The sequence below is a fragment of the Neoarius graeffei genome, chromosome 14 (assembly GCF_027579695.1).
Source record: "Neoarius graeffei isolate fNeoGra1 chromosome 14, fNeoGra1.pri, whole genome shotgun sequence".
In the NCBI taxonomy this organism is placed as follows: domain Eukaryota; kingdom Metazoa; phylum Chordata; class Actinopteri; order Siluriformes; family Ariidae; genus Neoarius; species Neoarius graeffei.
Genome location: NC_083582.1, coordinates 22,438,880 through 22,510,968, shown reverse-complemented (window position 1 = coordinate 22,510,968; position 72,089 = coordinate 22,438,880). Strand labels below are relative to the sequence as shown.

General features: G+C 42.2%; 2 protein-coding genes across 2 annotated transcripts in view; one reads left to right on the top strand and one right to left on the bottom strand.

The window, feature by feature from the left end:
* Window positions 1-27,759: 27,759 nt before the first annotated feature.
* Window positions 27,760-44,416, bottom strand: aldoab (aldolase a, fructose-bisphosphate, b). Its single transcript, XM_060939421.1, has 7 exons — window positions 44,265-44,416; window positions 41,507-41,623; window positions 41,064-41,330; window positions 40,794-40,954; window positions 40,447-40,705; window positions 28,322-28,521; window positions 27,760-28,199 (listed from the first exon to the last, which is right to left on the bottom strand). Exons 2-7 carry the CDS (start codon window positions 41,616-41,618, stop codon window positions 28,104-28,106), a joined length of 1,095 nt encoding a protein of 364 aa, XP_060795404.1. The 5' UTR covers window positions 41,619-41,623; window positions 44,265-44,416; the 3' UTR covers window positions 27,760-28,103.
* A 24,807-nt stretch (window positions 44,417-69,223) lies between these two features.
* Window positions 69,224-72,089, top strand: part of LOC132898050 (integrin alpha-X-like) — a 267,909-nt gene continuing 265,043 nt past the window's right edge. Inside the window, exon 1 of the mRNA XM_060939420.1 lies at window positions 69,224-69,316. Coding sequence (XP_060795403.1) covers window positions 69,277-69,316 — 40 coding nt within the window. The 5' untranslated portion in view covers window positions 69,224-69,276. The remainder of the gene's footprint in view (window positions 69,317-72,089) is intronic.

Sequence of the window (72,089 nt, the reverse complement as noted above, 5' to 3'; positions counted from 1 at the left end):
TTCCCTTAACTCCCACAACATTTTCTAGTCTATCCAGAAGAATGGAATGATCAATGGTATCAAATGCTGCACTAAGGTCAAGCAACACAAGTAGCGAGACACAGCCCTGATCAGACGCCAACAGTAGGTCGTTTACTACTTTAACCAGTGCTGTCTCTGTGCTATGATGAGGTCTAAATCCTGACTGATACATTTCATGGATGTTATTCCTATGTAAATATGAGCATAACTGCTGTGCCACAGCTTTTTCAAGGATCTTGGAGATAAAGGGGAGGTTTGATATTGGCCGATAATTGGACAGCTGACAGGGATCAAGGTCAGGTTTTTTAATCAGGGGTTTGATAACTGCTAGTTTAAAGGATTTGGGTACATAGCCAATCATAAGAGAAGAATTTATTATTTTTAGAAGTGGTTCAATTACTCCAGGCATTATCTCTTTGAATAGATGTGTCGGTAAGGGATCTAGTATGCAAGTTGAGGCTTTTGATGTAGAGATTAATGAGAGTAATTCAGTTTCTTTTAGGGGAGTAAAACATTCTAACTGATGATCTGATACAGTTATATTGTTAACTACAAGGTCACTTTCATTGTCTAACCTTAAATTAGTAGTTTGAATTTTTTGTCGGATATTCTCAATTTTGTCATTAAAAAAATTCATGAAGTCGTTGCTACTACATACTGCAGGTGTGCATGTGTTGATAGTGGACTTATTCCTGGTTAATTTTGCTACAGTATTAAATAGGAATCTAGGATTATTTTTGTTATCTTCTATTAGGGAGGAGAGATATGTTGATCTCGCAGCACTAAGAGCTTTTTTATACTTCAGGAAGCTCTCCTTCCACGCCAATTTGAACACTACCAATTTTGTTTGACGCCATTTACGTTCCAATTTTCGAGTGGTCTGTTTTAATGTGCGAGTGTCATCATTGTGTCACACTATCTGGCTAAGCACAAAAAGGCATTTTCAGACAGAGAGGTGGTCAAAGGGGTGATGTCAGTGGTTGCAGACACTTTGCTTAAAGATCACAAGAATGGGAAGGAGATCCTCACTGCCATCGTGGATGTTCAGCTAAGTGCCAACACCATTGCCAGGAGAGTATCAGCAATGTCCACTAACTTGGTGGAACAGCTGAATGGTGACATGAGTACATGCAGGTACTTTAGCATCCAATGTGACAAGTCAGTGGATAAAACCAGCACGGCGCAGCTGATGGTCCTTGCCAGAATGGTGTTCAGTTATTTCACTGTGAAGGAGGAGATGCTTACTTTGCTGCCCCTGAAAACCACAACAAGGGCTGTTGACATCTACGAGGCCATAAAGCGCTATTTTACAGAGAAAAACAAACATCGCACTTCAAAAGTTGGTATCGGTAACTACCGACGGCGCCGCCGCGATGACTGGCCGTCATTCTGGTCTTATTGCGTGCTGCAGAAACGATCCAGATTTTTCCCGTTTCCTCAGTTACCACTTTTACAAAACTACCATCATCCATCAGCAGGCAATTTGTGCCAAAGTGATGGATTTTGATCACGTCATGACTCTGGTAGTGAAGATTGTCAACAGTATCTGTGTGAATGCCACACAACATCGGGCATTCAAACTTCTTCTGGAGGAGCTGTCAGTTGAGTACGGTGACCTCTTGCTGCACACAGAGACACGATGGCTCAGCAGGAGTAGAGTTCTGCAGCGCTTTTTGTCACTTCTGGATGAAATCAAAGAGTTCATGGAATCCAGAGGGCAGGACACTACTTTGCTCCAAGACACTGAGTGGGTGCTTGACCTTGCCTTTCTGACAGACATCACAGGGAAACTGAATCATTTGAACTGTGAACTGCAAGGCAAAGGTAAGACTGTATCGGACTTGATCAGTGCTGTGAATGCATTCAGAGCAAAGTTGAACATTTTCTCTGTGCATTTGCAAAGTAAGAAATTCCTGCACGGGGCGGCACGGTGGTGTAGTGGTTAGCGCCGTCGCCTCACAGCAAGAAGGTCCTGGGTTCGAGCCCCGGGGCCGGCGAGGGCCTTTCTGTGCAGAGTTTGCATGTTCTCCCCGTGTCCGCGTGGGTTTCCTCCGGGTGCTCCGGTTTCCCCCACAGTCCAAAGACATGCAGGTTAGGTTAACGGGTGACTCTAAATTGACCGTAGGTGTGAATGTGAGTGTGAATGGTTGTCTGTGTCTATGTGTCAGCCCTGTGATGACCTGGCGACTTGTCCAGGGTGTACCCCGCCTTTCGCCCGTAGTCAGCTGGGATAGGCTCCAGCTTGCCTGCGACCCTGTAGAAGGATAAAGCGGCTAGAGATGATGAGATGAGATGAATTCCTGCACTTTCCATCTGTGCAGTCAGTTTTGAATGGAAATGCCCCTGCATCTGTAGCCTTAGACGGGGCTGTAGAAAAGTACACCCACCCAGCTAATATCTAGGCTTGGGCAGGAGTTTGAAGAAAGATTTCATGACTTTGATAAACTGCAGCCTTGTGTTGCATTCACTGCTAATCCTTTCATGCAATGTGACATCACATACATTTGTGAACAACTAGGTCAAGTATTCAACTTGAATGCTGATGAGAGTGAAATGGAAATCATTATGTTTAGTGCTGCCACTAACGACTAATTTTCTCACGACTAATCTTTCGACTAATTTTTCGATTAGTCGACTAATCTTAACGACTAATTTCCCAAAAAAATCAAGCGATTGCTATTTCATTTGAGTTATTTTTATTTTGAATGTAACTCAAGGGCCAAAACATAAAATGTCACATAAAATGTCACAAAGTAAAAAGTAAACATAACAAACATAAATAAATTAAATATTGAATAAATAAAATAAAATTTAATAAATAAAATAAAGTGCAATAAAATGGGAGAATGTCTTCCACTATAAAACTACTATTCTCCAAAGTATAATCCTATCAATATAAAAGAAAATACGGCACGAATTCTAGAACACAAACAAGTTTTTATTTTCTTGCCGTCATGGAACTGTATGGGCACCGTAATTCTTCAGTGAGCGCGACCACAGAATATTTGGCAGGATGATGAGATGCCGGTACGTCAGAGGTGTCACTAAAACATTCAAAATAGACTAGGCTACACACAAAACTGTTAAAATACTACAAGCACACAGCACTTCTACCCATAATATCCGATATGTCTGAATGCCCGAACTGTCGGGTCAGCTGCTACACAGCCTGATGAACTATGTTTGGCTGTTGCGCTGCCCCTCTCGTCGGAAAATGTAAAGCCAGCCTCTTGTGGCACTGCTGGGGGTTGGTAGAATAGCCGGGGGATGGTGACGCTAAGACCCCGTCCACACGTAGCCGGGTATCTGCTAAATCGAAGATATTTTTCTACGTTTTGGCCTGTCATCCACATGAAAACACATCAAAAACGAATATTTAAAAAAACTCCGGGCAAAGTGAAGATTTTTGAAAACTCCGTGTATGCCTTTTCGTGTAGACAGAGATAACTGGAGTTTTGCGTTTTAGAACGTCACAATCTGCGCCAAAAAAATGACAACAAATCTGCCCTGACGTCAAACGTGCGACCTTTGTTTACTGCAGAAGCCAGATTAAGCATGGACAAAGAGTAATGGATCGGAGTAGTGGCTTGAAAGCGTTAATTATTGTGCAGCAGGTGCTATTTACATGTTTAATTTTAGAAGCCCAACTACTGCTGATGTGATTAGGGGGTAGGATTTGGGGAAATAATGCCATCTACAGGTTTGGAATGCTTATGAATGTGATTGAAAACGCAGATGTTCGGTTATGTGTGGAAGGGATTTTTTTTCGAAGACGAGGTGGTGTGGATAAAACATTTTTATAAACGGGGGGGGATGTTCGGTTTTAAAAATACCCGGCTACGTGTGTACATGGCCTAAGTTAAAAAAGTTACATTCGTCCTGCGTGTGTGTGTGTTTGAGTGTGCGAGTTGCATAAGTTTTATGCAAACTTTTATCTATGTTGTGTGCTTATTCAATAAACCCGATAAACCCTCTGTTTCGAGTCTGGTGCTCGTGCATCATGGATGTGTTCCTGTGAAAAGCCAACAAAGTCTTACAGAGTGTACAAACCACTCTATCACCAGCTGCCCTAAAGTATTCCCGTACTTTCGGTGCTTTTGGTCTTTTCGTAACGTTAGAAGTCGCTACGGAATAATTTGTAATAATATTACAAATTAAGCTACACACACACACACACCTGGGCCCTGTACTACGAACGGAGGTCAACCTACCCAGAAGTAACCCAGGGTTCCCCCGCTAAACCAGGGTTGACAAAACCTGGTTATCTTGTTTGGGGTTAAATGGTACTACGACGCCAGTTATGAAGTTGATTTGTTGAACCTGTGTTAACTTAATCAGGGTTAATGCGCGGTCACGTTAAAGGGGAGGTTATCAGCGCAAATCACCACTGTTCACAATGGCACGGTCGCCGTACTTCACGGAGGAAGAATGCGCTGTCATAATGCAAAGCTACGAGGCGTTCAAAACAACATTAAGAGCAAAATCTAACACAGCGGCTGCCAATAAGGAGCGGCAAGCATGTTGGCAACGAATTGCCGATCGGGTATGCGTAAGTACATTCTCCCTTCTACATGTTCCAGAACAGAAGTATAGGATGAGAGAAAGCTTCATGATCAATCACAAGTCACAGAAAATGGTCCTTCGACGTGGCCCCAGTCATATATAGCTTGTTTAATGTCCGAAAAATCCTGAATAAAATTTGGTATGGTAAATTCATGGAGTAGCCTACTTAAGCTGATATGTGCACAGAATCACATGAATTAGGATGACTGACTGTTCAGTCCCTTTGACTAAGTTGGTATATGTCCTGTGAACATTTCAGAGGCAACAGCAGTGCCAAACGCACCTGGCAACAGGTGAAAATGAAATATAAAAACATAATTCATAATGGTGTGTGTGTGTGTGTGTGTGTGCGTGCGCATGCAAGCAAGCATTCATTTACCTTTTATTTATTCAAGTTTTATCTGTTTGCCTAATAGTTCAAATTGTTTTGTATATAGTTTATAATGTTGTTGTGTGATATTAATGATAATATTGTGGGAAAACTACTTTGCACGGACGTTCATTTAATTTATTCTATCGTCATTTTGTTTGTTCTATTTTTGTGTATTTTATTTATTTATCTGTTTGTCTAGTTGTATCTATTTTTCTAATAATAATATTTTTGCATTAATAGTTTGTTTTTTCCTATTAAAATAATCTTGTGTTCTTGTTATAACTTTATCTATTTATCTGACTGTTTAGTTGTATCTATTTTTGTTACAATTTCAATATTTTTAATATAGAAAGTTTGTTTTTTTCTATTAAAATGTTCTTGTGTGATAACTAGTTCTTGTGTTATATTTATTGTAGTTGTATCTATTTTGTATCTCAGACTTAAATATTTTTGTAAAACAAGTGTTTTTCTATAAAATATTCTTGCGTTCTTGATAACTATGTTCTTGAGTGGGTTCTTTTTTTTTTTACAGAAAAGCCGTTCTGCATGGACATTCATTGAAGCCCTCATTGTTTTTTTTAATGGCGTTTAGGGGTTACAATAATGTAAGTCTAGGTTGCTTTATATAAAAGGTATGTCCAGAAATATTGATGTCACTGTCTAAACAGAGGGATCTGGCTTCTTTAGACGCTGTCTTCTTAAAACTGAATAAATATTTAAAAAGAGCCAAATGAGCCAGTCTTTTGAACGGCTCTTTTCAAAGAATGGATCACAAAGATGCGGATCCCATCAAAGAGCCATAAATCCCATCTCTAATCTGCGCTCCGATATCGCACGGGTCATCCAGGTACGCTGGCATTGTCTCTCGAGGAAATGTCAGTGGAGAGGTGGTGTTTAAAAAGGGTGTGGTTAATCGGAAACCTCGGGTTAACCAAGAACATATTTTTCTTTGAGAGAGTATCTCTGAACTCTTTCTTGATTTGAGCATTGCTGAGGTAGCTGGTATTGTATTTTGTCCTCTGGCCCTTTAGTTTGAATTTCCCCACCAGAAGATGGTGGTCTGAGGCTGCGTCTGCCCCCCGTCTTGTCCTGACATCTTCCATGGTTCTTCTAAACTTATTTATACAGATGTGATCGATTTGGTTTTCTGTGACATGATCTGGTGACACCCAGGTTATTTTGTGGATTGTCTTGTGGGGGAAAACACTCCCCCGTATTACGAGGTTATTGTTCACACAGGTTTCAGCAAACATCTCGCCGTTTTTGTTCATGGTCCCCACTCCATGTTTACCCATCACAGACTCGTATCCCTCATTTTGGGCTCCAATCTTTGCATTAAAATCCCCCATTAGAATAATGAGGTCCCTAGTTCCAATGTCATTGAGAAGGTGGTTTAAGCTGTCAGTACTTTGTGTTAAGGGAAAATGTGCTCCATGTCCATATGTAACTTGGCAAACAGGCATGCTTTGCAGTGTGTGTCACTGTACGAATGAACAGAGCAAACTGACTTTTGTATAGCTGCAACAATGCAATCCCTAATTTAATTTGGATGTGGAAGCACCTCACCTGCTGTGCGGTCTATTGAACTGTGCATGCAGGCTTCTACCGGTATATGCCATGGTAACAGGAAGCCATACTTGCCTTGGCACACCCCACAGAAGAGATGGGTGGGGTGAGCAGTAGTTCATTATCATTTAAAGGAACATACACAAACTGGCCGTTCTGAACAGTGCTGTTTAGACAGGGCTGCGGTACTTTATCCTTGTGGTATTTTGATAAACATGTCACAAAACAGGGTGGCACAGTGGTGTAGTGGTTAGCACTGTCACCTCACAACAAGAAGGTCCAGGTTCGAGCCCCATGGCCGGCGAGGGCCTTTCTGTGCGGAGTTTGCATGTTCTCCCCGTGTCCGTGTGGGTTTCCTCTGGGTGCTCCGGTTTCCCCCACAGTCCAAAAGACATGCAGGTTAGGTTAACTGGTGACTCCAAATTGACCGTAGGTGTGAATGGTCGTCTGTGTCAGCCCTGTGATGATCTGGCGACTTGTCCAGGGTGTACCCTGCCTTTCGCCCATAGTCAGCTGGGATAGGCTCCAGCTTGCCTGCAACCCTGTAGAACAGGATAAAGCGGCTAGAGATAATGAGAGGAGATGTCACAAAAAAAAAATTCATTAAAGACCTCAGGGAACTGCGCAAATTATGGAAAAGGGGTATAATATGTCTCCTTTAAAGTGGAAGTGGGCATGGTCCACACAAAGTTATTATTAATTTATTATTTTTTTTAAAAGACACTGTTCACCCTGCCACTATGTCCTGGAAATACTGGAAAACCCTAGGGAAAAACAGGGCTCACACAAATAGCAATTTTCAAAACACATTACAACAACTTTAACTCCTGAACCACATGCTCTGTTCTGTGGAACTTTCTAGAAACCTTTATTAGTAGAGCAGATAAGCAGATGAATCGTGCACAAGATGATAAAAGCATGAAACTTTCAGGGTTTCTTCTTGAGGACATAACAATTAATTTAAGATCTGGAGGCGCTCTCAGTTTGACCTTGGAGGTCAATTAGAGGTCATTGAGGTCATCAATAGGACATTTCTATGCATGAGAGCTGAAATGGGTGTGTTTTTGGGAGCAATTCTGCTAAAAATGTACAGTAAGTATAAATATGCCTGTATTAAGGCATAATCAAGTAAATAAACATAGATATACACCCATAGAGGTAAATGAATGAAATAAACAAAAAACGTAATGATAACGTAAAATTGGGAAATGGCAGATGAACTGTAACTGATAGATACCCAGGTCTCGTCTCGTCTTCTTCCGCTTATCCGGGACCGGGTCGCGGAGGCAGCAGTCTAAGCATGGAAGCCCAAACTTCCCTTTCCCCAGACACCTCGGCCAGCTCCTCGGGAAGAACACCGAGGCGTTCCCAGGCCAGCCGAGAGACATAGTCCCTCCAGCGTGTCCTGGGTCTTCCCCGGGGCCTCCTCCCGGGGGGACATGCCTGGAACACCTCCCCAGGTACCCAGGTAAACTACATAAATTTAATCATTAAACTGGAAGGATTTCTTATCTGTTAGTGAAAACAAAACAGAATTGTTCCACTTTCTTTCTGTTCAAATTGCTGCCATGGCATTAGCTCCTGGCAAAGAAGTATATGCCACAAACAAAAAAATATGTCCTCAGCTCTCCTGTTGACTGTGATGCAAGTAATTTGGTTCCATGCACTCAAGAGGAGGCAGACACAAGGCTATTCCTTCATGTGGCAGATGCTGCTAAAAAGGGACTTAAGAATGTGTTAGTTAGAACAGTGGATTCAGATGTGGTCATCTTGGCAGTAGCTGTATTTCAGAAAGTTGACCTTGAAGAAATGTGGATAGCCTTTAGAACTGGTAACACTTTCTGCTATATTGGCATCCACAAGGTGGTTGCTGCTCTTGGTCTTTCCACTAGCGATGCTTTGCTCGCATTTCATTCTTTCACTGGCTGTGATACAACATCAGCATTCTGTGGCCGTGATAAAAAGACTGCTTGGGACACGTGGCTTGTGTACCCAGAAGTCACGGAGGCTTTTCACGAAATGTTGCAAATGCCACAAGAACTGAGTGACCTGTCTGTCACAGCTGGAACGCTTTGTTGTTCTCATTTATGACAGAACAAGTGCATGTGTAGGTGTCAATGAGGCACAGAAACATCTTTTCACACGAAAGTCAAGATCGTTGGAAAACATCCCCCCTACACAAGCTGCTTTGAGACAACACATCAAACAAGCCACGTATCAGGCTCATGTATGGAACCTTGCCTTGGTTATTAGGCCCCAGTTGCCAAGTCCTTCAGACTGGGGATGGGTTAACAGTGACGATGGATGGCAGCCACTTTGGACAACACTACCTGAGGCCTCACAGTCGTGCTATGAGCTTTTGCATTGTGGTTGCAAAAAGGGCTGTTGTGGTCACTGCAAATGCAAAAAGGCAGAATTGAAGTGTACTGCCCTTTGTGCATGTTCTGGAGATTGCAATGATTAGAATACTCACATTAGGCCTGTATCACTTGTATCACTCATTTGGAAGTCATTTTACAATTACAAAGTATATACTGCTTGGCAATATGCTACAAAATCATAAAAGTTGTTGAACTTGACATAACGCATCATATTTTAGAGTGACCTTCATCTTAACCTTGACTTCTAAGTGTAATATCACTATAAATGGACCCTCATGACCTAGAAAAAATGGAAATCCACATGTAATTACAATTTGTCACACTTATAATAAAATGCCCCAATTTTTAATCCTGTCCATTGAAATTGCACATAACAAGGGTCGATGACCTCTAAATGACCTCCAAGGTCAAACTGAGAGCACCTCCAGATCTTAAATTAATTGTTATGCTCTGGAGAACAAACCCTGAAAGTTTCATGCTTTTATCATGTTGTGCACAATTCTTATGTTTATAGGGCCTTAACAGCTCTACTATATGTCTAATCTGAGTCTGGCTGGCAGATGCAATTGCAGGCAATTTCTTGTAGATAAATTCAGAGAGCAGCCAGTGGCAGAGATTTCTCTGAATGAAACAAAATAAAAGCAAGGTTCATAAGCAAGAAATAGGAAAATTGCATGAAACAATGCACAAGACAATCTGGGGACATTCAGGTTTCCAACATTTTTGGAAATTGGGTTGTACATACAGTAAATATAGAATTTGAAACACAATGCTCCTACATGCTTGTACGTGCTCCTACTACGTGCAAGAAACGCATGGAGGGCACGCGTGAAATGCACGGAGGGCGCGTGTGTGACGTGCTGATTTTCGAGCCATAGACTGGCCACAGAGGTTCTTTGTCATGTCAAACAAACTCTACGGGTGCTTACGGTTTTTTCAGGTTGCAAGACAAACTTACGGCCAACGCGGGTCTCTCCATGAACAAAAAAAACGCAGCGATTTGGGAAACGCCAAAAATCGCACGGCCAAAAAATCGTATGTCCGGTTGTGACCTAGGCTTAAGAGTACCCACATAGCAAAATTGGTCTGGCTGAGTGACAGGCTACACAGCCCACTTGCATAAGGCCCAAATACAACAATGAATTAGGGTCCACAGGGGGTTCAGCTCTGGTACCTAGAACACTGGTCACATATGACCCGACATAACTAGATCACAGCCAACTATCACTATAGCTGGCCCTATGTTAGACCAGAAAAGTCTCAGCACTGATTCCAGATATCAGCCTCAACTATACTATTGAGCCCATTTAATTTTTCTAATGCTAACTTCATTACCAGTGGTAACCTAAAGCTAACTTCTAGTACATATGTTTTCCCTAAAACCTGCTGCAAAAAAAAAAAAAATAATAATAATAATTTTAAAGTTTTACTCAAGGCAAATTCTGGACTTTTCTGACCCCTTTGGCTACTTTTATATTTAATTAAAAAAAAAAAAGGCCACCCAAGCAAAAAATCTAGTGATTTTTGCACAACTCTTAGCTACATTCCATAGAAGAGAAATCTGTATCTGTAGGATTAAAAGGTTTATCCACTAGGGGGCAGATTAGGCCTAATCATCCCTAACTGAAAATGGAGCATTCTTGTGGTTTGTTACCCAGACAGGCAAAGGCGATTGGGGAGGGGGGAATGAGGACACAATCCTGTTATTTTTAAGTTTCTCACCGAGTGATCATTTTACATATAAAATATTGCTGAAATCACAGCACAGCAGTTTTCTTTAAATTGTGTGTATGGTGGTTTTGTCAGATGCCACTGCAGTTATAAAATCAGAATTTTAGCAGTGCAGAGCAGCAGCCTGAAAATGGCTTGGCAGTGACTGCTGGTTAAAACATGAGCCACTACATGTTAATCACTTTCATACTTGTTCCATTGTCTAACAACAGAAACACATTTTTTGTATTTATATATATATATATATATGTGTGTGTGTGTGTGTGTGTATATATATATATATATGTGGGCGGCACGGTGGCGTAGTGGTTAGTGCTGTCGCCTCACAGCAAGAAGGTCCTGGGTTCGAGCCCCGGGGCCGGCGAGGGCCTTTCTGTGTGGAGTTTGCATGTTCTCCCCGTGTCCGCGTGGGTTTCCTCCGGGTGCTCCGGTTTCCCCCACAGTCCAAAGACATGCAGGTTAGGTTAACTGGTGACTCTAAATTGACCGTAGGTGTGAATGTGAGTGTGAATGGTTGTCTGTGTCTATGTGTCAGCCCTGTGATGACCTGGCGACTTGTCCAGGGTGTACCCCGCCTTTCGCCCGTAGTCAGCTGGGATAGGCTCCAGCTTGCCTGCGACCCTGTAGAAGGATAAAGCGGCTAGAGATAATGAGATGAGATGAGATATATATATATATATATATATACACACAAAATGTGTATATTTTATTTATTTATATATATATATATATATATATATATATATATATATATATATATATATATATATATACACACACAACCCCAATTCCAAAAAAGTTGGGACAAAGAACAAATTGTAAATAAAAATAGAATGCAATAATTTACAAATCTCAAAAACTACTATTGTATTCACAATAGAACATAGACAACATATCAAATGTCGAAAGTGAGACATTTTGAAATTTCATGCCAAATATTGGCTCATTTGAAATTTCATGACAGCAACACATCTCAAAAAAGTTGGGACAGGGGCAATAAGAGGCTGGAAAAGTTAAAGGTACAAAAAAGGAACAGCTGGAGAACCAAATTGCAACTCATTAGGTCAATTGGCAATAGGTCATTAACATGACTGGGTATAAAAAGAGCATCTTGGAGTGGCAGCAGCTCTCAGAAGTAAAGATGGGAAGAGGATCACCAATCCCCCTAATTCTGCGGCAACAAATCGTGAAGCAATATCAGAAAGGAGTTTGACAGTGTAAAATTGCAAAGAGTTTGAACATATCATCATCTACAGTGCATAATATCATCAAAAGATTCAAAGAATCTGGAAGAATCTCTGTGCATAAGGTTTCAAGGCCGGAAAACCATACTGGGTGCCCGTGATCTTCGGGCCCTTAGACGGCACTGCATCACATACAAGCATGCTTCTGTATTGGAAATCACAAAATGGGCTCAGGAATATTTCCAGAGAACATTATCTGTGAACACAATTCACAGTGCCATCCGCCATTGCCAGCTAAAACTCTGGAAGAAGTTCAAAGAAGAAGCCATATCTAAACATGATCCAGAAGTGCAGATGTCTTCTCTGGGCCAAGGCTCATTTAAAATGGACTGTGGCAAAGTGGAAAACTGTTCTGTGGTCAGACGAATCAAAATTTGAAGTTCTTTATGGAAATCAGGGACGCCGTGTCATTCGGACTAAAGAGGAGAAGGATGACCCAAGTTGTTATCAGCGCTCAGTTTAGAAGCCTGCATCTCTGATGGTATGGGGTTGCATTAGTGCGTGTGGCATGGGCAGCTTACACATCTGAAAAGACACCATCAATGCTGAAAGGTATATCCAGGTTCTAGAGCAACATATGCTCCCATCCAGATGACATCTCTTTCAGGGAAGACCTTGCATTTTCCAACATGACAATGGCAAACCACATACTGCATCAATTACAGCATCATGGCTGCGTAGAAGAAGGGTCCGGGTACTGAACTGGCCAGCCTGCAGTCCAGATCTTTCACCCATAGAAAACATTTGGCACATCATAAAATGGAAGATACGACAAAAAAGACCTAAGACAGTTGAGCAACTAGAATCCTACATTAGACAAGAATGGGTTAACATTCCTATCCCTAAACTTGAGCAACTTGTCTCCTCAGTCCCCAGACATTTACAGACTGTTGTAAAGAGAAAAGGGGATGTCTCACAGTGGTAAACATGGCCTTGTCCCAACTTTTTTGAGATGTGTTGTTGTCATGAAATTTAAAATCACCTAATTTTTCTCTTTAAATGATACATTTTCTCAGTTTAAACATTTGATATGTCATCTATGTTCTATTCTGAATAAAATATGGAATTTTGAAACTTCCACATCATTGCATTCCGTTTTTATTTCCAATTTGGACTTTGTCCCAACTTTTTTGGAATCGGGTTTTTATATATATATATATATATATATATATATATATATATATATATATATATATATATATATATATACACAGGGAGTGCAGAATTATTAGGCAAGTTGTATTTTTGAGGATTAGTTTTATTATTGAAAAACAACTATGTTCTTGATGAACCCAAAAGACTCATAAATATCAAAGCTGAGTATTTTTGGAAGTTGGAGTAGGGCTTTCTTAGTTTTAGCTATCTTAGGAGGATATCTGTGTGTGTGCAGGTGACTATAACTGTGCATAATTATTAGGCAACTTAACAAAAAACAAACATATACCCATTTCACTCATTTATTTTCACCAGGGAAACCAATATAACAACTCAACATTCACTAATATACATTGCTGGCATTCAAAAAAAAAATCAGTGACTAATATAGCCGCCTTTCTTTACAAGGACACTCAAAAGCCTGCCATCCATGGATTCGGTCAGTGTTTTGATCTGTTTGCGATCAACATTGCGTGCAGCAGCAACCACAGCCTCCCAGACACTGTTCAGAGATGTGTACTGTTTCCCCTCCTTGTAGATCTCACATTTGATGAGGGACCACAGGTTTTCTATGGGGTTCAGATCAGGTGAACAAGGAGGCCACGTCATTAATCTTTCTTCCTTTAGACCCTTTCTGGCCAGCCATGCTGTGGAGTACTTGGATGCGTGTGATGGAGCATTGTCCTGCATGAAAATCATGTTTTTCTTGAAGGATGCTGACTTCTTCCTGTACCACTGCTTGAAGAAGGTGTCTTCCAAAAACTGACAATAGGACTGGGAGTTGAGCTTGATGCCATCCTCAACCCGAAAAGGTCCCACAAGCTCATCTTTGATGATACCAGCCCATACCAGTACCCCACCTCCACCTTGCTGGCGTCTGAGTCGGACTGGAGCTCTCTGCCCTTTGCTGATCCAGCCACGAGCCCATCCATCTGGCCCATCAAGACTCACTCTCATTTCATCTGTCCATAAGACCTTAGAAAAATCAGTCTTGTGATACTTCTTGGCCCAGTCTTGACGTTTCATCTTGTGTGTCTTGTTCAGTGGTGGTCGTTTTTCAGCCTTTGTTACCTTGGCCGTGTCCCTGAGTATTGCACACCTTGTGCTTTTTGACACTCCAGTGATGTTGCAGCTCTGAAATATGGCAAAACTGGTGGCGAGTGGCATCTTGGCAGCTTCACGCTTGACTTTCCTCAGTTCACGGGCAGTTAGTTTGCGCCTTTTTTTTTCAACGCGCTTCTTGCGACCCTGTTGACTATTTTGAATGAAGCGCTTGATTGTTCGATGGTCACGCTTCAAAAGCTGGGCAATTTTAAGAGTGCTCCATCCCTTTGCAATATATGTCACTATTTTTGACTTTTCTGAGTCCATCAAATCCCTCTTCTGACCCATTTTGCCAAAGGAAAGGAAGTTGCCTAATAATTTTGCACACCTGATATAGGGTGTTGATGTCATTAGACCACACCCCTTTTCATTACAGAGATGCACATCACCTGGTATGCTTAATTGGTAGGAGGCTTTCAAGCCTATGCAGCTTGGAGTAGGCCAACATGCATAGAGAGGGTAATGTGGTCAACATACTCATTTGCCTAATAATTCTGCACTCCCTGTGTGTATATATATATATATATATATATATATATATATATATATATATATATATATATATAAAAATATAATCAGGGCTTTGAACCAGAATTTTTTTCCTATTGGTTCGTTCCGAACAGAAACGGAATTTTAACGTTTCCGGTTTTGGGTTCCACCATTAAATAGACGTTCCCGAACCGGTTAGAACAAAAAAATTTCGTTCCTGGAACGGTTAATTACGTTCCCTGTCAGCTGTTTAACAAATGGCTATAAAATTATGTCTCATCCAGCTTAACCCAAATGTAGGCTAATTCTATTACAACCTTCATTAAATAAGACAAGAAATAATTCAAAACAATTATTATTTCAAATGTTGGCGATTTGGATTCTCAGTATGTCTTCCCATTTACACAAACAGAAAAAGTGCCAAAAATGAAAGAGAATTTGTTTAGTGTGTTACCAAAGGCTAGTCCAGCTTTCAGGTGGCACAGTGGTTAGCAAGAAGCAAGAAGGTTCTGAGTTTGAGCCCAGTGGCTGACAGGGACCTCTGTGTGGAGTTTGCATGCTCTCCTTAAAATTGAGGGAAACTTGAGACACGTTCTCCTTAAAATTTCCTGTGTGGGTTTCCTCTGGGTGCTCCGATTTCCCCCACAGTCTAAAAGACATTCAATTAGGGTAACTGGTTATTCTAAATAGGTGTGAATGGTTGTCTGAGGAGCTATGACAGGCCTAGCAAGCTGGTGATATATGAAGTGTGCTGATAACCTTGTACAAGACTGGCAACTTACAGACCAATTGGCCTACAGGGTGTCAGAATAAAACAAAGCTTTTGATTGATAGTGCTCAACATACAATAATGAAAGTGCAAGACCAAGTTTCAAACTTTTAGTGTCTCACATGCATTGCTACTCAAAATGATACTGCAATAGAGCAAACTACAAAGTTCATAAATGACACACACACAAAAAAAAAATCTGTAAGAAAATGAAATATGCTTGCTCTCTTAAAAGGAGATATGCAGAACCTTTAAATATGTTTGAGTGGATAGTATCTTCATCCTTGACTTGTATGCTGCATAATTGGGAATTTAAAAAGTTAAAAATCAACCGCAAAGTTGGCATTTGAGCTGCCTCGCTGAGCCAGCCAGCCCTGGGTGGGTGACGTCACAGCAGGAACCGATGCTATAGACCAAAGCCAGACTCAGCAGGCAAAAGTGGTTGCAATGGCCTCTTCATTTGGATTTATTGGAGATTCTTCAGATAGTAATACATCTGACTGTGATAGTCCTGAAATTGGAGTAGTGTGTGTACATGCTACTGCTATACACATTAGGGAAAACTGTCCCCATAAATAAATATATATACGATTTAACATCTATTTATTTTAATGTGTGGGGATTTTAACAGGGTTCCAACAAACCATTGTGGAACTCGATGACACACCACCACATATTCAATGCTTTATGCTCCACCTCCAAAAGTATAGTCTGACATTTGAGTTCATACCAGGAAAGCATTTGGTCATGGCAGACACTCTCAGCAGAGCATACTAGAGGGCCCAAGCAGTACGGCTCAAGATGTGCAAATACGCACTGACTATACAAAAGAACATGCTGAGGAGAAATGGAGGCAGATTGCAGAGGCTCCAGCAAACAACTGCGAGCTACAGATTGTTATGGAGAGAATACGACAATCAGGACTTCAAAGGCTGCCACATCCATACCAGAACTTCAAGGAGGAACTAACTGTGGTAAATAGAGTTCTTATGAAAGGCAATAGGATTGTCATACCTACCTCAATGGCGAAACTCACACATGAGGGACATTTAGGCATAGAAAAATGCAAGTGACAGCCAGAGTTCTGATGTTTTGGCCGCACATGAACAGACATTGAGCAACTTGTGTAGCGCTGTGAGACATGCCAGCGGCACAGGTATCAACAACAGAAGGAGCTTCTTAAGGCAAACTGGCCGAGCCATGGAGAAAAGTGGGGACAGATTTGTTTCCCTTGGCAGGGAAAGATTACCTTGTCATTGTGAACTATCAGTCGACTTTTCCCGAATACAGTTTGCCACCAGACACGTCAGCAAAGCAAGTGATGACACACCAAAGCTATCTTCACAAGACATGGAATCCCAGTGACTGTGGTGAGTGATAATGGGCCACAATTTAGTAGCCAGGAGTACAAGAACTTTGCTAAGACTTATGGCTTTGAACATTTAACTTCGAGCCCATGCTTTCCATGGTCAAATGGCATGGCTGAGAAAGGAATGCAGACTGTAAAGTGTCCCCTGGTGAAAAATAAATGTACTTTATTGTATTTAAAGTATATTCATATTTTCAATAGTATATTGAAAATGTACTTACACAAATTGTACTTTTTGTAAAATATAAAAAGTATACTAACATCACGCTTTCACACTAACACTTTTAACACACTTTAAAATAATTATACTATATTGCACTTTATAGAAATATATTATACTAAAATATACTTTTAAGTGAAAGTTATGTGTAATTTAGCACATAAAAGTACATTAAATACACTTCAAGTTGCACTTTTCTACAATTTAATTACAATTAAAATATATTTAGTACAAAATTAGTTGTTCCAAAAATAGCATGCCTCAAGTTAACTAATCATAAACACACTTGAAGTATATTGATGATTAGTGTGGCTTCAAGTGCACAAATGTATGCTAAATTTTAGTATACTTAGCACATTTATTTTTCACCAGGGTCTGTTAAAGAAAGCTGCAGAGACTGGAAGTGATCCTCACCTGGTCCTGCTTAACTACAGAGCAGCTCCACCTGAGTGTGGAAAGTCTCCAGCGGAACTCCTTATGAACAGAAAGCTGAGAACGCGGCTGCCCTCAGCTGAACACCTACTTGAAAAAAAGAAAAACGTCCTATAAACCAAAAGAGACTGCAATCCTACAATAGGTCCACCAAGCCATTATGTCCGCTGGCACAAGATGATATGGTACAGTATGTGTCAGATGTGATACGTGTCCGATGTGGTGGACATTGGGGGCCTGTTGCAAAGGTAATCAAGGAGCCAGCACCCAGATCTTATGAGGTTCTTACTGAATATGGCAACACACTGTGAAGGAATCGTAGTCACCTATTGAAAGTGCCACCCACTGATCATGACAGACTGGAGGTCAGTGTCACTGATGGACTGAGAGTGCAAACGAGTGCAGAGTACAGCCCACCTACTGTAGCTCCACAGCAGAACACAGACCAATCAGCATCACACCTATCACTGGAAGCGATGCAGACAAATTGCCTTCCCCAGAGACTGTGAAAGAGAGGCCACGTCGACAGGTTATCAAACCAAAAAGACTAATTGAGGAATGTTTATTTGCACAAAGGAGGAAAAAAAAGGAAGGGAATAACTGGAAATGTTTGCTTATGGGAAATGTTTTATTTACAGTAAATGGTTGTTTACAGGAAATGTTTGCATTCTGATGTTTAACACGATATTAGTATTTTGTTTATTATGGTCATGAAACAAAGGCAGTGACATTCTGGTATAGGACGGTGATCTCTCATCTCATCTCATTATCTCTAGCCGCTTTATCCTTCTACAGGGTCGCAGGCAAGCTGGAGCCTATCCCAGCTGACTACGGGCGAAAGGCGGGGTACACCCTGGACAAGTTGCCAGGTCATCACAGGGCTGACACATAGACACAGACAACCATTCACACTCACACCTACGGTCAATTTAGAGTCACCAGTTAACCTAACCTGCATGTCTTTGGACTGTGCGGGAAACCGGAGCACCCGGAGGAAACCCACGCAGACACGGGGAGAACATGCAAACTCCACACAGAGAGGCCCTTGCCAGCCACGGGGCTCGAACCCAGGACCTTCTTGCTGTGAGGCGACAGCGCTAACCACTACACCACCGTGCCGCCCTAGGACGATGATAATTTACTGTAAATCTCACGATACAGTAAGTGTAGGGGACAATTTTATTTTGTTATTAAGTTACAACTACGGGATCATAGCTGGAGTATATGATTATTGGTTATGGAGTTTTGAAGAATTTTGATGGTACTTGTATTGTGTACAGTTGAACATTGATATTCATTTATGCTTATTTTCCTCTATTAAAAAAAAAAGAGATGTACTGATATCATCTTGCCTATAGATGGCACTGCTGATATGACAATGCCTAGTGTTGTATGTTATGCAGTGAAGAAGAATCGGTTCTTGAGAATGGCATCTGGTGTCGAAGCAGTCATTACAGAAGGGTTAGTGTGTGTATCCATGCTGAATTATGTAGCTGTGAGTGAATAAAAGGTACAAAACATTTTTTTAAACAAGTACATGGAAGAGGAAGTATGTTAACGGAGGATGATGAGGGATAAATCTATAAATAGAATACGGTTGATTTTTATATTAGAACTAACTTTAGTATATGGTATATATGGTATATATTAATTTATGGGGATAGTTTATATATTTATATTTGCAGGGATAGGTATGTAGTGTATATATTTTTGTAATTATTTATATAGATATTTATGAAGTGTATATATGGTATATAGTGTGTGTGTGTGTGTGTGTGTGTGTGTGTATGTGTATATATATATATATATATATATATATTTGTAGTTATATTTATATAGATATTTATGAAGTGTATATATGGTATATAGTGTGTGTGTGTGTGTGTATGTGTGTGTGTGTATATATATATATATATATATATATATATATTATTGGTAGTTATATATTTATATAGATATTTATGAAGTGTATATATGGTATGTAGTATATATTTTTGTAATTATATATTTATATAGATATTCATGAAGTGTATATATGGTATATATTTTTATAGGTGTATTAATGTAGTTAGGATTTCGGGGTAGTTAAAAAGGGGTGGGGAAATTAAAAAAGTATTGTACTTCTTCCCACTCCTTTTTCGAACAATGTGCGGTGTTTTGTAATGTCTTAGCTCTTTATGTTATTTTTTTAATTTCTTGTTTTCTTTCTTTTGTATGTACAAATAGTTAAATTTTTTTATACATGTTCGAAAATAGGGCGGCACGGTGGTGTAGTGGTTAGCGCTGTCGCCTCACAGCAAGAAGGTCCTGGGTTCGAGCCCCGGGGCCGGCGAGGGCCTTTCTGTGTGGAGTTTGCATGTTCTCCCCGTGTCCGCGTGGGTTTCCTCCGGGTGCTCCGGTTTCCCCCACAGTCCAAAGACATGCAGGTTAGGTTGACTGGTGACTCTAAATTGACCGTAGGTGTGAATGTGAGTGTGAATGGTTGTCTGTGTCTATGTGTCAGCCCTGTGATGACCTGGCGACTTGTCCAGGGTGTACCCCGCCTTTCGCCCATAGTCAGCTGGGATAGGCTCCAGCTTGCCTGCGACCCTGTAGAAGGATAAAGCGGCTAGAGATAATGAGATGAGATGAGATGTTCGAAAATAAAATAAATTCATTCATTCGTTCATTCAATAAAAGTACACTGAGTTCCAGGAATGCACAAGGAAAGAGCTGAGCCCTTTGCAACACTTAATACAGCAAGTATGGCCAGAGCATAGGTGAGATGCTTCTAGCTGCTGTTCAGCCATACTGGGATTCAAGAGGTCAGCTAACAGTATGTGATGGAGTAGTGTACAAAGGGCTGTGCATAGTAGTGCCACCCCCTATGAGACACCACATGTTAAAGCTCATACACCAGTCTCATTTAGGAATTGTGAAAAGCAAGCAAAGAGCTCATGAAGTGCTTTACTGGTCAGGTATAAGTGCTGAGATGGAGGACGTGGTGAGGAATTGCAGTAAGTGTGCAGAGTTCCAAAACAAGCTGCCCAGATTGCCACTCAAACCAACAGAAACCCCAGAACTTCCATTTGAGCAAGTGGCATCAGACATATTCGAGTTCAAGGGTAAACACTACATTATTTTGGTGGACTACTTTTCAAAGTTTATCAAAGTGGATGAGCTTAAAGACCAGCGGAGTCGTACTGCCATTGAAATACTTAAATCTCAGTTTAGTAGGCATGGTATTCCCACTGTCATATGAACAGACAGTGGCCCACAGTATGCATCAAAGGAGTTCAGAGACTTCTGTGAGAGTTATGGCATTTGGCATCACACATCACTTCACACTCCTCACTCAAATGGCGAGGCCGAACAAGCAGTACAAACAGTTAAAAGACTTTGGAACAAAGCCTCAGACAAACAACTAGCATTGCTTGACTACAAAACAACCCCACTTGAGTCAGTAGGGTTGTTGCCAGCACAGCTGCTCATGGACAGGAGACCCAGAAACAAACTGTCTGTAGCTCAACAGCTGCTTATCCTAAAGGCCTACAACTCTCTCAAAATCAGACACCTGTTTAATAGATCCAAAGCTTCCCAGAAGTATTACTATAATAAAGGCAGGACAATGAAATATCGTCAGGCACTGACGTCAGGAGAAGAGGTCAGAATGCAACCATATCCTGGCATCACAAGAGGGTCCCAAGCTGCTGCTGTTCAAGAACACAGCAGTGCACCTAGATCCTACATTGTGACCTGTGGAGGCAAAGAGTTTCACTGAAACAGCCAGCATCTGCGCAGTAGCACTGCCACTACAAATCGGTCTTGCCACCTCATAAGTGATGAGTAAGGAATCAGCTGATGCCTCTCCAGGTCTGGAGGTGTCACTCCCAACCTCTGGTGAGACATCAGTTTCACCTGCTGAGGAACCTCTGGACTCTGGTCAAGCACAGCCTTCTTTGCCCTACATCACTAAACGGGGCACAGTAGTGAAGCCCCCTGACAAACGGAATTTGTAATTGTCATGAAGGACATTAGTTTGATGAGTTCAAGCAAATTGGTAACTCTTAATTAATGTTGAGCCTAATGAGCTTCAGTGATAGTCAGTTGACTTCAAAGTGGTTACTGAAACAGGTTATATCTAGCATTGTTAATTGCTGGTTAGATGCCTGGGACATGATTTAAGTTAAAACTATAGTTTTGTAATGTAATATATTACCTTACAGATTATGTTCCTAGCTGAAGAAGGGGAGATGTAATGTATTGTTGTGGCGCTAGGAGCGCTATTGTTCAAGAATGCAATTCATGCCATGACCCTGTGCAGCCATCATAGCTGAGTTGATGTTTAGGATGCAATGCACTGGCATAGATTTACATAGAAGACTAGATTCCTCACCGCGTATTCCAGAACGTCCGCACAGGGTGGCCATCTTACCACAGACAAGCTTTTCAAGGGGTATGAAGACTTACGCAAGCACAGCACAGCACTCACATTATGATTTACAGGAAATCAAAGTACTGACTTTGATGACAAGATGATGTGTGTGTCTGTATTGTAGATGTTTATATCAGTATGTTTAGTTTTATTTAAACTGCACATTGGAGCCTAGTCAAATGAAATTTCAATCTTCTGTGCTAACATATATTGACTTTGACATGATAATCAGCTTTGAATGCTCTTTTTGTAAATGTAAAGATATCTTTTTATCCTTGGAAGTATAACCACATGTGATTAATTAAATGCTTTTTTTGTCACAAACTACCATGAGTCGCTGTCACTGTTTTATACTATTACTTACTCGGGCAGTGCATTTGTTATTATGCTATGATGTGAGTTTACATTTGTTATTATGCTATGATGTGAGTGCATTAGGTTTTTGAGGTGGATGAAGTATTTCTGAAGTTTCAGAAGTGAGTAAGCTGTTTATTTAACTTTAGCTTCCCCTACGGCCCTATCACATGTAAAAATATTTTCACTAAAAATTGGAAATACATTGTATGGTTATTTGTTATAAGTATGCAGTGTTAGGCTTCTCACAGCATAGGAATTTCAGCATGCATCCTGTCTTACAGTCTGTAGTATACTGAAATATTTTCGCCAAGCTATGCATATTTTTTTAAAACATAATGATTATTCATCATTAATATCATAAATACATACTTCCGTTTGGTTTTTTTTATATAACAAACCAAACGGTTTGAATATCGATTGAAATTTGAGGAAGTTACGGTCATCTGAAAAGTACATATCGCTACCAACACAATGTAATGGGTAAGCCAGCTGTCTGAGGTAAGATGGCCACCATGTGCGGGATGTTCGACTTCGTTGACAGGCAACGGGGACGAGGCATCTAGTCTTCTATGTAAATCTATGTGCACTGGTCTGAAAAATAAAATGGCACATAGTGCGGCTAACCTTGCCTCAGTTCTTGGCTCAAAGTATCTTACAATTACAAAAAGCAGGCAGAAATGACCAGCCATTTCTTGTGCATGAAATGACATGATCAAACAATTAAAGTTGGTGTTTCACACTTAAAACTTAATTTTAAATGTAAATAACCAGGGGTCTGAGTAGTCAACTCACCCTTTAAATATGGTGAGGCTCAGAGGCCCTAGTGGTCAGCTCACTCTTTAAACACCAAAGTGCCTGAGGGCCCTGACACTATAAGCATTGAGCTTTAGTGGTGAGCTTAGATGTTAAATACCAAGGGGCCCAACAGCCCTCATATTGTAAGTGCTGAGGGGTCTGGCCACTCTTGTGGTTAGCTCGTGCTATAAGCACCCAGGGGTCTGGTGGTCAGCTTGTACTGTTCCCAAAGAAGGCCCTGGTGTTCATCTTCCTTTAGACATCTTCGGGCATCTACAGCATATGGCCTGAGGTTTGGAGGCCCACTGGCAGTCTGAAGCCCCGGGATAGTGACATCACTGGCCCAGTCCATGATCCAACATTGTAAGTACCCCTTTGACATCCTCGTTTATTGACACATTTTTCCCAGTTTAACAGAAAATCCCATTGTGGTGTATTTGTTTTAGGGATCAGGTAATTGAGTAATTAATACTTGATAGAGTTTAAGTGCTTCCAAATTTTAGAGTTTACTGAAGTTAGTGGAATCATTGAAAAATGTATCAACAGCAGAAAGAAAATCTATAGATATAGTGTAGAAATGATCAGAAAGTGAACATGAACAGACATCATGCAAAAAAAAAAACACTGTGGTTTCAGTTGACAGAGATGAATGGCTTTTGTTGATGGCTTATCACTTGTCTCATCTCATCTCATTTTCTCTAGCTGCTTTATCCTTTTACAGGGTCGCAAGCAAGCTGGAGCCTATCCCAGCTGACTATGGGCGAAAGGCGGGGTACACCCTGGACAAGTCGCCAGGTCATCACAGGGCTGACACATAGACACAGACAACCATTCACACTCACATTCACACCTACGGTCAATTTAGAGTCACCAGTTAACCTAACCTGCATGTCTTTGGACTGTGGGGGAAACCGGAGGAAACCCACGCGGACACGGGGAGAACATGCAAACTCCACACAGAAAGGCCCTCGCCGGCCACGGGGCTCAAACCCAGACCTTCTTGCTGTGAGGCGACAGCGCTAACCACTACACCACCGTGCCGCCCGCTTATCACTTGTGTCATGGAAAAAAAGTTTCATTCTGGTGACTCACTCAGCTCTACCTCTACCACATATGTACAAATATGTTTCAAAATGAGTAGAATTCCATCTAATTGTACTTCATTGCTATACCTAAGTATTATGTTGTTGTTTTATTTTTGTTGTATTTATATTTGACTTGAGCGTTATTGAATTAGAATTCCTGTACTCTTTCTTAATTACATTTTAAAGAAAATAAATTATTTTTCACTCCTTACTTTTTTCCAGACCTTTAAAATGTTTCTTATAAATATCAAAGGTCAGCTCTTGTCTTTTTTCAATGTTTGTGCACTGTAGGTCAATTGAATGGGGATGGAGTTTAGCATCCAGACATTTCAGTTAAAAGCATCCAAATAAATCCATTAATCTATGCAAAAGCTAACAAGAATCATGCCAGTTCTAGGCTGCAGATTTTCATGCCACACAATGCAGTACCAACACTATAGCTATGTTAGCTATTTTGCTAATGTAAATATTAGCTTACTATATCTTAAAGGTAGACTGCCTTTCAGATTTTTCAAGTGTAGGTCATAAAAAGAATTTTCTCTGACACCCAATTGTTTAGTGGACTGAAAGCTACTAAACAAAGCATCCAGCCAGAGCAGGTCATGATATTTTTTAACCATATTAACATGCCATTGTTGTGTATTATGCCTGATGTCAAGACTCTCGTCTCTGCGAGCCTACCACACAGATTTAATACTTGTCATTTTTAGGGCATACCTAACAACCTGTGTTCCCCCCCCCCCCAATCTGTCCCTCTGAGTTACATGTTGGTCCTGGGATTGAGATGCTGGCCTCTTCTGCCCCTTGGACCTGCTTGATCCATCCTGGTGCCCTGTGTCTGGTTGGAGCTTTATCGCATCGCTCCTGTGGAGGACGGCCCCATGAGGACAGTTGAGGGTTACACCCGGAGGATGCTCTGGACTCTTACAGTAATGCTTTTATGGCTGAGGACTGCAGTTGACTTGCTAACTTTAGGACTGCAGTTGTCATGAACAGTTTTGCACTCAAGTTTCCATCAATGAAGAGTTACAACATCAACGAAACTGTCTTAATGTTAAAACTGTTAATGTTATAGTCATGCTGTCTGTTGTTGCCCAAATGAAGATGGGTTCCCTTTTGAGTCTGGTTCCTCTCGAGGTTTCTTCCTCATGTCGTCTGAGGGAGTTTTTCCTTGCCACCGTCGCCACAGGCTTGCTCATTGGGGATAGATTAGGGACATTGTCGCAAAGCAGCTTTACAGAATTTGAACGACTTAAAACATGATGTTTTAAGTCGTTCAAATTCTGTAAAGCTGCTTTGCGACAATGTTTATTGTTAAAAGCGCTATACAAATAAACTTGACTTGAATTCGAATCACAGACTTCCAATTTTATTAGTTTTTTTTAAATAGAACAAATAATGAATTTAGAGCCATGTGGCCCTAAATTCTCTGCTATTTTTTCCTGCTTCATCATGACCTAATTCAAGATACTACATCATGCATCACGTGGTAGGCTTTCCCCATTCGCTCAAGGCATTGTGGGATACAAATTTGAAACAGGAGAGAAAAATGGAGGATGTAAGTGTGCGAATGAAATGTGAAAGACCAACTACAATAACGGAAAGCGAGAAGAAAAGACGTTATGTTGCAAAGGAAAGGAAATGCAGGACCAAACTAATAAATATCAGCAGTCAGCAAGTACCTCGGTGTGATCAGTTGTTCATTTAGCGACAAGATGATGTAACGGTTAAGATAAACCTGTGCATGCGCACATGGACTTCCTCTGTCTGCTTGACTGCACAAAGAAAGCGATTTCATGCACATTATTTGCTAGGGAATCCACTCAAATTAAATAACTTCATAGCCATAGAATGGCCTGATATTTTGTGAGATATTACAGAAATAAACATATCACAATGACCAAATTTCAGAGGGAGCTAAATTTCACAGATTTTATAAAACTGAAAGGCCATCTCTCTTTAACGAAGTTAACTTGTTTTCTTTGCTAATGCCAGGTTGGATGAGCATTGATTCCAGTAACTAACACATTTCCTTAGACAGCAGGTAGCATTCTAGCTAAAATTAAATAATGGTTAATTTCAGAGATTTAATTATCTTTTCTGGCAAAAAAGGAGTAGTTGTTCCTAAATGTATCTTCTAACAGTTTTAGATGAGTACACTGCAACCCCATTATAATTAACTCCTTGGGGACATCCAAATAATTTGTTAGAATCAAAAAGTTCATAAACCTGAAATGGACCCACTTGTCACACCAAACACTCACATTATATGTAAAGTTTTAGGCACATTGTCCTTATCACGAATTTCTCCTTCCGATTCACTATCGCAGTTCATTGACCGAGTTAAAGGATCATGAATGGAGGCAATGATTTATTCGTCTGTGATGGAAATGACAGATGTTCCTCGTGAATCGTTGTCAGTGTCCATCCACTGACTCACTATGTTTTCTAAATCTTCATCGTTCAGTGCATTCATGTCTTGCAAATCACCGAGGATGTCATTTATGTTGCACCACAAGGCTGGGTGGGGTATAAAAACGCTGCTGGTATGCTTTAACTAGGTGTTAAATTTAGCAGTATCAGCAGTCATTTCTCCTTTTATCGATTCTTTGGTCACTGTTCTCAATAACTGTTACTGATCAACACCTAAGCAAGGCTTGTTAAGCCTTTGTTTTATGGTGTTAACGCGTATTGTTAACTTGACTGTGGACTTGATTACTTATTGTTTGTCTCTGGTGGGAAGAGGAGTGCATGGCTCAGTGTGTCATGTAAGCAGGCGAATGACAGATGTAATTGCAGGAAGAGTGTTTATTTATAAACAGGCAGGCAAACAGTTCAAAAAACGTAAGACGAAGGCAGGGTTGTGAAACAGGCAATGGTTACACAAGGGCACAAACAGAATGGTGGAGGCAAAGATGAAAGGCCAAGTCCAAATACCCAAAACAAAGTCAAAACCAAAAAGGCAGTACACAGATACAAGGCTTGGTAATGTGAAACCCTATGTGCAGTGCATATACTTCGCCAAGTCTGTGTGTTTAGAGAGTCCTTATAAGGGTGCGCTGTGATTGTGCTCTAATCTGGAATAGGTACAGTACATGGTAATACAATTAGCCCTAATGTTGCTGCATGCGGTGAGCGCTAATGCATGTGGATGTGACACAGTGATTTTTTTTTTTTGAAGAATCCAAAGACTGAAGACTTTTTTTTGTGTCCCCTGCATTTAATTGTTGTTAAAGGGGGACACAACTTTAGTTCAGTATATGCAAAAGTTTGTTGTAAAAGGGTTAGTTATGGCGGGGTTGCAGTGTATTGAAATTTTTCTCATGAAAACATTACGAGTTAAAATGTTTACTTTTTACATTTTTATTCTTAAGTACAGCAGCAACTGTACTCTACTCAAAGGTTACAACTTTTTTTAACCTTCACTTGAGTAATTTTTTTTCCTGGATATTTAACTAAAATGTTAGATTATTAACACTTTATCTATACTTTCACAAATATAATTTGTCAGTATTTGTATTTACCAAACCTTTTGAAATATAACCTTTTTTAAAAAAAATGTTCATTGGTGAGAGGTGCTGTGAAGGCGTTTGTGAACTGATAAAGGTCTTGTTCTCAGAAGTCTCGTCACAACACCTCCCACTCATTTCCCATAATGCAAACAAAACGAAATGACCAGCAAACCACATGATGCGGAGTATGTTCTTTATTTTTTGTTTATTATGGGTCAAAGGACATGTGGGTATATCATGAAAAAAAAAGAAATATCACCTACAAAACGGCATTTTCCCAGCTAAATTAAGGCTTTGGAAAAAGCAGATGGACATGGAAGCCGATTTTTTTTTTTCGGTCTTTCACACCTACAGAGGTTTGAGTTTCTCTCACTCAAGACACCACTCATCCCGTTACTATACTACAGAGTAATTTGAGGACAGAGAAGTAATGCTCAGTGACAGCAGGGTGAAACACTGGAAGCCCAGTTATTTCAGAAATGGAGGTGGTGCAGGAGTGTTGGTGCTGGAAACTTTGTGCCTTTTAATAAGCATGATTTGCCACAAACAGGGACTCTCCTGCTGCTGCTCCTTTTTCTCCAGTTGATACATATTTACCAATGCATGCTGCACTGTTGGCCTGGTGAAACAGCAGGTGAAAATTTTAGTCTACAAGCACTGGTAACTTTAAAAAAAAAAAACACTTGAAGATGAAGTTGATGATGTTTCATGTGTGTTTCCTACATGTAGAGATGTACATACCAAGGCTCTCTTGATGTACTCCTCCTGACAGGCCTTGCCATTCTCCTTCTTGCCTCCCCAAGCTTTGAGGGCTGACGCCTGCAGTGCACGACCATAAGAGAAGGTGAGTGCCCATGGTTTGTGCAGGGGGCATGTGTTTATGGCATTCAGGTTGACTGTGGCCTCCTCCTCACTCTGTCCTCCAGAGAGGAAAGTAATACCTAGAAGGATAAAACATGGAAAGTGGGTCCATTTGAAAAGGAGACTGCAGTGATCACAACAATGTACAGTGTGATATTGGAATCAAGAACTTGTAAAAGATTGAGATCATTATAGGCTGCATGTATAATGCTAAAATTGTGCACATTGTTATTCAGACCTCAGACACTTTGAAGTTGCCGTTATTCAGGTGGTTACTATTCAAGATTTACTCATGCTGGGTTGGAGTTTGAGTAAAACAGGCATGTCTCAGTAGGGCGGGCCATACTCAAAAATGTTTTAAATCAATTAAGGGGGTGTTCAAATCATGTATTTTGGTGTGTAGAAGACAAATCTGAATTTAATTTTTAATTCTGATAACCCTAACCTACATCAATTTGCAGTTGATTATTTTTAAATTTCGGGTTATTTTGCTATTCTTCTGGAATGATTGGAATTGTATTTGTGATACCATCTAGCTCAGAAATAGTAAGAAAATTACTATTTTGAGAAGGTTTATCAAGTGAAACATTAAATTTTATATGATTAGAGGAAATTCTGGAGGGAAAAAGTCTTCTACCTCATAAGAGCCACCTGACAGTTATACTAGAAGTGATGTTCCAGTAAGTGTGTGAGTTTTTGTTAACTCAAAAAAAAGGAACAGAGCTAGGGAAACACTTTGATGTTTGCATTCTCACTCATTCACATTGCTGACTGAGGGACTGAGTGAGAATTGCATACTGTTGTGCAGTAGTAAAATGGCTCATGTTAAAGCAAGGACGAAATCAAGTTCTCATTTGAGTATTCTTGTTGGCAACAGGCGGGAGCTGTTGGTGTCTGAACTGCCAACTGTGAAGGATATCCTGAAGTATGGCATCTACTTGAGGGAACAAAGTGAAGATGACCGGAGGAACTACCCATTTGATCAGCTGGTGGGTGACATCTACCCTGCTCTGATTTGTCAGTGGAGAAAAGCTAATGCTCTTTTCAAGCCACCTGTTATCAATGAAAAGGTGACCATCATGTCCAAGCTCAAGGATGTCTGGAATCAGGCAGTGAAGTTTTCTCTTGGGAAGGGCAAACTTGATGCAAAAGAGAGGTTCATGCTCAAGTTAGACAAGTTATTTGATATTTTGACTTGCAAGTGTCAGATAACCAATTGTGAGGAAGAAGGCTGTGAGGGCTGTGTGAACCAAGCCCACATTAACTGTTCCTGCAGCAGAGAGAAGTCAAGTTTATTTGTATAGCGCTTTTAACAATAAACATTGTCGCAAAAGAAAAAGATTCCTGTTAAGGAGCTTGCCTACATCAAGGGCCAGAAAGAGAAGGTTGGAAGTAAAGGTCCCCACCAAATGGGGGGCCCTGATCTGCCAGAGCACAGGAGACAGGTGAAGAAATTGGAAAGACAGGGGATGGAAAAGAAGGGAGAGGAAAGGAGAAGGAGCAAGGAGGAAAATTCTGCAGCAGCAGAGAAGGCAGTCAAGAAGGACATTGAGAGATTTTTGGCAGATGATGATGAGTATCTGGAAGTGGAGATAAGTCAAGTCAACTTTATTGTCAAATATGCTATACACGCTTAACATACAGCACAGATGAAATTACAGTCCTCTCTGACCCACGGTGCAAATAGGCAATGCAATAAATTTAAAAAAATAGAATAATTGAATAAACAATACAAACAGTATAACCACTCTAGATAAGAATTGGACATAGACTAAACACTCATAAATAAAAAAAATAGAATAATTGAAATAAACAACACAAACAGTATAAACACTCGATAAGAACTAGAAATAGACTAAACACTCATATGTATACACACACCCACACACACACACAAATTGAAGCAAATAAAACAGTCAAGGGCACTCGAGGTATAGCAGGTAAACATGAGATAAGCAGAATAAACAATAAACTAATAGCTGTTTAGGTGAGGTAGTGTGGAATAGTGCAAATGAGCGAGGTAAAGTGAAATGTGCAGTCCCTGAGTTCAGTGTGTTAATGAACGTTGAGAGTATGGCTACGTTTACATTAGACCGTATCTGTCTCGTTTTCTTCGCGGATGCACTGTCCGTTTACATTAAACCGCCTGGAAACGCCGGGAAACGGGAATCCGCCAGCGTCCACGTATTCAATCTAGATCGTGTCTGGTCCGGTGCTGTGTAAACATTCAGAATACGCGGATACGCTGTGCTGAGCTCTAGCTGGCGTCTCATTGGACAACGTCACTGTGACATCCACCTTCCTGATTCGCTGGCGTTGGTCATGTGACGCGACTGCTGAAGAACGGCGCGAACTTCTGCCTTGTATCACCTTTCATTAAAGAGTATAAAAGTATGAAAATACTGCAAATACTGATGCAAATACTGCCCATTGTGTAGTTATGATTGTCTTTAGGCTTGCCATCCTTCCACTTGCAAGTGGTAAGTGATATGCGCTGGGATCACACACACAGCGGCTCAGTCCCGAATCGTGGCTTGTGCACTTCACTCGCGCGCTCTGTGAGCTGCGCAGGGCCGGAGTGCGCACCCTCCAGAGGGCACTCGCTGTTCAGGGCGGAGTGATTTGGAGCGCAGGATGCCTGCGGAGCCGAGCGTATCCGTGTATTGGCGTTGCTATGTGCACGCAAATCGTGTATTGGTGTTGCTGTATGCACACTAATCGTTTTAAAAACGTTAATCTGATGATCCGCTGATACGGTCTAATGTAAACATGGGCTATGTGTGTGTGTTGGGGGGGGACTATGAGGGTGACATGTCAGATGCTGAAGGGGGAGCAGGGGGGTGTGCGGGCAGAATCTGTGGCAGGGGGCAGAGGGGGGAGGAGGGGCAGAACAGGGAGGGAGTTGAGCCTCCTGACCGCCTGGTGAAAGAAACTGTCCTTGAGCCTGCTGGTTTTGGCCCGGAGACTCCGCAGTCTCCTCCCCGACGGCAGCAGGCTGAAGAGGCTGTGAGATGGGTGGGTGGGGTCACCTGCAATCCTGATGGCTTTGCGGGTGAGGCGGGAGTTATATATATCCATAAGAGAAGGGAGAGAGACACCAATGATCCTCTCAGCTGCTCTCACGATGTGCTGCAGAGTCTTGCAGCAGGACACAGTGCAGGCGCCGTACCACATGGTGATGCAGCTGGTCAGGATGTTCTCGATGGTGCCTCTGTAAAATGTATGCATGATGGGGGCCGGGACTCTTGCTCTCCTCAGTTTGCGGGGGAAGTATAGACACTGTTGGGCTTTTTTGGCCAGTGATGCGGTGTTGTTGTTCCAGGACAGGTCTTCAGAGATGTGCACACCCAGAAACTTGGTGCTGCTCACCCTCTCTACTGCAGCACCATCGATAGATAGTGGAGCATGCTGGGTGTGCTCTCTCCTGAAGTCCACAACAATCTCCTTCATCTTCTCCACGTTCAGGCGGAGATTGTCGTCCTTGCACCACATGGCCAATCAGCTCACCTCACTCCTGTAGATTGTCTCATCGCCATTGTTGATGAGACCCACTACAGTCGTGTCATCCGCAAACTTAATGAAGAGATTTGAGCTGGCTGTTGGTGTGCAGTCGTGGGTCAGCAGAGTTAAGAGGAGGGGGCTCAGCACACATCCTTGGGGGGCCCCCGTGTTCAATGTGATGATGCTGGAGGAGTTGCTGTCAACCCATACAGTCTGTGGTCTCCCCGTCAGGAAGTCCAGCAGCCAGTTGCACAGGGAGGTGTTGAGTCCCAGCTGGTCCAGTTTATGGATGAGCTGCTGAGGAATGATTGTGTTGAATGCTGAGCTGAAGTCTATGAACAGCATTCTGACATACGAGTCTTTTGTCTCCAGGTGGGTGAGGGCTGAGTGGAGGGCAGTGGAGATGGCGTCACCGGTCGAACGGTTGGACTGATATGCAAAAGTGGTGCTGAAGATGAATTTGTCCCTGAAACTGACCCTGAACCTGCAGCTTCAGTGAAGGCACAGAAAAACCATGATGAGATTCCAAACATAGCCCTTACTAGTGTAAGGTATGGCATAAGGCTGAGGCCAACTGCAGCCATAGCAACTGCAGCCCTGATTGATGCGGGAATCATCACAGAAGACGACACAAGTAAAGTGATTGATAAGAACAAGGTCAAGAGAGCACAGGAGAAGTTGATGAGGGAGCTGGGAGAAGAGTTTGGGGAAAAGTGCAGGGAGGAGGGTGGGATATCCTGTATCCTCTTTGATGGGTGGATTGACCTGACCAATGTGATAATGGAGGCTGAGGGCAGTGTCCAGTCTTTTCCTGCAAAGATCAAGGAAGAACACTATAGTGTCATTAGTGAGCCAGGCAGCAACTATCTGTTCCACTTCACCCCAGAGAATCAAATCAAATCAAGTTTATTTGTATAGCGCTTTTAACAATAAACATTGTCGCAAAGCAGCTTTACAGAATTTGAACGACTTAAAACATGAGCTAATTTTTTCCCTAATCTATCCCCAATGAGCAAGCCTGTGGCAACGGTGGCAAGGAAAAACTCCCTCAGACGACACGAGGAAGAAACCTCGAGAGGAACCAGACTCAAAAGGGAACCCATCCTCATTTGGGCAACAACAGACAGCCTGACTATAATATTAACAGTTTTAACAGGTATAACCCTCAACTGTCCTCATGGGGCCGTCCTTCACAGGAGCGGTGCGATAAAACTCCGACCAGACACAGGGCACCAGGATGGATCAAGCAGGTCTGAGGGGCAGAAGAGGCCAGCATCTCAATCCCAGGATCAACATGTAACTCAGAGGGACAGATTGGGGGGGGGGGGGGAAGAGAGAGAGAAAGAAAACACGTTGTTAGGTATGCCCTAAAAATGACAAGTATTAAATCTGTGTGGTAGGCTCGCAGAGACGAGAGTCTTTACATCAGGCATAACACACAACAATGGCATGTTAATATGGTAAAATATATCATGACCTGCTCTGGCTGGATGCTTGATTGGGTGATGGGAGCACACTCCTCAGCAATGATGAGATGCAGATGGGACCCTTAGGGCTGGCCAAGACAATTCAGTTACATTTCACCGGGTCTGGGACATGCGACAGAAAGTCTGACGGCCGATTCCCTGCAGCCTATGATAGCCAGTCGAGGTCTCCACCCTCTCCACCAAAAGATTTCCTGTTGACTCCATGTAACTCAGAGGGACAGATTTGGGGTGGGGGGGAGGGAAAGAAAACACAGGTGGTTAGGTATGCCCAATGTCACCTGAATAAGTAGGAACAGTATACATATTGCACCGAGTACAAGCAGGGACTCCGGCAACTAACTATGACAGCATAACTAAAAGGAGAGAGCCAGAAGGTAACACAGGCATGAGGGAGCCCCGGGACATAAAGCAGCCAGCCACTACACCGTCAACAAACTTGAGTGAGCAAGCGAGTGGGGACTGACAGCATCCATACATCCCAGTTTACCAAAAAACTATGTCTGAGGACCCTCCAGATCTACTCCTTTACCTCATAAACACCATTAACAAAAGGCTTGACTAAACAGATATGTTTTCAGCCTAGACTTAAATGCTGAGACTGTGTCTGATTCCCGAACATTACTTGGAAGGCTGTTCCATAACTGTGGGGCTTTGTAAGAAAAGGCTCTGCCCCCTGATGTAGCCTTCACTATATGAGGTACCAGCAGATAGCCTGCACCTTTTGATCTAAGTAGGCGTGGTGGGTCATAGAGGAGCAGAAGTTCACTCAGGTACTGTGGTGCGAAACCATTTAGTGCTTTAAAGGTCAATAGTCAATAGATTATAAAAGGTCAATTTTATAATCAATACGAAATTTGATTGGGAGCCAATGCAGTGTGGATAAGACAGGCGTGATGTGGTCATATTTTCTAGTTCTAGTAAGGACTCTTGCTGCTGCATTTTGAACTAACTGGAGCTTGTTTATGCACTTATTGGAACATCCAGACAGTAAGGCATTACAATAATCCAACCTGGAGGTAACGAAAGCATGGACTAGTTTTTCTGCATCATGCAATGACATTAAATTTCTTATCTTTGCAATATTTCTGAGATGAAAGAAAGCTATCTGGGTGATGTTATCAATGTGAGTTTCGAATGAAAGACTGGGGTCAATAATCACTCGGAGGTCTTTTACTGCTGCACGTGAAGAAACAGAAAGGCCATCCAGAGTTACTGTGTAATCATAAAACTTACTTCTAGCTGTATGTGGTCCTAGTGCAAGTACTTCAGTCTTGTCAGAGTTAAGCAGAAGGAAATTAATAAGCATCCAGTGTCTAATGTCCTTAACACATTCCTCAATTCTATTAAGCTGGTGTCTCTCATCAGGTTTTGCAGAGACATACAACTGTGTGTCATCAGCATAACAGTGGAAACTAATACAATGTTTACGAATAATATCGCCCAGAGGTAACATATATAGAGAAAAAAGCAGTGGACCCAAGACAGAACCTTGTGGAACACCAAACTTTACCTCGGTACGTCTAGAAATATCACCATTTATATCAACATACTGATAACGATCAGTTAGATAAGACCTGAGCCAGGAGAGGGCCATTCCCTTAACTCCCACAACATTTTCTAGTCTATCCAGAAGAATGGAATGATCAATGGTATCAAATGCTGCACTAAGGTCAAGCAACACAAGTAGCGAGACACAGCCCTGATCAGATGCCAACAGTAGGTCGTTTACTACTTTAACCAGTGCTGTCTCTGTGCTATGATGAGGTCTAAATCCTGACTGATACATTTCATGGATGTTATTCCTATGTAAATATGAGCATAACTGCTGCAGGGGGTGGAGAGAAAGCAAGTAAAGAGGAGTCACATGCAGAGAAGACTGCTAAGGTCCTGTTTGCCTGGCTGAAAGATCGGGGTTTTGATAAGACCTTGTGGGCCATTGGAGGAGACTCAACAAATGTCAACACTGGTGTGAAAGCTGGAGTCATGTGCAAGCTCGAGCTGCACATTGGGAGAAAGCTGGTCTGGTTGGTGTGCAACCTGCACACTGGTGAACTTCCCCTATGCCATCTCATTGTTGCCCTTGATGGCCCTACTCTGTCAGACAACAAATTATCTGGGACAATAGGAAAACTCCTTGATTCTGTTACAGAATTGGATATCAATCCAAACTTCCCCCAGATCTCTGTTGGCCCATGACTGATCAAGCTATCTGACAAGGTCGTTCAAGATCTCTCAACTGATCAACACTATGGGTATAAAATTGTCTGTGCAGTCAGGGATGGAGTGCTTCCTGCAAGGATTGCTCTGTTGGAGATAGGACCAGTGAACCACAGCCGTTGGCTCACCACAGTGAACAGACTTCTCAGGCTCTCGGTGTCAAAGCATGGACTTAAAGGAAAGAACCTGAAGAATCTGCGATTCATTGTGGAATTTATCATTGGAGTGTACTATCCATGTTGGTTCAAAGTGAAGGTCAATCACTCCTGGATCGAAGGGCCTAGGCACATCCTGTTTCAGCTGGACTGCCTCAAGTCCCAGAGGAAGGAGGTGCTGGACATTGTAATGCCAACTGTGAAAATATCTGCTTGGTATGCCCACAGTGAAGCCCTCATCCAGACACTGTTGTGTTCTGAGGATCAGAAGGAGAGGATTCAGGGGGTGGAGAGAATCCTGGTTATCAGGGGAGACGGGGACCCAGACACACTCAGTTGGGGGACTCCTCTGTTAGGACCAGAAGGACACCGGACATCAACTGTGATGCTTCCGCCATTGGTGACTTGATCAGCTGGTCAGAGGGTGTGTCAGAGCCACCTCTCACCTGCTCCCTAAGCACTTCAGAGGTGAAGAACTTCATCAACACCCCCATGAAGGTGCCCAACTGGCCTTGCCACACACAGAGCATTGAGAGGGTTGTGAAAATGGTGACTGAGGCTTCTGCCAAATACTTCTCACAGGAAAAGAGGGATGGAGGGATCAGGGCTCAAGAGACCAGCAGGAGACTGATGTCCAAAAATGAATCAAACAGGACTTGTGCAACCTGACAATGTTCATGCATTAACCTGTTAATAAATATGGAAATTTGAATTGGATTTGTCCATTAATTTCCCTAACATCTTATATCTTACAAAGGGTTTCGAAAGGGTAGAATTAGTTATTTAAATACAAAATTGGTGTAGGTTAGTTATCCAATTCAAAAAATAAACTCATATTTGAATTCCTCATTAAAAAATACATAATTTAGACACCCCTCATGTTAGGATTTCCTTTAGATTCAAGTTTTCACCTGAGTATGGCCCGCCCTAATGTCTCAGTCATGTGTAATTCTGACATTGGACATAAACACAATTTCTAGCACAATATTAGCTCATCAGAAAAGCAGCATTAAGTCCAGTACAATTGTCTGAAGTTTTATGTAGCTACAATATGTCATGCTGATATGCATATTAATCTGAGATATTGCTTATCTGAAGGAACCAAATTTTATGGATAAAATAATGAACTACATTTACTTAAAGTGAGCAATAAGTGTAGCAGATGAGTTCTGGGCCAGCTTAACCTTCAAAGCCTGGGTATGTTTTCTTTACAGGAGATTGTATCAAATTAACAAAAATATCAGTGTTATGTTATTAATTCAGCCAGTCTAAATACTGCATTAAAAGCTTGATAAAATAGATTATATCCTAGCATGGGTGGCACGGTGGTGTAGTGGTTAGCACTGTTGCCTCGCAACAAGGTTTTAGGTTCAAGCCCAGGGGCCTTTCTGTGTGGCGTTTGCATGTTCTCTCTGTGTGTGTGTGTGGGGGGGGGGGGGGGGTTTCCTCTGGATGCTTTAGTCTCCTAAAAGACATGTGGACTGGCTACTCAAAATTGTCCAGAGGTGTGTGTGTGAAAATGGCTGAGAGGAGAAAACCTCTATAATAATCCAATAGAAGGAAACCACTACTGCAATCCTTCCCGAGTAACTTTGATGGCTGAAGCTGTCAGAGCAGCCATGTCATTGTAGTGATATGCCATATACGGTGTCTTGCAAAAGTATTCATCCCCCTTGGTGTTTGTTCTGTTTTGTCACATTACAAGGTGGAATTAAAATGGATTTTTGGGGGGTTGGCACCATTTGATTTACACAACATTCCTACAAGTTTAAATGTGAAAATTCTTGTTTTATTGTGACACAAACAATAATTAAGATGGAAAAAAAACCCACCCAGAAATCTGGAGTGTGCATAGGTATTCACGCCCTTTCGTATGAAACCCCTAAATAAGAGCTGGTCCAACCAATTCATTTAATCTCATCTCATCTCATTATCTCTAGCCACTTTATCCTGTTCTACAGGGTCACAGGCAAGCTGGAGCCTATCCCAGCTGACAACAGGTGAAAGGTGGGGTACACCCTGGACAAGTCGCCAGGTCATCACAGGGCTGACACAGACACAGACAACCATTCACACTCTCATTCACACCTATGGTCAATTTAGAGTCACCAGTTAACCTAACTTGCATGTCTTTGGACTGTGGGGGAAACCGGAGCACCCGGAGGAAACCCACACGGACACGGGGAGAACATGCAAACTCCGCACAGAAAGGCCCTCGTCGGCCACGGGGCTCGAACACAGGACCTTCTTGCTGTGAGGCAACAGCACTAACCACTACACCACCGTGCTGCCCCAATTCATTTCATAAGTCACATAATTAGTTGATTAAGCTCAACCTGTGTGCAATCAAACTGTCACATGATTTGTCACATGATGTCTGTATAAATAAACCTGTTCTGGAAAGACCCTGACTCTGCAACACTACTAAGCAACCAACATGAAAACCAAAGAGCACTCCAGGTCAGAGACAAAGTTGTGGAGAAGTATGGATCAGCGTTGGGTTATAAAAAATATCCCAAACTTTGAATATCCCAGAGAGCACTATTAAATCCATTATAGCAAAATGGAAAGAATATGGCACCACTAAAAACCTGACAAGAGAAGGCTGCCCACCAAAACTCACAGACCAGGCAAGGAGGGCATTAATCAGAGATGCAACAAAGACACCAAAGAACACTGAAGGAGCTGCAAAGATCTACAGTGGAAATGGGAGTATCTGTGCATAGGACCACTTTAAGCCATACACTCCACAAAGTGGGGCTTTATGGAAGAGTGGGCAGAAAAAAAGTCATTGCTTTAGAAAACATGTTTGGAGTTTGTCCAACACCATGTGGCAGACTCCCCAAACACATGGAAGATGATTCTCTGGTCAAATGAGACTAAAATTGATCTTTTTGGCCATCATGGGAAATGCCATGTGTAGCGCAAACCCAACACCCTGAGAACACCATTCCTAGAGTGAAGCATGGTGGTGGTAGCATCATGCTGTGGGGATATTTTCACCTGCAGGGACAGGAAAGCTGGTCAGGATTGAAGGAAAGTTGAATGGCACTAAATACAGGGCAATTCTGGAGGAAATCCTGTTTGAGTCAGCCAGAGGTTTGAGACTGAAATGAAGGTTCAAGTTCCAGCAGGACAATGACCCTAAACATGCTGCTAAAGCTCCACTGGAGTGGTTTAAAGGGAAACATTTAAATGTCTTGGATGGCCTAATCAAAGCCCAGACCTCAATCCAATTGAGAATCTGTGGCATAACTTGAAGATTGCTGTACACCAATGCAACCCATCTAACTTGAAGGAGTCGAAGCAGTTTTGCCTTGGGGAATGGGCAAAAATCCCAGTGGCTAGATGTGCTAAGCTAATAGAGACATACCCCAAGAGACTTCCAGCTATAATTGCAGTAAAAGGTGGCTCTACAAAGTATTGACTTTGGGGGGTGAATACCTAATGCACACTTCAGATTTCTGTTTTTTTTCCATCTTAATTATTGTTAGTGTCACAATAAAACAAGAATTTTCACCTTTAACTTTGTAGGCATGTTGTGTAAATCAAATGGTGCTAACCCCCACCCTCCAAAAAAAAAATCCATCCTAGTTCCAGCTTATAATGCAACAAAACAGGACAAACTCCAAGGGGGATGAATACTTTTGTAACTGTAGATAGATCCTAGCACACGCAATGATTCTGTGATCTAGACTTAGTATCTCATGTCAGCATGTGACACAAAAAATATGCCTTAGTTTATACACTAAGGAATAATGAGGGTGGAAGCTGTATTGAAATTTAATCTGCCTCCTTCTCATTCATATATCATCATATTCAACTTTATTTTTTTTATTTTTAAATGGCCTCTTGTTTTTATTTTGCACCTTTATTACATTTGAGATAAAACAATATTTCCATCTTAAGTCAGCATTTTTTTTTTTTTTAACCTTTGGCAAATGTGTTGGAGGAGGTTATGTTTTTGCCTTTTTTTTGTGTAGGATTTTTTTTTTTTTTGTATTTTCTCAATATAACTCAAAAAGCAGTGAATGGATTTTGATGAAATTTGGTGTACAGCTTTAGTATTGTCATATGTTCAAATGATTTTGATGTTGATGTGGCTTGGACCTGGCGACTTGTCCAGGGTGTACCCCGCCTTTCGCCCGTAGTCAGCTGGGATAGGCTCCAGCTTGCCTGCGACCCTGTAGAGCAGGATAAAGTGGCTAGAGATAATGAGATGAGATGAATGAATATGTGGCTTGGCGAAAGTATGCACTCTACCAAGTGCTCTTCTAGTTCCTTTATTTATTTATTTATTTATTTATTTGTTTTAAAGGCAAGTGCTTGTGTTTTAAATGTGGTGGTCTAGACACTACTGAAAAGCCCTGTCTCACATGCTTCTACACATGGAAAATCTAGTGACCACCAAGGCATGTGGACAAGTAGCCCAGAAAATTAACTTAACCTAAGTGTAGGCAAAGTCTGAATACAAATTACTTTCTGTGCAAAAATATTGATTTAAATTTTGGACTTAAGTTTTTAAATTAAGTCACCAACTGAATATGGCCATATTCAAAAGCCATTAGTTACTGTACTAAAATATGCAGCTGTGAATTACTTCATGGCTTGAGAGCACTTTAACATGTGTATGAGCCTGACTAACCAGGAACAGCAGGGGGCACGGTGCGGCGCAGGGCAGTGACAGTGGCCATGGCAATCTCCTGAGGGGCATACTTGTGAGAACAGGAGTGGCCAGCAGTGACCATGTTAGGCTTGAGCAGAGTGCCCTCAAGGTAAACGTGGTGCTCGGACAGGGCTTTGTAAACAGCTGCCAAAACCTTCTCAGTTACATACTGGCACCTTTTCAGGTCATGGTCACCATCAGGTAAGATCTCGGGCTCCACGATAGGCACAATGCCATGCTGTTGAAAGAGATTTAACAACATAATGAGCTTAAAGATGTATGGAGCAATTTATCATATTGTTGTTTTATGATTGTGTGAATCTCACCATCTGGCAGATGCTAGCATAGCGTGCTAGCACATTAGCATTTTCTTTGATGGCCAAGCTGGAGGGGGTGGTGGGGGTGATCTTCAGCACACAACGCCATTTGGCAAAGTCAGCGCCATCCTTCTTGTACTGAGCACAACGCTCATACAGGCCATCCAGACCTGAGGGGCAATGTGAGAGGAAACTGGTTGTAGAAAGCCATAACAGACACAAAAATGCAAAGAGTGTGACAGGTAATGCATTAAAAATAGTATTGAATGGAGAACACACCCTGGGTAGTGGTCTCTCCATTAGTTCCTGCCAGAGGGACTACACCCTTGTCAACCTTGATGCCCACTACCATGCCTCTCTCCTTGATGAGCTGAGGGAAGAGCTTGCCATTATCAGTCTTTTGGTAAAGGGTCTCATGAAAGAAGATGACTCCTCCAATGCAAGGTTTGACACGGTCATCAGCAGTGAAAAGCAGCTGACGGTAGAGCCTCCGGTTCTCCTCAGTGTTCTCAGCATTGATGCTCTGGAAGCGTTTGGCTACGCTGCCTGTGGCGGTAGTGTACCATTGGGTGAGAAGTAAATAACTGGTTTGATTTCATTGGATTAAGACAATTTGAAGTGTATAGAGGCTCATATGTTGGTATAATGTATTCCCATTGACATTCTGCAGAGATGTACAGCTTTGGCATGCATTTAATATTTGACAGTGTGTGCAAGCATACCTGTGGATTCATCAGCAGCAAGGATTCCTTTGCCAGATGCAACAATCCTCAGAGCAATGTCACTGAGCTCTTTCTTCTGCTCAGGGCTGAGGAATGGGTATGCGTGAGGCATTGTGACTGTAAAAGAGTCAAAGAGAGAGAAAAAGAGGAAGAGAAGTGAGATGCAGTTCAGCCATAGAGACAGATACAACACTTGTGCAATGTCTTTGAAAATAGCATGCTAACATGTTCCTTTTTAAACTGAGCTGAGAAAGGGAGGTGGAAGTGAGGCCAGGGTGAAAATATAAGTAGAAATGAGTGAAATTGTATCATGATGGTAACTGTTTCCATTATTTATACCAATGTACCACATTGTGGAAACTTGTACATGCCTTCTTATACTCCATTCCAACATACCAGCAACATTAGGTTAATTCCTGTTTTACTGTTACATTTACAAACATGATTCCTCTCATTGATTGATTAGGCCCTCAGGCATAGAGTGTTTTGGTAAACTGGGACATATGGATGCTGTCAGTCCCTCACTCGCTTGCTCACTCGAGTTTGTTGACGGTGTAGTGGCTGGCTGCTTTATGCCCCGGGGCTCCCTCATGCCTGTGTTACCTTCTAGCTCTCCCCTTTTAGTTATGCTGTCATAGTTAGTTTTGCTGGAATCCCTGCTTGTGCTCAGCACAAAATGTATACTGTTCCTACTTATTCAAGTGACATTGGGCATACCTAACAATCTGTGGGTTTGTTTTCTCTCTCTCTCTCTCTCTCTCTCTCTCTCTCTCTCTCTCTCTCCCCCCCAAAAAAAAAATCTTTCCCTCTGAGTTACATGTTAATCCTGAGATCGAGATGCTGACCTCTTCTGCTCCTCGGACCTGCCTGATCCATCCTGATGCCCTATACCTTGTTGGAGTCTCATCACATCGCTCCTGTGGAGGACGGCCCCATATGGACAGTTGAAAGTCATACTTGGAAGACGCTTTGGACACTTACAGTAATGCTTTTATGGCTGAGGACTACAGTTAACTTGCTAACTTTAGGACCGGAGTTGTCATGAACTCAAGTTTGCACTCAAGTTTCCATCAATGAAGAGATATAACATCAACGAAAAACTGTTAATGTTATAGTCATGTTGTCTGTTGTTGCCCAAATGAGGATGGGTTCCCTTTTGAGTCTGGTTCCTCTCGAGGTTTCTTCCTCATGTCATCTGAGGGAGTTTTTCCTTGCCACCGTTGCCACAGGCTTGCTCATTGGGGATAGATTAGGGATAAAATTAGCTCATGTTTTAAGTCATTCAAATTCTGTAAAGCTGCTTTGCGACAATGTTTATTGTTAAAAGCGCTATACAAATAGACTTGACTTGATTATAAACTTCAATCACCTGTCATAGAGCAGGGAAAATGTGAAATTGTGCTATGATTCAGACATTCAAGAATTGAATATAAGAACCATGGCCTTTAAATTCATTTCAAACTAATATAATTCACACCAGACTCTTGAAACCACAGTTCAAACTCCATCCATTCATTCTGGCATATCACTACAGTGATGTGGCCACTCTGATGGCTTCAGCCATCAAACTGTCTAGGGAACATTACAGTAGTGGTTTCCCATTGCCTTCTACTAGATTATAATAGAGGTTTTCTCCTCTCAACCATTCACATTCACACCTATGGACAATTTAGAGCCACCAATTAGCCTAACCTGCATGTCTTTGGACTGTGGGGGAAACCGGAGCACCTGGAGGAAACCCATGCAGACATGGGGAAAACATGCAAACTCCACACAGAAAGGCCCCCATTGGCTGTTGGGCTTAAACCCAGAACCTTTTTGCTGTGAGGCAAACTGTGGGTGGTACTAACCCCCGTGCCACCCACAGTTCAAACTACTACCGTGCCACCCACAGTTCAAACTACTGAATGCAAACTGTGACATATCTTTGACAAATCAGTATAGGAACTGTGTGACCGTTTGCATGTAGTCACCCTCTTTTTATCTTTGCTATTTAGAAACTTACTGTTGACCTTTACTTTAATCATATATAGCACATCCCCCCTCTCCCTGCTCTCATTTTCCTTCTGTGATCCTCCTTCAATAGGTCAGGCTATATATAAACACTGTTGATGACAGCTGCTCTTGTAATCCCCTTGCTTGTAATGCCATGGGTCCAAGCAGATCAGTTTAATTAATTTGATACTGACTAAAACCTTTCAAAAAATATGTCGTAGGTCAAGGTGATGATGCACTGTGACCACATTCATTATAAAGCACATTATCATTTTATTTGTATTAATCTTGGGCCAGTTAATTACCAAGCTTCTCCAAGTCAAAGTGCTGATCCATTATCAGTTTTTGCCTTTTGCATTCTAATGAACTAGATGGCATAATAATCAAAATCAGTGCTCTCACTAGGTTCTGTAAGTAGGACCGAATACATTAGTGACTATGTCCTCAGGATAGCTTAGCATGACAACTAGGTTTATCTAATGTGAGGCAATATCATCCTGCCATTTATAAAGAGGAAGGAAATTCTTGCTTAACGTGATATTAGGCAAGTGGCAACACTGAGTTCGGGTTGCTTATGGTGATAGTTGTATTTGAGGCATGAAGAAATATTATAAATCATGCAAAAAAAAAATCCTGTATTAAAACATTCAGTGTTTATATGAATCCCGCTGGTAACAATGCATTATTTTCTATTTAACACTAGGAATTAGAACTCAATATGAAGTAGTTTATTTCTGAAAATTTTAGAAAATTCATCTGTTACCTTTCCAGGTGAGAGGCCAGCTGAGGGAATGGAGGGACTCTTTGAGAGAGTGAGAGAAAATGGGGCAGTGGAAAAGATCCGGCTTTAGCCCGTGACGCCTCTTAATCAGCCTGGCCACTGTATTTATCTAGCATTATGACCCCTCACATTTGAGCTGGTTGGCTAAAATTAGCCCCAACTTGACACTGGAGAAGGGCGGCAACATTCCTCCATATGAAACAGAGAAAGGAAGACAGAACAAGGCATGATATTTAACGCAATACTAAAAAAAAGGGGGAGGTTTTAAAAAAATGGCGAGGTTACAAGTTACTGGGTATACAAAAATAAAGGCTGGCAGAAAATTACAGAAATGCCCATTAGACATAAAGATGGAGTATTTTACAAGTTAAGAGGCCATGAAGTTCTTATTTACAGCGGTACCATGTAAGACTAGACATTTTGGTTTTTGTATGCTAAATGTGATTGAAAAATATGATTGGAAAATGAGAATCTCGCAATGCAATAATGTTCATCATCCACACTTCATATACTTCAGGGAGCAAGCAATTTCAGAACTTCTTTTCACTAATACTTTGGGTTTCATGTCTTTTTTTTTTTTTACCACCTACAGATGTCTACTTCTCTTCTGCTCCACTTCTCCTCTGAATGCACATATGGTGTATTCACACTACATATGCCTATATAGGCATAAGTGCAGGGGAGAAAAACATATACATCATTGCTAAAGCTCAACAATACATGCTCTCTATGTGCATGAACATGCTGAAATAACACTGTGCAATTTCAGTTTAAATGCTTTCCTCTTTCTTCATTTGGTAGCATTGCAAAGCTGCTATTAGAAACACACTCCCAACAAGGGAATGATTCTTGACCTTTTCACAACCTTTCTATGACCTTTGGATGTAGAAGGGCAGCAAAGGTTACACATGATCAGTCATATGGCGTGTATGAATATCTGAGGATCAACAGGAGTCTGTGAACATTTTGCATCTAAATAATATTTATAAATGCTTACACATGCACAGACCTACGTGTATGTGGGTGGGTGTGAATTAAACAGAGAACAGAAAGACAGCAAGATCACCAGCAGATTGGACAGGATACATGTGAGAAAAAGTCTAGAAAAACAAGTGAGAAACAGCAGGAAGGATTGCTATATACATTACTGTGAATTACAAGATACAGCTGGAACACAAACTACTCAAAGCAGGATCAGTGAGCAATGGTACTGTATAGTGGTCACAAGAATAAGAAATTTGCAAAAGAAAGACAGCAGCTTCTGGAAAACTGTCTTTATCTTCAGATGAATCCAAATTTAACTTGAAGTGTTTGTGTGAAGAAAGCCAAGAGGAGAATTCCAGCCAAACTGCACAGAGATGGAAAAGTCAAAGTCCATGGTGGCTGTTTTCCCTACACTGGTGTTGGTGAGCTTGTGTTCATTGATGGCATTATAAATTCAGAAGTGTACAGAGGCATTTTGGATGCAAACCTGTGGAAATCAGTGAAAAAAATATTCAAGTGACAGATGTGCATTTTTCAGTAGGATAATAATCCAAAGCATACCATGCAGCTACTTTTTTTTTTGTCAAAAAGAAAATTAAAGTTTTACAATGGCCCTCCCCGTGCCCTGACCTAGACCCAATCTGCTGAATGCAATGAAGAAATTAGCAGATAGTGTGGATGAACTGAAATATTTGTTGGTTAATACTCAGAGGAAATGTATGCCACAGCTGTTACAGAATCTGATTCTATGCCCAAACATCATCAAGAAGTTCTGCAAAATAAAGAATGGCAAACCCTAAATATGTGTGTTTATTATTATACTTGCAAGAGCCACAATTAAAACAGACACTGCCACTAGAGTACTTATTTTTACTCTGGCCAGAGGTGGAACATATTTGTGTGATTTGTACTTCTTTCTTCTCTTTCAGCTGCTCCCTTTAGGGGTCACCACAGCAGATCATCATGATCCGCATATTTGATTTGGCATAGGTTTTTACACTGGATGCCCTTCCTGACACAACCCTCCCCAATCTATCCAGGCTTGCGACTGGCATTAAGTATGCACTGGTTCGTACAACCCTAGTGGCTGGGTATTTGTACTCAGCTTTTGAACTGTGGGAGGAAACCCACGCAGACATGGGGAGAACCTGCAAACTTCAGACAGAAAATCCCGTCAGCGTGAAGTTCAAACCCGGAACCTTCTTGCTGTGAGGTGACAGTGCTAACCACTACACCGCTGTGCCGCCATGTGATTACTTCTTTCCTGTTTGTAATTGCTATTTTGTCATATTTTTACTGTACTTAAGTGCTATTGAAAGAGAATACTTGTACTCTTAATTACATTTCCAAGAAACCCCCCCAAAACTCCTTACATTGTTTTATTGAGACCTTCAATATACTCATTATATCTCTCGAAAGTTTCTTCTTTCATTTAGCCAAATATCTGTACACTATACATCATCAGTCGAATTTGGCTCAGTTTAGCATTTCATTAGCATTTCAGTTTATCATACAATAAAGTCCATCAATGTCAAGAATTGTGTCAAATTATCTCCTATGACCTTCATGTGCTTCACAGTGTAGTTAGCAATATCGCTATCCATGTACACCAGAATATGGGTAAGCCACCGGACTGCAGTGTTGAACTTGAGTATGAGTTCCTGGACCTAACTCAGTAAAATATTTCAATATGCTGAATTGACCCAGTAGCAAGAAGCATTCTGGCCATTGGTAAATAATGGTTATTTGCATGATATTTTACTTCTGATTCATTAAGTATTAAACTACGTAGCATTAGTCATGCATAGGGCAAGTTACAGAGATTAAATGATCCAGTGTGGTGTGGTTGCCTTAAAATCAAAATAATTTTCCAAAAGTTTTAGATCACTAATGATACTTTTCACATTAAAACATAACATTTACTTATTTTTGATGGTTAAAACATTTACATTTTACTTTTTAATGTGTGAGTACATTGAAAAAGGAACTTATTAGAAGTAAAAAAAAAGTTATTTGGTTAAAAGAAAGGCGGATATTTTTGGCTGGACACTTCCACTTTTAATTTCAGTAATAATTTGATGATTTACACATTATTTCTGCTTTTGCAGCTTGCTCTGCTCTTAGCCTTATTAAGTTGAAGTAAGTTTCTGTTCCTTCTTCGTCGTCGTCTTCTTTCTCATTTCATGTTGCTATATTTTTTTTTGCAAGTGCCAAATTTACAAAAGGCTTAATATTTTATTTATTTTCCCCACAGTACATAGACATTACTGAGTTAATAGATTAAGAACAGGTGGCAAGGTGGTATAGTGGTTAGCACTGTCGCCTCACAGCAAGAAGGTTCTGGGTTCAAGCCCAATGGCCGATGGGGACCTTTCTGGGTGGAGTTTGCATGTTCTCCCCGTGTCTGCATGGGTTTCCTCCACAGTCCAAAAACATGCAGGTTAGGCTAATTGGTGGCTCTAAATTGACTGTAGGGGTAAGTGTGAATAGTTGCTTGTCTCTGTGTGTCAGCCCTGCGATGGTCTGGTGACTTGTCCAGGGTGTACCCTACCTCTTGCTCATAGCTGGGAGAGGCTCCAGCTTGCCCATGACCCTGCACAGGATAAGCGGTTATAGATAATGGATGGATGGATTAAGAACATTGTAACCTATACATGGATTTGTTAAGAGGCTCTAAAGATGTGGGTACTTTATGTGGGTCTATGTTTGTGTTTTTAGATATTTCATTTGCTAATACTCATACTAATATTAATACTTCATTTGCTACCAAAACTAATACTAATAATTCATTTATATAATACTTTTGCTAATTGCTTTATATTTATCTGTGATAAGTATGGTAAACAGACATGGGGGAAACAAAAAGATAATATAGCAGAATTTCTATGGTTTTAGGTAATCATACTTGAACACTTTTTTCAAAATGCTTTACATAGATTAGATGATGTGTGACAGCTTTCCGGTAGTCTGCATACACCACTATCCACAAGTCAGTTTCTGTTCCTCTGTGGTACAACACAACCTCTCTTTTAATACTTCTTGAAAATGTGTACTACTGGCTGACTTAAAATAAAAAATGTGCCATGTTTTGGGAAGATGGGAGGAAACCCAACATGTTCACAGACCTGATCTCCAGATCTTATGTGCTCATCCCAGAATTCCATTTTACAATAAATGAGCTCATACAGAACATCCTTTCAACACAATTAATAGTTCTTGCTTACTGTTCTACAACCGTATTCTGTAATGATAGAATTGCACTGTCTGGTGTCATACAGGAAAGGAATGGGATCCGTTTTTAGTCAGGTTCATCTCAAGGTATCTCAAGTGGTAAGGGGGTGGTGGGGCTGGGGGTATTATTATTATTATTATTATTATTATTATTATTACAATGTTTATTATTAAAAGCACCCCAAAGCACATCCAATGAAAGTTCTGATATGGCATTTTGATTTGGATATGACCAAGAACTGCAATGTATTCACCAATTTGTAAGGAAAAGATGTTTTGTAGTGAGACAGCTGTATCAGTGCCTTTGCTATCTGTCACAGCTTCAAGTTAATATGACACATTTTTCCATATTGCAAGAACTGGTGGATAGTTTTCTGAGTGAGAACTTTGAGAGAGAAGTAGGAAAACATGCAGTTGCTGTTGCATCATTGTCTGAGGATTTTAATGAGTGCTTTCAGAATTTTATTGTAATTATGAAGGATATGCTCCTTTTCTCTTGTCTCTTCACAGTGGCTATGGATGACACATAACATTAGCTATGCATTGATATGCAATACATTGAACTTAGCAGTCAATATCAGCAGGTTCCTCCTTTCTTAAACATAAAGATTCCCAGAGATGCAAACTCGTGCCAAGAGAAGGCTCAGCTTATACACTGCTGTACAGAATTTCTCTGTTATAAACAAGAACTGCTTGGGGTCCAGAGCAGCTGATCATCACCTGTGTGTGTTGTAATTACAGTCATCAAGCCAAACCTAACACATTATATCAAGAATACCCCCCATATTAGTTTTAGTGGTCTGTCTGTCTTTCTGAAAAGAAAAATTATGACTAAAAGAATTCTGGTATTGTTGATTTCATGGCCCAAGTTTGAGGTCATGCTGTACATGAGCTTGGACTAACAAAACTAACAAAGATTTAAATCCAGTGAACTAACTGGTACATCTAAAACAGGGTAATATCCAAAGCCTCAGTACATTAAAGAAACAATCAATAGGGTAATTCCTTGACTGGGGTGCCATTTGTGTCCCATTGATATTACAGATATTCCTGTGCAGATAAGAATGTAAAGACTGTAAAAGAGTTTTAATCTCTAAAGTGTCCTTCATAGCAACACACACACACATTACATACAGTGGGGCAAAAAAGTATTTAGTCACCAATTGTGCAAGTTCTCCCACTTAAAAAGATGAGAGAGGCCTGTAAACGAAGTGCCTTGATCAGTCAGAATCTCTTTGGGGATTCCAACTCGGGAGATGACGTGGAAGAGTGCTTCCGCAATACTACGTGCTGAGATATTGCACAGCGGCACTGCTTCCGGGTATCGCGTTGCATAGTCCACCAGAACTAAAATAAAGCTATATCCTCGTGTTGACCGATCTAATGGCCCGATGAGATCCATCCCAATTCTTTCGAACGGGGTCTCGATTAATGGCAGAGGGCGCAAAGGCGCTTTTGGAATGGCCACTGGATTTACTAACTGGCATTCCTGGCATGCCGTACACCACCTACAGACATCACCACGAATCCTTGGCCAATAGAACTGGGCCATTATCCAGGCTAGTGTCTTATCCTGCTGTAAGTGTCCAGCCATGGGATTAAAGTGAGCCTCCTGGAATACCAATTCCTGGCGGCTCTTTGGAATCAAAAGTTGTGTTATAGGCTCCTTAGTCTGAGTGTCCTGCATCACTTGGTATAATCTATCTCTCATAATGGAGAAATAGGGGAAGGATGGCGTGGCATTTGGCTGGAGCGTTTGACCATTGATGACTCTCACTTGGTCAAACGCATGCCGCAGAGTCTTGTCTCGCAACTGCTCTAACGGGAAATCCGCAAGGGAATCCCCGAGAGAGGGAGGAGGTGCCTGCTGCTCCTCACTCTGACGCGGTGATGACGTAGACGGCTCTGTGACAGCTGCTCCCACCAATGCCACACCAGGACCTCCCCCCGCTAAACTATGGCAGGACCCACTCTTCACTAAATGAGTCATTAATTCCCGAAATCCCGGCCAATCAGTCCCCAAAATTATTGAGTGGGTAAAGCGAGGATTAACTGCTGTCTTTACACTAAATTTCTCCCCTCGAAATATAATGTGGACCGACACTAAAGGGTAGTTGTGAACATCCCCGTGCACACACAATACCTTCACCAATTGTGCTTTCCCCAATGCCTCATCTTGCACCAGGCTTTGGTGGATTGAGGTCTGATTACAGCCGGAGTCCACCAAAGCCTGATATGTATCCCTTTGGATACTCACCGGTATGCGATACGCTCCAGCCCGATCGAGGGCAGTCCCTGGCGCATCAGGGATCCAGACCACCGCGCCCACCTCCATTACTGAGCACTGATGCTGGAGGTGCCCCGGCTCCTCACAGCGCCAGGAAACTGGCCCGAGCTCTCTCTCTGCACCGGCGCTCTGGGGCTCACTCACCTGAGTGGGGGGGAGAGACAGACACGGAAGTGGGAAACAGGAGGGCACCGCGGGTGCGGCGGGCCGGCTGGGGTGGAGCCGGCCCCCGCCTCCTCGGTGGGGGAATGGGGCGAGGATGAGACACAGAAGGGGAGGGGGGAAAGAGTGAGAGAGGAGAGGGGAGAAGAGATATGCTGTCCTGCCATCGGAACAGCCGCCAAATGGTCCTCCGCCAGCTCGATGGCCTGATCCCGCAATGCCGGGTGATGGCACTGGACCCACTCCGCGGTCCCCTCGGGCAGTCAGGCGATGAACGGTTCCAGTACCACCAGATCTACGATTCCCTCGGCATCGCGGTTGTCAGCCCTCAGCCACCGCCGGCAGGAGTCCTGGAGTTGCTGGCCAAACGCGAACGGCCAGCCGACCTCTTCTAGGCGCAGAGTGCAGAAGCGTTGGCGGTGTTGTTCTGGGGTGCGCCCCACATGCTGGAGGACGGCCCGGTGCAGGTCTGCGTAGACCAGCCGGCTGTCGGTGGGGAGCTGTAGCGCAGCCAGCTGCGCCTCGCCCATTAGCAGGGGGAGGAGGCGTGCCACCCGCTGTTCCACCGGCCAGCCCCAGGCCTCTGCTGCTTGCTCAAAGAGCGCGAGGAAGGCCTCGGGGTCGTCATGCGGGCCCATCTTCGTTAGGGTGAGGTGGGAAGGGCCCATGGCGGTGGAGGTGGTGGACCCCGCTGACGCGAGGAGGTGCCGGAATGCCTGACACTCTTCCTGTTGTGCCAGCACCAGGGCCTTGAACCGTTGCTCTTGCTCCTTTCGGAGGGCGACTAGCACCTGGTGCTGGCTCTGTTGGGCCGTGGCGAGGGCGTGGATCAGATCCGTGAAGGGGGAGGACTCCATGGGGCTGTTCTCCTCTGTGCTCCCATTCTGGGTTTCAGCACCACTGTAGCAATGAGAGCAGGTGGGTGGAGCACAGAAGTACGGCAGGCCAGAACTGAGTTCCAAAAACTTTTATTTTGCACTTTTCAGTCGCTATATACTCTCCCAGCCACACACGCATGTGCACACACACAAGTCGTCTGGTTGGGGAGAGAGCTCTCTTCCTCTGCTCTCTTTCCTTTTATAGGGTGTGGTCACTGGGGAAGACACACAAACACAGGTTAACTAACATCAGGTGTAGTGATTCTGCCACTTACCTTCCCTGACTCCACCCTCCGTTCACAGACCGATGCTTGACCATGCCCCCGCTGCCACAGTATGGTAACTTATTATTATTATCGAGGATACAAATGATTCCACAAAATGCAACTTTGATGGAAAAATCTCATCTCATCTCATTATCTGTAGCCGCTTTATCCTTCTACAGGGTCGCAGGCAAGCTGGAGCCTATCCCAGCTGACTACGGGTGAAAGGCGGGGTGCACCCTGGACAAGTCGCCAGGTCATCACAGGGCTGACACATAGACACAGACAGGCGACCTAATTGACACCTACGGTCAATTTAGAGTCACCAGTTAACCTAACCTGCATGTCTTTGGAGGAAACCAGAGCACCCGGAGGAAACCCACGCGGACACGGGGAGAACATGCAAACTCCGCACAGAAAGGCCCTCGCCGGCCACGGGGCTCGAACCCGGACCTTCTTGCTGTGAGGCGACAGCGCTAACCACTACACCACCGTGCCGCCTAATGGAAAAATATATATCATAAATTGCTTACCTCTCTTTGCGTCGAAAGACGGAGGAAAATTTCACTTGTTTTGACATGGTGAATTATTAACACAAGAGGAAATACTCATAATTCGCAACTAAAAAGACTGCAGCTACAATGGCAGCTTGACCATGCTTTCTAGTGTGATCGTGTTGCGCTTGCACAGAACTGTGTCAGTCCTGCGCGCCTTGGCTCGTGCACCTGAAGGCGCACCTTGGGCAGCGCGCGCCGTTAACAAATAACACCTGTCTTTAATCAGTGAACTATTTTTAGGCTATTTAAGGATTGCACCCATGCAAGGATGATGTATGCAAGGTACAACCCCAATTCCAAAAAAGTTGGGACAAAGTACAAATTGTAAATGAAAACAGAATGCAATGATGTGGAAGTTTCAAAATTCCATATTTTATTCAGAATAGAACATAGATGACGTATCAAATGTTTAAACTGAGAAAATGTATCATTTAAAGAGAAAAATTAGGTGATTTTAAATTTCATGACAACAACACATCTCAAAAAAGTTGGGACAAGGCCATGTTTACCACTGTGAGACATCCCCTTTTCTCTTTCCAACAGTCTGTAAACATCTGGGGACTGAACAGACAAGTTGCTCAAGTTTAGGGATAGGAATGTTAACCCATTCTTGTCTAATGTAGGATTCTAGTTGCTCAACTGTTTTACGTCTTTTTTGTCGTATCTTCCGTTTTATGATGCGCCAAATGTTTTCTATGAGTGAAAGATCTGGACTGCAGGCTGGCCAGTTCAGTACTCGGACCCTTCTTCTACGCAGCCATGATGCTGTAATTGATGCAGTATGTGGTTTGGCATTGTCATGTTGGACAATGCAAGGTCTTCCCTGAAAGAGACGTCGTCTGGATGGGAGCATATGTTGCTCTAGAACCTGGATATACCTTTCAGCATTGATGGTGTCTTTCCAGATGTGTAAGCTGCCCATGCCACACACACTAATGCAACCCCATACTATCAGAGATGCAGGCTTCTCAACTGAGTGCTGATAACAACTTGGGTCATCCTTCTCCTCTTTAGTCCAAATGACACGGCGTCCCTGATTTCCATAAAGAACTTCAGATTTTGATTCATCTGACCACAGAACAGTTTTCCACTTTGCCACAGTCCATTTTAAATGAGCCTTGGCCCAGAGAAGACATCTGCGCTTCTGGATCGTGTTTAGATACGGCTTCTTCTTTGAACTATAGAGTTTTAGCTGGCAACGGTGGATGGCACGGTGAATTGTGTTCACAGATAATGTTCTCTGGAAATATTCCTGAGCCCATTTTGTGATTTCCAATACAGAAGCATGCCTGTATGTGATGCAGTGCCATCTAAGGGCCCGAAGATCACGGGCACCCAGTATGGTTTTCCTGTTTTGACCCTTACGCACAGAGATTCTTCCAGATTCTCTGAATCTTTTGATGATATTATGCACTGCAGATAATGATATGTTCAAACTCTTTGCAATTTTACACTGTCGAACTCCTTTCTGATATTGCTCCACTATTTGTCGGCGCAGAATTAGGGGGATTGGTGAGCCTCTTCCCATCTTTACTTCTGAGAGCCGCTGCCACTCCAAGATGCTCTTTTTATACCCAGTCATGTTAATGACCTATTGCCAATTGACCTAATGAGTTGCAATTTGGTCCTCCAGCTGTTCCTTTTTTGTACCTTTAACTTTTCCAGCCTCTTATTGCCCCTGTCCCAACTTTTTTGAGATGTGTTGCTGTGATGAAATTTCAAATGAGCCAATATTTGGCATGAAATTTCAAAATGTCTCACTTTCGACATTTGATATGTTGTCTATGTACTATTGTGAATACAATATCAGTTTTTGAGATTTGTAAATTATTGCATTCCGTTTGTATTTACAATTTGTACTGTCCCAACTTTTTTGGAATCGGGGTTGTATTACACCACGTTTAGTGTGCCTTACTGAGCCTTGTTTCCTGTTCTTGTTGACCTCCTGGTTTTTGACTCCTGTTTCTCATCCCTTGATGTTGTACAGTTTTGCCTCTGATATTCTGTCTGCGCCTTGATTGACCTCCTGCCTGTTTCCTCAATTACGACTTTGCCTGCTGTTTCGGACTGTTTGCCTGTTGTGTGCGTTTCACGCACTTTATGCTCATATTGCACTGTGTATTATTTAACATATCTGCACTTACATCCGCCTCTCTCACACACACTGACAAACTGGGTTTTCGCGCCCAAACCACAGGAAGTCCATACAAGGTTATAGAAAACCTAATGAGGCTGAAGTGACCATCTAGTTTAAAAAAAAAAAGTTACAGTGGGTGCTTTACTAATATTCTTATGCGGCCATTGAAAAAAATTTATGGTCCGACAAAGGGGGGGTCACGGGCACCCCAGGACCGCCCCCCCAGGAATGCCCCTGGTTCACATGTCCAGGAGAGGATGAAGTAATCTGTCAAAGCTGAATGAATGACTTTAGTTTAGGCAAAGATTCTAGCAGAGGGGTGGATCCAGGAAAGGGGGGGGTGAACCCAGTAAAGCTGGGGGCTGCCAGAGGCCCCAGCCTCTGGCAGCTGTAAAAACTGGGATTCGGGTTAATTAATATTTAGTAAATAAATAATAGTAAGCTGTAAGTAATAAAAAAGACTTTATGCAATTTGGAATCACATTGAGCTTAATTCAACCAACTTGAATGATTTAATAATTGCATTGTACTCAGTTTTTATTTGAATAAAATCATCTGTGAATAAATTAGTAGAATTTAATTGCATTTTAATGTGAAAGTCAAAGATGCAGGACATTGATGAATTTTACTCATTGAGAGGTATTTACTTTTAATCACCTTACACTTCCAGTCAAGGCCATTTGTGCCACGCCTGTCGACGTCTGCCACACACTTCAGCATTTCATGGACTGCCATTTTCCTTAAGGTACGACCTTTATTATTGTTAGCTGACGAACAATTTGTAACCAGGTTGTGTAGTTGAACATTGTTTTGTGTTACTGTTAATTTAACGTGTTAACTTTACTGCGCTATAAATCAAAATTAAGCTCTATAGTGATTCAAAGTCAGTATGTGTTGTCTTTTTATTTGACTACTGTCATGCTCCTGGACTCTGGACTCCACTTCCCACAATCCCACTCACACACCTGACACTACCAATCCGGAGCCACTTCCTAGGAGCGGCTCCCCCGAGTTCTAATTGTTATCACCTGTACCTTTTTGTTTATGTCTGTATTTCAAGTCAAGTCAAGTTTATTGTCAAATATGCTATACATGCTCAACATACAGCACAGATGAAAGATCAGTCCTCTCTGACCCACGGTGCAAAAAGGCAATGCAATAAATAAAAATAAAATAATTGAAAAAAACAAACAATATAAACACTCTAGATAGGAACTAGACATAGACTAAACACTCAAACAATATAAACAGTATAAATAAACAGTATAAACACTAGATAAGAACTACACACAGACTAAACACTCAGACAATATAAACAGTATAAACACTCTAGATATGAACTAGACGTAGACTAAACACTCATATATATATATATATATATATATATATATATATATATATATATATATATATATATACATATAAATTGGTGCAAATAAACAGTCAAGGGCACTTGAGGTATAGCAGGTAAACATGAAACATGAAATAAGCAGTGTAAACAAACTAGCAGCTGTTAAGATGAGGTAGTGCGGAATAGTGCAAATGAGCGAGGTAAAGTGAAATGTGCAGTCCCTGAGTTCAGTGTGTTAATGAACGATGAGATGTATGTCTGTGTGTGTATGTGTGTTGGGGGGGGGAAACTGTGAGGATGACATGTCAGATGCTGAAGGGGGGGCAGGGGGGTGTGCGAGCAGAATCTGTGGCAGGGGGCAGAGGGGGGAGGAGGGGCAGAACAGGGAGGGAGTTGAGCCTCCTGACTGCCTGGTGAAAGAAACTGTTCTTGAGCCTGCTGGTTTTGGCCCGGAGACTCCGCAGTCTCCTCCCCGATGGCAGCAGGCTGAAGAGGCTGTGAGATGGGTGGGTGGGGTCACCTGCAATCCTGATGGCTTTGCGGGTGAGGCAGGAGTTATAAATATCCATAAGAGAAGGGAGAGAGACACCAATGATCCTCTCAGCTGCTCTCACGATGCGCTGCAGAGTCTTGCAGCAGGACACGGTGCAGGCGCCGTACCACACGGTGATGCAGCTGGTCAGGATGTTCTCGATGGTGCCTCTGTAGAATGTGTGCATGATGGGGGCCGGGGCTCTTGCTCTCCTCAGTTTGCGGAGGAAGTACAGACGCTGTTGGGCTTTTTTGGCCAGTGATGCGGTGTTGTTGCTCCAGGACAGGTCTTCAGAGATGTGCATACCCAGAAACTTGGTGCTGCTCACCCTCTCCACTGCAGCACCGTCGATAGATAGTGGAGCATGCTGGGTGTGCTCTCTCCTGAAGTCCACAACAATCTCCTTCGTCTTCTCCACATTCAGACAGAGATTGTTGTCCTTGCACCACATGGCCAAGCGGCTCACCTCACTCCTGTAGATTGTCTCATCGCCATTGTTGATGAGACCCACCACAGTCGTGTCATCCGCAAACTTAATGAAGAGATTTGAGCTGTATGTTGGTGTGCAGTCGTGGGTCAGCAGAGTGAAGAGGAGGGGGCTTAGCACACATCCTTGGGGGGCCCCCGTGTTCAGTGTGATGGTGCTGGAGGAGTTGCTGCCGACCCGTACAGTCTGTGGTCTCCCTGTCAGGAAGTCCAGCAGCCAGTTGCACAGGGAGGTGCTGAGTCCCAGCTGGTCCAGTTTGTGAATGAGCTGCTGAGGAATGATTGTGTTGAATGCTGAGCTAAAGTCTATGAACAGCATTCTGACATACGAGTCTTTTGTATCGAGGTGGGTGAGGGCTGAGTGGAGGGCAGTGGAGATGGTGTCATCGGTCAAACGGTTGGACTGATATGCAAACTGGAAAGGATCCAGGGTGGGGGGGATGGCAGGTAGTCATTGAAGCAGGAGGGAGACGGCTTCTTCGGGACCAGGATGATGGTGGTGGTTTTGAAGCACGTGGGGACAACAGCCTGGCTCAACGAGATGTTGAAGATGTCTGTAAAGACATCTGTGAGCTCCTCGGCACAGTCTCTCAGGACACAACCAGGAATGTTATCAGGACCCGGGGCTTTTCGCGCATTTGTCGTCCTGAGAGCTCTCCTCATGCTGTCTGGGGACAGCATCAACACCTGGTTGCCGGGAGGTGGTGGGGTCTTCTGTGCCGTGGTGCTGTTGTCTGCCTCAAAGCGAGTGAAGAAGTCATTCAACTGATTCAGCAGAGACGTGGAGTTGTCACAGGTCTGTGGCGAGGGCTTGTAGTCTGTGATGGTCTGAATCTCCCGCCATAGGTTCCTGGTGTCTCTGCTGTCGTTGAAATGGTCAGCAATGTGCCTGGAATACTGTCTCTTGGCCACCCTGATGCCTCGTGACAGATTGGCCCTAGCTGTCCTCAGGCCCACCTCATCCCCAGCTCTGAAGGCGGCATTCCAAGCCCACAGGAGCCTATAGACTTTATACCCCTCTGTTTAGTTCTTTATATAGTATTGCCTCCACAGTTTTCGCGAGCCTCCTGAGCGGTTGTATCTGATTGGATTTCCATGTATGACCCGTTTTGCCTAGCCCTTCTATTTGTTTGCTCTTTTCTCTCGCTTCCCAGTTTCTTGACTCTGATTTGCCTAGCCCTTGTGTTTATTCTGCCTGTGTTTTCCTGATTTCCGGTTCTTGGACTCTCACCCGTTTTATAACTACGATTTGTCTAGCCCTCATTACTCAGTTGGATTTCCCGGTATCGACCTGGCCTGGTTATTGTACATTGCCTTCTCTCAGTGTGTCTATTAAAATCCTGAGTTTGCTCTTAATCCGTGAGCATCTGGTCTGTCATTGCCGCGTTACAACTACAAACACGGGAAGGACTGAAGAGGTGGTTGGTCTACTCTGTGTCAGTTCATGTGACTTTGTGAAGTATAACGCTGTATACTCTATCTAATGCTCTTTTATCATACCATCTAATCTACTTTGACCAGCTTTCCAGGCCCCAACGAGCTAGCTAGCAAGTAGTGACCTCAGTGAGGTGAATAATTATGAGACAGTTACGGCACAATGTGTTCTCAAGTAAACTGTATTCAGGTAATATTTTATTACTCAAGTAACATGCCGTTAAAAGCAGCATGTTTTTAGGTTTTATATATTGGGGGACAGTAGGGTTTCAATAGGGTTTACAATTAAAGAAACTGAGTCCGTTTTTTTTGTGTGGCTACTGCCTCATATGGAGGTGGTAGCCATTATGTCATCATGCTGTAAGAGTGTAACAATCGCACACTGCGCATGTGCATACGCATAAGGACTATAATGGCGCATGTGCGTAAGCATTACAATCACCAGAAAGGTGACTCGTGATCTCGCGATATCATCGTGTTGAGTGTAACTATAGCGCAATGCGTATGCACAAGTATTACAGTCACAAGAACGATGAATTGTTATCTCGTGATATGAACAGCTGATCTCGTTATCATGTAAGAATTAGTGTAACAATAGCGCACTGCACATGCGCATAAGTATTACAATCACCAGAATAGTGCTGCCACTAACTGCTAATTTTCTCACGACTAATCTTAACGACTAATTTCCAAAAAAAAAAAAGCGATTGCTATTTCATTTGAGTTCTTTTTATTTTGAATATAACTCAAGGGCCAAAACACAAAATGTCACTTTTACCAAAGTAAAAAGTAAACATAACATGAATAAAATAAAACTTAATAAAATAAAGTGCAATAAAATGGGAGAATGTCTTCCACTATAAAACTACTATTCTCCAAAGTATAATCCTATCAATATAAAAGAAAATATACAAACATCAATAGGCCCTCATTCCTTATTGAACTTCCAGTTAAGTGACTTCCAGTTACAACAAATAATTGGGTTTTGCACCTCCTACTGAAACTGTTAAGTGCGAACATGCAGAGTGCAAGACAGCAGTGTCCAACTGTGGCCCACTGATTAATCAAATGTGTTGTAGTGCAAGAATGTCAACATGTCCACATGGTGCGGACTTAGGCTTGCTCTTTTCTTTGTCACTCTATTTCCAGCTGAGGAAAACAGACGTTCAGAAGGTATAGATGTGGCTGGTACACACAAGACTTTGCAAGTGATGCTAGAAAAGGAAACCTGGACTGACTTTTGCTTCCACCACTGCAAAGGATTTGTGCTTTTGGGTGAAGGCTGTTTCCCCAATGTATCTGAAACTCTTCTTGCACTAAATGCATGTCATTGCTTTCCTTATCCTCACTGTCTATTTGGCAGGAGGATTCATCAGAATCTGATGATGATCCCAGCAATGTGTCCAACAATGACACGGGCCTTTTTTTCACGTCAGCAGAACTGCTGGATGTAGTGTACTGCATTGGACTTCTTTTCTTCAAATGCAAGACTTTGGACCTTTGCCTGCAATCTCAAGATGTCATCAGCAGATAAGAACTTCAGCCTACGGAATCTGGGATCGAGAGCAGAAGCAATTAGGCTGGGACTTGTGCTGCTGTCCGCAGAGAATTTAATCTCATTCTCCCACCTTTTGGATATTTCTTTTTCTGCTGCTTTCTGAAATGCCAGTACATTGGAATTCTCAAAGGAAGAAGTGGTCTGTGTGCTTTTTAGAAGCCCTTTAATGAGTGGGGGTAGGCAAGACAGTGTCACATACGACTCTCCACTCAGGTAGACTGTAGCACATTCGAAGGGTTTTAGAGCTCTCTCAAGCTCTTCTAGGAGACTCCATTGTTCTGGCTTGAGGTCAAGGTAATGCTTTGATCTATTTGTGAGCCCTGGGTCTGATAAGCATGCCATTACAGGCCATCTCTGCTCCAGCAGATGACTGATCATATAATACATGCTATTCCATCTCGCGCGTACATCTTGGATGAGGCCGTTTTCAGGCTGTCCCATTTGTTTTTGTTTTACCTTCAGGCTTGAGCTGGCAACCTCACTCTTGTTGAAGTGCTCAACCAAGGACCTTGCAGCTCCAAGGGCCTTTTCAATTTGAGTATTCATCAAAGCATGGTTCACAATGAGCTGGAGAGTGTGACCTGCACAGTGAATTGAAGAGCTCCCATGTCTGTCTTCTAAGAGTTTGAGGGCACAGACCATGTTTGCTGTGTTGTCATGAACTATAGCCAGTGTTTTATTCACAGGAATTTCAAACTTAGCCACTGCAGCGTCGATCCATGATGCAATATTCACTGCTGTGTGCCTTTCTTCAAGTGGCATGGTGGTCAAGTTAAAGTTTATGAGCTCCCATTCTTCATTTATGAAGTGGCAGGTTAAGCCCAAGTATGCCTCTGTGGCAATGCTTGTCCACACATCTGTTGTCAAACATTATCATGGAGCTGCAGGACAGGGCATCTTTGATTCGCTGTATTTCCACATCATATTTCCTCTCCATTTTGGTGAAACATGCGTTTGGGTAGAATGTAGCCAGGTTGAAATACTGACACCATGTTTTTGAATCCTGCGCCTGTGACGATGGAGAGTGGTCGCATGTCTGTCACGATCATTTTCAGGACACTATCTGCAAGTTGTGGTGTGCAGTCCTTCCTTGGAAGGAATTCAGTCAGACTACTTTGCCTGAAACTGACAAACAGAAGAGAGAAATACAATTGCTCAAAATATAGACTTGGAGAGCCCGTTACTAAACGTTCTGTCTTGACTTCCCCTTAACATGCATTACTTTTTATTTGTATAGGCTCATTAAGTAAGCTGTTCAAAAACATATCTTATATTTTTTTTTTATCACATTTAAGTCAGAGGACTAGGCTGCTATGCTACATAGACGTTTTCACACACAATTGCATATTCATATGTTTAACAACAATGATTAGCGTATTAAGTGATTGATGGGACATCTCATCGGCACAAATTCTGGAACACAAACAGGTTTTTATTTTCTTGCTGTCATGGAACTGTATGGGCACCGTAATTCTTCAATTAGCGCGACCACAGAATATTTGGCCGGATGATGAGATGCCGGTATGTCAGGGGCGTTGCTAAAACATTCAAAATAGACTAGGCTACACACAACTGTTAAAATACTACAAGCACACAGCACTTCTACCCATAATATCTGATATTATCTGATATAAGCCAAAATGGCGCCGCGCTGGTGGCTGCCTGTTGCAGCAGATCTGAGTGTGGTTGTATGACTATGTTTGTTGAGTGCTTCGCTGGCGTCTCTGTGTGGATTATTCTCTGGACTAATTTTATTTTCTATCTGGGACACTATGAATATTAAGACTGTGGTGCTGGCCCTGCTTCTTTTGCTCCTTCTCGCCTTGCAAGCCGATTCAACAGGTAGCGGCAGTGGACATGCGATTGTTTACACTCGGGAACAGCTGTTAGCCCTGTGCGGTGCTGGGAAGCTAACCGGCTACAGGCCCGATGTCCCCCGCGAGTTGAAAAGGAGGAGAAGAGGCTGCCGCTCGGGGGTTGTGTGCCGCAGTAAAAGGAAACGCTTCAAGCCTACCCTCCCTGCCATCATCACCGGGAACGTGAGATCCATCTGCAACAAGATGGATGAGCTAGCGGCGCTAACGAGGCATCAGAGGGAATACCGGCAGTGTAGCATGATCCTGTTTACTGAGACTTGGCTAACGGAGCTAACGGACTCCAATGCTACTCTGGACGGGTTTCAACTTATAAGGGCCGATAGAACAAGGGACAGCGGCAAGAGAAAGGGTGGGGGACTGGCGGTGTTTGTTAATGACAGATGGTGTAATCCGGGGCACATAACCATCAAGGAAAAACTGTGTAGTGTGGACATTGAGCTACTAGCCATTAGCACTAGGCCATACTACTTGCCAAGGGAACTCTCACACGTCATCACGATAGTAGTGTACGTCCCGCCCTCTGCTAATGCAGACTTGGCCCGTGATGTTCTCCTTTCAGCTGTAAGTAGACTGCAAACACAGCACCCACAAGCTCTCATTCTGATCACGGGAGATTTTAACCATGCTCCCCCAACCGCCACATTGCCAACATTTACTCAATATATCACCTGCTACACTAGAGGGAACAAAACACTAGACCTCTTTTTTGCCAACATTAAGGAGGCATACACTTCATCCCCCCTCCCCCCTCTGGGGAGATCTGACCATGACCTGGTGCATCTCATCCCTGTGTACAAGCCCATGGTACACAAACAACAGGTTACTATGCACACAAGGAAGGTATGGTCGGAAGAGGCAATGGATGCTCTCAGGGACTGCTTTGATAGCACAGTATGGGATGTATTCTGTGAGGACCATGGGGAGGACATGGACAGTCTCACCAGCTGTGTCACAGACTACATCAACTTTTGTGTTGACTCCACCATACCCACCAAGACAGTAAGACTGTTTTCAAACAACAAACCATGGATTACCCCTGATATAAAGGCCCTCCTTAAGGATAAAAGAAGAGCTTTTAAGACGGGGGACAGGGAGCAGATGAAGTGTGTTCAGAGAGAACTGAGGAGGAAAATCAGAGAGGGGAAAAACAGCTACAGGAGGAAGATGGAGGAACAACTACAGCAGTGTGATGTCAGAGCGGTCTGGAGGAGTCTGAAAACAATCTCAGGCCACAACAACTCCAGACCTGAGCTGGCAAGAGACCAGGAGTGGGTGAATAACCTAAATAGGTTTTTTAATAGATTTGACCAACCAGCCACCCCTCCCCCTGCCTCCCACTCCCCTCTCCCCCCTCCCCTAGTGTGGTGCTCTCCACAGTGCAGGTGGAGAGGGAACTGGCCAAGCTCAGGGTCAAGAAGGCAACAGGTCCTGATGGCATCAGCTCCAGGCTCCTCAAATCCTGCGCTAGACAACTGAGTGGGATTGTTGAGCATCTTTTCAACATGAGCCTGAGACAGCAGAAGGTACCGCAGCTGTGGAAGACCTCTTGTGTGGTACCGGTGCCCAAAATATCTAGGCCCTGTGATTTTAACCACTACAGACCGGTGGCCCTGACAGCCCACCTGGCAAAGACCCTGGAGAGGCTTGTTCTTCACCACCTGCGCCCCCTGGTGAGCTCATCTGCAGACCCACTGCAGTTTGCCTACCAGCCCAGCATTGGGGTTGAGGACGCCGTCATCTTCCTCACACAGAAAGCCCTGTCTCATTTGGAGAGGCCTGGAAGCATTGTGAGAATCATGTTTTACGATTTCTCTAGTGCTTTTAATACCATCCATCCAGACCTACTGAGGGACAAGCTGGTACGAGCAGGAGTGCACCACAACCTGTCAGCATGGCTCCTGGACTTCCTGAGTGACAGGCCGCAGTATGTGAGGACAAAAGGCTGCGTGTCCAACACTGTGGTCTGTAACACAGGGGCACCGCAGGGGACCGTGTTGGCCCCTCTTCTCTTCACTATCTATACAGCTGACTTCACACACTACACTGCAAACTGTCACTTACAAAAATTCTCAGATGACTCAGCCGTGGTTGGTCTCATTAACAACAGAGACAAGAGGGAGTATAGGGAATTAAACCAGAACTTTGTGTCATAGTGCCAACAGAACCACCTCCAGATTAATGCTGGAAAGACAAAAGAACTGGTGGTGGACTTTCGCTGGCGCAGAGCCCCTCCCCTTGTACCCGTGAATATTCAGGGTGTAGAAATTGAGATTGTGGACTCTTACAAATACCTGGGTTTCCACCTCAACAAGAAACTTGACTGGACTGCTAACACACAGGCACTTTACAAGAAGGGTCAGAGCAGACTCCACCTGCTACAGAGGCTGAGGTCTTTTGGGGTGCAGGACACCCTTCTGAGGACCTTCTATGACTCTGTTGTCGCATCTGGTATCATGTATGGTGTGGTGTGTTGGTGCAGTAGCATTACAGTGGCAGAGGCAAAGAAATTAAACAAACTGGTCAAGAGAGCTGGCTCTGTCCTGGGCTGTGGCCTTGACCCTGTGGAAGTGGTGGGGGACAGGAGGATGATGACAAAACTGTCATCAATCCTGGGTAATGTCCACCACCCCTTGCATGGAGCAACGGCAGCCCTGGAGAGCCCACTGAGCAGCAGCAGGCTTATCCACCCACATTGTAAGACTGAGAGGTACCGCAGGTCTTTTCTTCCTTCTGCGGTTAGACTGTTTAACAACTCTTTGCGGTAGCCATGGTGATGATGATGCTGGGGGGGGTTGGGTGGTAGGGGTGAGGGGGTTTGTGATGAGGGTGATGAAGATGACGATGATCTTGTGCTGTTAGGATATTTTATCCCCTCTTATGCTGCTATATGACTGCACTGTGTATTTTTAACTTTTTATTTATGTACTTATTTATTTATTTAGTCGATTAGTAATAACACTTTTACTTTCATAACATCCCCCCTCTTGTATTTATCTTGTATATATCCTTTTAGTTTTAACTTTGGTCCTGTGTTTGTACGTATGTTGTCTATCCTTGGATACATGTTGATTGTGTGATGTACTGCTGCGACACATGAATTTCCCCATTGTGGGATAATAAAGGGCATACTTACTTACTTACTTACTTACTTATGTCTGAATGCCCGAACTGTCGGGTCAGCTGCTACACAGCCTGATGAACTATGTTTGGCTGTTGTGCTGCCCCTCTCGTCGGAAAATGTAAAGCCAGCCTCTTGTGGCACTGCTGGGGGTTGGTAGAGTAGCCGGGGGATGGTGATGCCAAGTTAAAGTTACATTCGTTGTGTGTGTGTGTGTTTGAGTGTGCGAGTTGTACAAGTTATGGCTTTTATCTATGTTGTGTGCTTATTCAATAAACCCTCTGTCTCGAGTCTGGTGCCGTCTCGAAAGCGTTACACCATTTAAATTACTATAAATGCACGTGCATACTAGCATTCAACTACAACATTACCAAAGAGTCGAGGGAGCCTGCTTAACATCCAAAGACAGTCGGTCATCGTACTTCACAAGATTTATAAAAAGCACACGCTACCTAGGCGTGTAAACAGTAATCATAATGTTAGGCTCCTCACGTTTATTTATTTTATTTTTTTTCCCATTTTCTGAAGCATCCTCAACAGCTCCTGTGTTCCTTTGAAGGTGCTCATGCATCGTGGATGTGCTCCCGTGATAAGCCAACGAAGTCTTGGTGTACAAACCACTCTATCACCAGCTGCCCTAAAGTATTCCTGTATTTTCGATGCTTTTGGTCTTTTCGGAATGTTAGAAGTCGCCGTCCTTGATTCATCAAAGTCACTTGCCGCCGCCATTTTCATGTCAAGGCATGCTCAGAACCAGAACCGGCAGTAAAGGAAGATCATAATGGGAGAGGGAAAGAGAGCCAATTTGACCGGTGGGGTGCGCACACCAAAACTAGTGGTATGGAGCGGAATTACCTGAACTTCCGGAATTTCGGATGAGCCGTTTGAGACTGAAGACCAAAAATAAATAGGCGATTGACAGGCCGATAAAAGTCATCGACTAAAAAAAATTCTGGTCGACTAATCGTGGCAGCACTACACCAGAATGGCGACTCATGATCTCGCGATATGAACAGTTGATCTGTTATACTCATTCTTGTGTACCTTTGATAAGAATGTGAGTTTAACAGTAGCAAAACTTTGTAACCAATTAGCACTTATCCTGATCAAGTTTGATTCTCCGTTCTATTTTTTTGACAAACTTCGGAATTAATTAGAACTAGAAACGAAATAACCTCGTTATAACTTCATAGTATCGGAAGATAATCGGCAGATAAAAAGACAAACGGAATTCATCTCATGGTTCAAGGCTACTGATTCGATATCGAGTGGTGTTTAAGAATTTATCTTTTGATCAGTTTGTTTGGTTCTTCTGAAAGGTCAAATGAAAGGTTTTGTTTATTTATTTATTTATTTATTTTTAGCTTTTTGGCAGATATTTAGGCAAGAATTCCAGCCATTCAACAAGAGTTGTAATGAGAGGTTTTTGTCTTTGCATATTACTATACAATGAAACACTGAGGGCTCAGATCACAGCAGCAGATCAATAAAAAAAACCTTTTAAAAAGCAACATAATGACATAAGCAGCAGTACAAATTGCACTATGTGATTATTCAATGAGTACTTGTTTTTCAATGAATACACTTTTTTAAAAAAACTAAATGTTTGACAACTGTGAACCAAGAGTAAAAATTAAGTATAATTGGTCAAACTTCTGCTATTCACTTAATTTTTATTTTAGTCTTTATACTTAATGTGCTCATTAGTACTAAATAATGCTTCTAAGACAATTCATGAACAAGTGCTTACTACTTTGAAAATATAGTTCACAGCACTATTTTGAACAAAGCCCTGATGCTGCTCATTTGCAAGCGGTGAGGCTCGTATAATTGATACAGTGAATATATCAATATACGTTATCGACATTGTATCAAACAATTTTATTTATAAGCAGTAGCCACATGTACCCATCAGGTACCTATTTTTAAATCCATCATTTCCGTCAATACTCTGGTGTTCACGCTCTGGGTTTCTCTGAAGAGGCTGCTGTTGGGCTTAACCACAGTTCACGCTGCTGTTTCTTTTGATGCAATGCAGTTTCATGTCTCTGTTCACATGATGAGGCCACAGCAGGTTATTCAGATGGTATAACCAGTCTTTTTCACTGTTTCTCTGTCAGAGAAAGCTTTGAACCAGTGTTTGTAGCGCCTGTCATGTTGCATCGCGTTGCATTTGTGAATGCTGGGTTGAGGTCAGTAAATTAGTGTATGGTACAGACTGTGAGCTGCTAGAGATTTTGTTAGTCTGTCTTTTTGCAAAGACCCATCTAACACTGTACATATGTTAGCATGTCACACTGCATCTATCACCAATATTTATCCCTTCTGATTAATTTGCCTGATATTTCAACCACTAAGTCTTCCTCAGGTGTAAATGAAAAGAACACGATTAATAATCCTAAAGTAAAGGATCTACATAGATTCATGTTAAATGTGTAATTTGCCATATTTTATAGGAACAAATCGACTGTAATGGTGTCTGACAAGTTTGACTCTTCTCTTAGAAGCTATGGAGTTATTTAAATGCAGATCCAGGATGAGTTTCATAGAATCTGTGCAGTCTGAAATAACATAGTTTTAGGATGCTGATGAGTGTGTTGCAGGATCTTGCTGTCCAAGAGATGGAGTTACAGCATCAAGACTGTCAGAGGGACCCAACTACATCGGCATTGTGGTTGATGGTGTGAAAGTTCTGATTGCACTGGGCAACTTTCCAAGGGCTTTCTCCATGGTCATTGGTTTGTCAGTGTAGTGAAGCTTGCCTATCTCAAGGACCTCAGGTACACATTTGAAGTCTTCCAGAAACTCTTCCTTGAGCTGGATTGGTCAAAGCTGCCCCCCACCCCCCCACCCCCCCCCAAAAAAAAAAAAAAAAAAAAACCCTTAAGTCTCAAGAATAAGCTACTAGTTTAAGAAAATTGACCCTTATGGACAAAGGGAATTGTTAAGTGACTGTCAAAACATGTTGCAAGGTTACCTTCAAGGCTTTGTTGAATGTCGTTAATTGTTCAGGTCATCATTGAGGGGAGTGTGTGGGGCCATTATTGTAGCAAAACTATTTAAAAATGTGAGTGGATAATTGTGTAACTGTGATTAGATTTGCAAGTGTTAAAAAAAACTCTAAATGTGTAAAGTAATCTACAAATCTGTATTTGGCTTTGTGTATGTGTATATAGCTTTGTAAACGTGTAGACAAATGTACATGCATAGGTCAGTATATATGTGACATCTGTAAACTCAGTTTGCCTCTCAATTGACTCCTTTTACTTTAGAATTTTGATTAAATACACATGGATTAAGTTACACAACTATCCACTCGCATTTGTAAGATGTTTTGGTACAATAATGGCCCCATAGAAGTGGCATGTTTTTGAGCACAGGCAGCTGTTGTACCTTGTGATTCCAATGTGTACACCAGAGATGCAGATTTTACATGTTTTTAATTCAGGAACTTGAATTTGTTGAAGTCAGGTCACATTTTTAGCCATTTAAGGTGTCTGGTCATGATTTAAAAACAGGGACAGCTCCATCTGGGGACAGGACACCAAAAACAGGGACTGTCCCCAGAAAATGGGGACATCTGGTCACCCTATGCTATAGCAAGTGCTGCTACTTTCAGCACCTCCCTTTTTTAAAGCTCTTACTTAATTCAGAGCAAAATTGGGCCTTTATCAATTTGTGTAAGCCAAATTCTGATAACCTTCATATCCACGCATGTAGTGCGAAGTGTGTTCCTGACCCAGCTCACTTGCGTTTAGTGATGCCCGCAAAACCACAAGTTCAAATGCACAGACATCTGGCAGCATGAAATGAAAAATGAGACTAAAGCCTGAAAGACAGGTGTGGAAGTTTTCATTGAACCTGAAAGGTTATGGTAAAAGCTGAAGAGCAGAAGTTATTTTGATTTTCTATGCATGTTACAGCTCTTTCAATTTTTTTGTAGACTTGAACTTTATATTTTTACATGGTGTGCAACAATTTCCATTGTGTCGGGGTTCCTCTGGTCAGTTTATGCCACTCCTACTGTTGTACATGTGGGTTTAATAATGATTGCACAATACATTTCCAAACACTTCATGTATTTACTTCCTTTCAGCAGTCACTTTTTTTGTATCAGTCACCCGTTGATAGCATTGAAAATGGACTGGAATTTTCCAGTGTACTACTTCCTATTTTCTGGTAAGACCAAACTGTCTTTATAGCTGATATAGCTCTATTTTCATTTAATATGATCAAATTCAGGTTAATTTTGCTCTGACATCATTGACATGGAGACAGGTCCCATAAATGGCCACATTAAAGTCAATGAATTAAATAGTTTGCTGCTTCTGGTTTTGGATTGTATTTGCATTTATTAGACATTAAGATCTTGTTAATACATTGAGTCCTCTTTTGAAATAGTTGCATTTTTAATGGGCATAGTGCTGTATATGAAGTGATGTGTAGGTTTTTTGATCATTTGTGCATATGGGATGAAAATAGATTTTGAGCATGGAATAGAATACCCTTTTATGCTTTTGACAGGTGATGGGAAGTGGCTAAATCTTGTACATTCCAATTTCTTTCAATTTTCATAGATAATGCTTTATTTGCATGACTGCTACAGTCCTACAAAAACAATGGTAGGAGTAATACATTTTTATCAGTGCTGCCAATCTCTTGATTCTGATTGTTCAGAAGGTGTTAATTTTCTATACCAGCAGCTCAGACAGTAGTTCCAGTAGGACTACTAACATTTCTATAGTTATAGCTTCATATGGCAAACTCTAAGTTAATTAAAAATCTGTAATTTTTCAGAGCAAAAATTTTCTGAAAGGCACTTTTTTAATGGAAAACAGTCTTGCAAGGGACATGGAGGAAAAAAAAGCTGTACTTTTGCGATCTCACATTTGTGAATGCCATGAAAACGTGCATCTACAAAATGGATTGTGTCTTGTATTAGAGACATCTCACAATTCTCTGAACCTCTCCCATTGGTGTGTGCACTCCATTGTGGTTTCCAGCATAGTACATTGACCTAAATGAAAAATATCTTGCAAATGTACTTTTTTTTCCCCCCTCCATGTAGCCATTTCTTTTCACAAAAGAAATGCTTTGCAGAAAAGACAATTGGAACTGCCTGCATCTCCCAGGCCAAGCCTTCATGGGTCCCCCCTTGGTTCTACAAAAATGGCAAAGATGGACATGTAGAAAGTGCTTGTTTATTTTCATGAGAGAATTTTCATTTGGGGATCAGATGCACTTTGCATGGAGTCACTTGTGTGGTGTTGAATTCAGTTATTGTGATCTGGTCACAGGTATCCATATATTGATATTTAATAGTATTCCACTGTTGAATAATTTTTACCATTACTAAATACTACTTTGAGTAAGTATTGAGTGGAATAGCTGTCTTCTAAATTTACTGGCTTTTGAGAAACAGCATTATTTTTAGCAAATTTGATAACTTTGTACAAAAATATCTGACAATTTTGACTTGGAATGTAAACAAACCAGCAAAATAGTAGTTTTTCACAAATTGCTATTTTTCTTGAAAAACAAATGCATTTTTACCATCAAATACTTTTCTTCAAGGTTTTTTTTGGTGGTTGCCAAACAACTTTAAAGGGTGCATTACCACCACCAACTGTGCTGGAGTGTGGAACAGGAGATCTTTGTGGGGGGGGGACCCCCCAAAAAATATTCTTTTAGCCATTTCTGTTTCTTTAAAATACTTCATTGAGTTTTTCGAGTGAATTTTTCATCCTTGGTTGGTTCAGCAACACATGCCATTTTGTTTTTCTCTGCTCACAGTATAAGCTGATAGCCTACACTACTACTAGGCTACCTGTGCATGTGGATAGAATAAATTTATCGTATGACCTGTACAGACCCACACACACTGTTAAAACCCCTGGGAAAAGGTAATGTGACTGGGCAGATAGATTTTTGAATCTGGTCTGGAAAAAGACCTATTTGGCCCCAGATCTGTTTCCCTCACTTCTGCCATTTTCAGTTTGCTCTGAATTGTTGCTTTGAAAAATGAGTGATAACTGAGCACAGTGAAGGTCAATTTTTATTTTTTTATTATCCAGATTTCAGACAGACCTAATTGAACCAGCTGAAACTGTCAAAGAAAATGAAAAAAAGGTACTTTTGAGCAAAGAAATTCACTTGTTTATACAAGGACATCCATTCTGAAAAAATGTTTTGTTATCGAACCATCATGATTGTGCTGACTCAACTTTTGTTTTCAAATCAAAGTTCTTGTGTAGACTTAATAGGCTTGTATTGATATCTCTGTTAGCTGACCCGAGTTTTAACTGACCGACTTGCTAACAAATCTTAAATTCGTTTTCATTAAGAGAACAGTCAAGTCTATTTTATAGAATTCAAACTTATTTCAAATTTGTGCAAAGATTATTCAGCATATAAATAGTTTGCTGTCAAATAAAAATTGATTTTTTTCACATATCACTGTTCTCCATTGTGTATGTTGGTCAAAAAAGGTCCTATGATAAAATGCTTAAGAGTTAGGTTGGGCTGAATGGGGAAATATTTGGCTCTTGGTCATTTGGCATAACCTCAAGCCAAATATTTCCTGTTCAGCCCTCCCACTCAGTCAATAAGTACATCCATCTATTACCTGTAGCAGCTTATCCTGTTCCACAGGGTTGCAGGCAAGCTGGGGGCCTATCCTAGCTGACTATGGGTGAGAGGCGGGGTACACCCTGGACAAGTCGCCAGGTCAGCACAGGGCTGACAGACACAAATAACCATTCTTAAGTACATATAAAGTGTTTTGTAACAGTTACAGCTTTCTCTAAGGCTACATCCACATGACAACGGCAACGAGATTAAAAAAAATATATATATATCGCGTCCATATGGGCAACGGCTCAGTAAAATATCAGGTACATATGGCAACGCAACGCTTGCTGAAAACGATGCAATACACATGCCACACCTCTAG

What these genes read in the sequence shown, in the direction of transcription:
- aldoab (XM_060939421.1), bottom strand. Translation starts at nt 41,618, where the DNA reads ATGCCTCACGCATACCCATTCCTCAGCCCTGAGCAGAAGAAAGAGCTC. An exon ending in TGCTGCTGATGAATCCACAG is followed by an intron (nt 41,331 to 41,506) that starts GTATGCTTGCAC and finishes CTACCGCCACAG; the next exon opens with GCAGCGTAGCCAAACGCTTC. An exon ending in ATGCTAGCATCTGCCAGATG is followed by an intron (nt 40,706 to 40,793) that starts GTGAGATTCACA and finishes CTCTTTCAACAG; the next exon opens with CATGGCATTGTGCCTATCGT.